General features: G+C 34.3%; 2 protein-coding genes and 3 long non-coding RNA genes across 6 annotated transcripts in view; 2 read left to right on the forward strand and 3 right to left on the reverse strand.

Annotated features, from left to right (window-relative positions):
• Nucleotides 1-5,030, reverse strand: part of LOC128234959 (uncharacterized) — a 7,558-nt gene extending 2,528 nt beyond the window's left edge. Inside the window, exons 1-6 of the long non-coding RNA XR_008261082.1 lie at nucleotides 4,798-5,030; nucleotides 4,475-4,599; nucleotides 4,118-4,226; nucleotides 3,724-3,859; nucleotides 2,702-2,833; nucleotides 269-414 (exon numbers count right to left, since the gene is read on the reverse strand). This is a non-coding gene — a long non-coding RNA (uncharacterized LOC128234959). The remainder of the gene's footprint in view (nucleotides 1-268; nucleotides 415-2,701; nucleotides 2,834-3,723; nucleotides 3,860-4,117; nucleotides 4,227-4,474; nucleotides 4,600-4,797) is intronic.
• Nucleotides 5,031-38,127: 33,097 nt separating this feature from the next.
• Nucleotides 38,128-40,363, reverse strand: LOC128234957 (uncharacterized). Its single transcript, XR_008261080.1, has 3 exons — nucleotides 40,268-40,363; nucleotides 39,846-39,969; nucleotides 38,128-38,259 (listed from the first exon to the last, which is right to left on the reverse strand). It is a non-coding gene; the product is annotated as an uncharacterized LOC128234957 (long non-coding RNA).
• Nucleotides 40,364-43,331: 2,968 nt separating this feature from the next.
• Nucleotides 43,332-48,137, forward strand: LOC128234961 (uncharacterized). Of its 2 annotated transcripts, none has more exons than XR_008261085.1 (5): nucleotides 43,332-43,577; nucleotides 44,654-44,730; nucleotides 45,400-45,491; nucleotides 46,267-46,397; nucleotides 47,440-48,137. It is a non-coding gene; the product is annotated as an uncharacterized LOC128234961 (long non-coding RNA). The 2 variants fall into 2 exon arrangements; XR_008261086.1 differs by having other exon boundaries at nucleotides 43,332-43,570.
• Nucleotides 48,138-59,520: 11,383 nt separating this feature from the next.
• Nucleotides 59,521-60,644, forward strand: LOC128235572 (neuronal acetylcholine receptor subunit beta-4-like). Its single transcript, XM_052950385.1, has 2 exons — nucleotides 59,521-59,712; nucleotides 59,892-60,644. The coding sequence occupies exons 1-2, from the start codon at nucleotides 59,521-59,523 to the stop codon at nucleotides 60,642-60,644; spliced, it is 945 nt and encodes a 314-aa protein (XP_052806345.1).
• Nucleotides 60,645-61,791: 1,147 nt separating this feature from the next.
• Nucleotides 61,792-72,089, reverse strand: part of LOC128235573 (furin-like) — a 10,651-nt gene continuing 353 nt past the window's right edge. Inside the window, exons 2-10 of the mRNA XM_052950386.1 lie at nucleotides 72,029-72,089; nucleotides 70,424-70,633; nucleotides 69,950-70,050; nucleotides 68,995-69,101; nucleotides 68,306-68,420; nucleotides 67,397-67,555; nucleotides 65,118-65,239; nucleotides 63,694-63,768; nucleotides 61,792-61,910 (exon numbers count right to left, since the gene is read on the reverse strand). The exon at nucleotides 72,029-72,089 is cut by the window's right edge and continues 27 nt beyond it. Of these exons, the coding sequence (XP_052806346.1) occupies nucleotides 61,792-61,910; nucleotides 63,694-63,768; nucleotides 65,118-65,239; nucleotides 67,397-67,555; nucleotides 68,306-68,420; nucleotides 68,995-69,101; nucleotides 69,950-70,050; nucleotides 70,424-70,633; nucleotides 72,029-72,089 (1,069 nt within the window). The remainder of the gene's footprint in view (nucleotides 61,911-63,693; nucleotides 63,769-65,117; nucleotides 65,240-67,396; nucleotides 67,556-68,305; nucleotides 68,421-68,994; nucleotides 69,102-69,949; nucleotides 70,051-70,423; nucleotides 70,634-72,028) is intronic.

Genomic DNA, 72,089 nt, shown 5'->3' on the forward strand with positions numbered 1-72,089 from the left:
GTCCATGTAGCTATGCATTCTGTATAGCAAGTCTGCAATACATGGAGCCACCTTCAGAATAAAAGATGGCTCATGCAATTGCAGAAGAGTTGTGAAAGGAAGATACTAGCTCTTACACTGACAACTGCCCTTAGAATGCAGATTTTCTATGTACCTGGAATGTATGTAAGAAAGCTGACCCACAGTATCCTGGATCTAGGCAAATAAGAATTATAAAAAGATTGAAAAGATTGGTAGAAGCAACATATGGACCTGATTTACTGCTCACCTTAAGTTTGTAAGGCTTCATGCAATTCAGTGCTACTCTGGAAACTACTGTCACTGACAGACGAGTCTCTCGTCTGTGAGGGGAAAGGTGGCTCAGGTGACCGGTGGTACCACTCTGCATTTCTGCCAACACACAACATCAGATACCTGAAAATGACCATGAGCTCATGGAAACTTTACTTGAAATATGCCTACAAAAGAGTGAGGCAATTCTTACATGAGTACTGTCAGAAATGCAGAAACATGTAACTTTGGTCGTTCTTTGGGTCAGACACTGATGACTGAAAAACTAACTAGATATGTCTGTTAAGGAAAAATAACAACTATAAATTGGAAGCCTTGTTACCCAAAGCATGTAGTTACTTGATAGCAGCCTTAAAAAAGGTAGAAAACGTCCCGAAAAGTATAAACACTGAAACATTAATTAATCAATCAGTCAATCAGTGAACCTATCTTACACAAGCCATGGGAGATACTTAAAATATAATTTGATTAATTAGGTAGGTTGGATAGTTGGGACCACATATCCAAGGTCTTAATTCAATACATGATGTTGTTTCTGAGATAATGACTTAAAGGTGCTTACATGCAAAATCTTATTCAAGGACACCCACTCTCTGCCATCAATGCTAGGATGAGTACAATAGTATAGCTCCATTTATTCTTCAAATAGTCAAGCTGACAATGTATTAAATTATCCTTTTTAAATTTAAATTTAACATCCCAGTAAATATACCTTCCTCTTCCTTGTCAGACGCAGTCCTGGTTAAGATTATGTTGTTTTCACACAATATTATCCTTGTAACCTGGTTATGGAGCAACAAAATAGCTTTAGCAAAAGTAAAGCAATACTTAGATCAATTACCCAATCTTCCCCAAATTTTCTACTATTCTATGCATACCATATATATCACTGTGTATAGGACACTAGCAAAGATAGGATGCAGGCAAAAAAAACACGAGAAAAATCATGGAAAAAAATTCATACAATAGGACCCAGTGAAAAATGTCAGTCGGCAGCCACTGTATTTGTTTTGACGAATTGTATTGAATAAAGGAATGGCAAAGTTTATAAAATAGTACAGTCCATGTACATAAATGATAAAAAATATTCAAATAACAATGACACAAAGTGGTACAAAGCTGATTAATGGTTAATTGCATTACTGTATTAAATAATTAATAATCAGGAATTTCATTCTATCATCCTGATGTCCCTCTCCTCTAAACCCTCAATTGTTTTGCTGTCGTTGCGAATAGTAAAAGCAATTGTATACTGTATGTAAATGTTCTCAACACTTTAGGCGAAGTATTTCAAACATGTGGTATAATGGAAGGAACAACACTGTCATCGCAACAGTTTGTACTATAGCAATAGTATAGAAAGGCTGCTGGCGTTAGATAGAGGGAGTTTTTCACACCTTCACACTTTGACAGTGCACATTCACGCAACATCACAGTATAAATGTCTATATATTTTTAATACAGAATCATACAAATGAATGTAAAATCTACCCTAAAATTTTGAAACTTAGAATGAACAAATGATTGATTGTTGTTGTCTGCTGATGCTATTACTAGCAGCTAAACCTGCCCAATTTTCCACTGATCCATCAATCGATTTGAGTAATGTCCCGTTGAAGTGAAATGTAAACATTAAAGACCTTTCCTCCAATTATTTCTCTATTAATGCAATTTCAGCCAGAAAACAATGTCAAAGTCTAATACTATAGATAAAAAGAAAGCATTTTTTATGGGAATACTGGGAGTAAATAATGCGTCCTATACACACTGATTTACTCTTAATGTATTTAGGACAGGTTGAAAATCATAATCCTGATCTGTAAAATCATTAAAACTTGCTGAAACCAAGATGGCACAATTACACTAAAATGATAGTTTCAAGTTAAAGCAAAAGCTGGAAATGAGGTTTCCAAAACATTTCTTGATCTAATCTGTAAAAACTTTCAATTCAAATTCATAATCACACATTTTGATTTACCCTATAAAACCTACTCAATATCAAAGCCTAAGAAATGCACAATGGAGCAAAAACGAACGCTTATCTGCATTTTGTTAGTTGAATAAGGGAAATATAACAACAATTATTAAAGCTGGTTACATTTTGTGCGTATTGTCCCTGGCAACATGTGTGTATTGTCCCTGGCAACATGTGTGTATTGTCCCTGGCAACATGTGTGTATTGTCCCTGGCAACATGTTTGTATTGTCCCTGGCAACATGTGTGTATTGTCCCTGGCAACATGTGTGTATTGTCCCTGGCAACATGTGTGTATTGTCCCTGGCAACATGTGTGTATTGTCCCTGGCAACATGTGTACCAAGTTCCGTTTGAATATCTTGAACAGTTTTAGAGTTATGGCCCAGGATCAACAACAAAACCAAGGCTATGACAACTAATATTTGCATCCCTACCTTTGTAGCAACAAGACCTCGAACAATGTTGGCTATTACTTCTGGCCCCTGCCACTGGCTGCAGCCCATTTCTGTCCTGGCCTCTCATCCCTGGGAAGATTCGAGTCCATGTTGTCACTAATGCCGCTACTGCTGGAACCAACATTATAATTGTTGTTGTTTAGTCTACAATGATGGACACGATAGTATCAACTTCATCATATGGTAATCACCATAAAAGTCAACTCTAAATATCTAAATATCCAAATATATTCATCATTTAAGCATGTGACTATTAAGTGTGTATTTCTATCCTTATAAATACGAAATGTCCAAATGAAAACTTGTGTAAATGTCATGGAAGAAGCTACAGAGTAGTTTAAAGCATTCAAATGAACATGTTAGTTTTCACTAGTTGTTTGATTGTGCACTCTTGAGGTGATACATGTATGAATCACTCAAGTGTCTGTTTCTTAAGAAGAAACCAGTACTGATGTCCTCTTTAAGAAGCCATGACCAGCCATACTACTATAGACCACTTTCACATGTCTGCTAAACTACTGATAGCAATGTTTTTTTCATCTAAGCACCATGTTCCATGGTTATCAGTAGCTGTATTCTCATATGAAATAGCATGACAAAAAGATCTCTGAGAGCTGTTTATTAACCTTAAGCTATACATCTATATACCTGGGTCCATTAATTCACATCAGGACAGTTACTTGAACACACACAGTTTTCCCCTTCATATTATCTATGGAAGTTTTATCCACCTGCAAGGTTTCATGCATTAATTTTTACCAGGACTAGATAGCTAATTTTTACAAGCACATACACATAAAACTACACTTTCTCCATTATTAGCATGATCGTTTCTTAAATATATCCAGTCTGTGCTGATGTTACATAAACACTACATTACAATACCTTCCTGATAATCATTGCTATCCCTGTTGTGTACGAGATTTGACTAGATTCCTATGTCCCCTGAATATTACATGCACTTAAAACACATACCTAAGCTTTAAGACAAAGTATCCTACCTCTGTCATGATCACGGTATCCCTGCTCCACGAACCCATCTTGTACAGTTCCCATACGTCTGGACATAATCTTTTCAATCAACTATGGCCTGCTTAGCTTGCATCAAACCATCCCTGACATACTCTCCTACCAGGTCTGAAGACAAATATTTGTATTCTTACAGTCAAACTGAAGTTCATTTGAAGCAATGATTAAAAACACAAAGAATGGTCCTATAATTTATACCATGACTGTATAAACTATTCTATTTACATTATGATATCAAAAATAAACAAAGCAATTTAGTCAAGGCAACATGTAACTACTTTCTCAGCATGCACGATCATTTTTTTATTTTGATATACTCATTATAACGTTTAAATGCCATCTTCCTCATGGCAGGTTGGCTCCTACCCTGAGGGAACTTCCGGGTGTTGAAGACCTCAAACTTCTAGAGGAGTGGAAGGTCTGGGAATCGATCCTCTAGGTTCACCACAATGTTCATCAGGAAGTGGCTGTAGATCTGCAAATGCACAACAATATCTACAACTGAACAGGAGTGAATGATCTTGATCACTTAAACAAAAGAAATTTTGAAATAGAACAAGATGCAGTATATTAAACCTTATATTACATTTCATTATTTAATTAAAAAAACAATAACAGTAAAAATAATATGTTCACAGAGTTGTGTCATGGAAATTATTTTTCATGTGTACTTTGTTCTGGAAATAGTCAATATCTGTCTTTAACTCTCTCTGATTGTAAAACCTTGACTGTTCAAGATGGTCACATGATCTACATCCGCTTGGTAGGCTCTGCCAGCAGTCCTTGCAGGATAGCACATGTCCCCTTTACCAGAGGCTTGACACTGTGGTGTACACTGCATCCCTTGTCTGAAAATACACAAAAGGCAAACCAAATGATTAATCAGTTGCATTCAATTAGCCTTTAAATGATCTTTTGAATGTGCCTTTAAATAAAGAGTTATGACTTACCGGTAGTCATTAGAAGATGTAGATAAAATAATTCTTATTGTTATAGATAATAAATAAATTTACTAGGTCTTACTCAAGGGTCTAAAGATGACATACCTGCATAGCAACAGACAGTTCTGCTAGATAAGGCAAAGCATCAGCCAGTCATGTGAAGGGACATCACAAAGCGATGGTCCTGTGTGATTTTTGCTGGACCAGGCTCGCACATAATAACATTTCCCTGCCATCCTCTCCAGGCTGCTGAAGAGGAATGTCAGGCACTTCATCGACGTAGTTGTTGCCTTCTCCTGCCACATCCTTTGTGAAGGTTGGCGAGGAAGATTTTTTTGTTTATCTTAGATTTTGAATCGCCCTTTGCTGTTTATACTGTGGAATATTCTGTACTAGATGGATTAAAGTCACTGTCAGTCAATGATAAGGACCACAAGTGAAATAAGTGTTTTCTCTTTTTAGTGTCATCCTTGGTTCGGTGCCTGCCATGGCTATTGATAATATCATGTATGTATATTTAATGTTATTTACTATACATGTTGTTTATTTTAAATGTCCATGTATGTGCATTCCTTAATGAAATAAATCTATCTATAAACTCATACACACCCATCTTAGTAGAAGAGCTGGCACCATTCTATATACATGTATCATTTCTACTTCACACCAGCTACAAATAAATTAAAAGTTAGTTCGTAAAAAGCAATATTCTGAGTTACACATTCATACCACCACTGTAAATGAGGATACTTCTGGTAGTTCCCTTCTTTATCTGAAGAAGACTTTATTGAGGCGCGTAGGAAGGAAATTGACTTTGGGGCCGCAGAACGGGTGGGCACGGGAGGGGTGTCGAGATTTTTCAATTTTAAGCATTAAAAGACTCAATTTTAAGTAAGTTCAGGTTTTATTTTCATATTTTTATCTGAACCTTTTTTCGGTTAGAACAGTTGATAGATATAAAACTGTTATCGTTTAGTAACATTTATTCACTATTACATTTATTCAGTTTTTGGAAATGTGGATGATTCTTAGGTTTAACAATTCATCTCAATTCGTATATTTTGATACTTGGCTGGTATTTCTTGGCATGCCATCATTAATAATCCAAAGACTGTTTTCACGCCATTCACACGCCAATTAGCTAGATGGTCACGGGTTTAATTATGGTTACATATTTATTCAATATCGTGTCAGACTGGTTTTGATCTATATGCGCGTAGCTTTATTTAAAATATGATTATTAAGAAAGTCAGTATCAAATATTCATGGCCCCATTGCCTTAACTAGCCAGAATATTCAGGCCACGGACACGGCCCCTGCCGCCCCAGTTCCTACGCGCCTGTTATTCCTGAACTCTTAGAATATTTGTTTGTTTATCATAGAATTTGAATTACCCTTTGCTGTTTATTCTGTGGAATCTTCTGTACTAGACCAATCAAAGTCACTGTCAGTCAATGATAAACCAAACATAAGTTTTTTGCCACCACTTTCTGTAAGTCTGGCATCTGTCTGAATGGTGTTATGTGCTTTTTACTGGAAATGAAATCAGCTCTTGCTGCTGATTTAGCTCTTCGACTGACCGTTACTTCTCTGCCAACCACTGCTGTAGCTCTTGTTTCTCCCTGCCTTTGAAGTTGCTTCTTTCTGGCCAAATGATTCCGCCAACATTTTGGTCACCTCAACTTCCGAATCACCCTTTTCTTCTGAATTGAGACCCTTTACACAAACTACCTGAGAGTGTTCAGGGGGCATCACTTTTGTCACCTATTCACTCGTCCTTGAGGCCACACACTTGTCTTTAAAATTACTTAATTCGAAACCAGTAGTACCAAAACTGTTAACATCTTTTACAATCAGTTTTTTTCTCCCTTGAAGACATTGTTTGCCAAGTACACATTTATAACTCACACACAGTCTGCCACAACTAATTATAACCTGATGGGACACTTGCAACGATGTGAAAAAAGCAACACAGATATGTCCTTCATCTCTGCCATCAACATTGTCCGTAATACCAGAGCTAAACTGGAATAAACCAAAAGCGCAAATTACTCCCAAGTGCCAACTTAAAATTAGAAAAAAAATCGATATCAGTTCACTCCTGCAATTCGATACAAAAGTTTCAATTAAACTAAAGAAACTGATATTTTACGCCCGAAAAGAACAGCCAACAAAAATAAAATATTAAAAGACTCCAGCAAATACATACATCAAAAGTGTTAAAGTTCATTACGCTGTAAATAATTATACATTTTTAAGTTAAAATAATGCGACAATGAGGAATACCTTATGACATCAAATGAATACTTTATAACAAGGGGAGGCAACCGTGGGGCGGTTACATTACACTAATCATACATACTCCCAGCTAATATTAAATACTTCATACATTTTGCTTTCTTGGAAACATAGATGAGTAGAATCGAATATCGGAATGTTCAAAAGAAGTTTCAATTAAATATTTACCTTCCATACCAGTATATAAACATTTACCTTCCATGAACGCCTCATTTTTTTTTTAAAGTGCGACTTCGTTCGGATATTTTAGACAACTGCAATATTATTCAGCGACAACCATTTTGTAAAGGAGACAATCTATTACCCGGAAATTAACTGGAAATTAACTCAGAAAACCCCAGATAGGTTGTATAGCATTTTAAAGTGCTAAATACATACATGCACTTCTTGAGATAACTCTATTACAAAAAGATTTTATATGAGAGTTTGCATTCTATGTTCAATTAAGAATGTGGTTAAGGGTGATTTACATTGAATATGTTAACGGTAACGGCAATTAATTAATAGCCCACCTTGCTTCCGAATTTAAAACTTAGTGTTGTAATGCACACATACACTTTTATCAGTATTACCGCATATTTAGGGTTATTAAAAAGCATGTTTTGGTCGGAAAGAGATGCATTCGAATCCTCGGAATCCTCCGTATGTACGTGCTACAAACAGAACTGTTAAGACCAAACTGACCGTTTGTGCACTTCGAGTGCACTCATAGTTGACTGTTATAAATGCTATATTGACAACGAAACTGATTCGTGAAGTCTCAACAGATGTTTTAATGTTAGTTAATATATATAGAGTATTTATAATGACAGATTACTGCTGAAAATAAACGTGTCATTCTCAGTATTCATACTTTATGACAATTCTTCTGCTGCATTTTTGGTTCGTTCACTGTGTAATCTAAACGGTCACGATTGCGGAAACATGAACGGTAACAGGACGTAATGCACGTAATAATTTACCTCGTAACGAACGATATTGTTAATATTGTAATTGTAGGGACATAGAGGATGAATATCACCTCATATGTATTTGTCCATGTTATCATCAGTTACATGTAACTTATAAACGATGTTATTATGTTAATCCATCTGTATTCAAATTTCATCAATTATTGGTATCATGTGATGAAAAGAAAGTTATAAAAGTTTGTAAATATATTAAAGAAGCATTTGTTATACGCAGCTCACTTAGAAATAATTTAACTCGATAATTATTGTGAGTGTACATACGACCCGAGGTAGAACAATTCGTTATTGTGATTGTACATACGACCCGAGGTAGAACAATTCGTTATTGTGATTGTACACAAGACCTGAGGTAGAACAATTCGTTATTGTGATTGTACATACGACCCGACGTAGAACAATTCGTTATTGTGATTGTACATACGACCCGAGGTAGAACAATTCGTTATTGTGATTGTACATACGACCCGAGGTAGAACAATTCGTTATTGTGATTGTACATACGACTCGAGGTAGAACAGTTCGTTATTGTGATTGTACATACGACCCGAGGTAGAACAATTCGTTAGTGTGATTGTACACAAGACTTGAGGTAGAACAATTCGTTAGTGTGATTGTACACAGGACCTGAGGTAGAACAATTCGTTATTGTGATTGTACATACGACTCGAGGTAGAACAATTCGTTATTGTGATTGTACATACGACTCGAGGTAGAACAATTCGTTATTGTGATTGTACATACGACCCGACGTAGAACAATTCGTTATTGTGATTGTACACAAGTCCTGAGGTAGAACAATTCGTTATTGTGATTGTACATACGACCCGACGTAGAACAATTCGTTATTGTGATTGTACATACGACCCGAGGTAGAACAATTCGTTAGTGTGATTGTACACAAGACTTGAGGTAGAACAATTCGTTAGTGTGATTGTACACAAGACCTGAGGTAGAACAATTCGTTATTGTGATTGTACATACGACTCGAGGTAGAACAATTCGTTATTGTGATTGTACATACGACTCGAGGTAGAACAATTCGTTATTGTGATTGTACATACGACCCGAGGTAGAACAATTCGTTATTGTGATTGTACACAAGACCTGAGGTAGAACAATTCGTTAGTGTGATTGTACACAAGACCCGAGGTAGAACAATTCGTTATTGTGATTGTACACAAGACTTGAGGTAGAACAATTCGTTATTGTGATTGTACACACGACTGGAGGTAGAACAATTCGTTATTGTGATTGTACACACGACTCGAGGTAGAACAATTCGTTATTGCGATTGTACACACGACTTGAGGTAGAACAATTCGTTATTGTAATTGTACACACGACTTGAGGTAGAACAATTCGTTATTGTGATTGTACACACGACTTGAGGTAGAACAATTCGTTATTGTAATTGTACACACGACTTGAGGTAGAACAATTCGTTATTGTAATTGTACACAAGACCCGAGGGTTACATTTTGATTATTTGTGGTAAAATGAGTTGAGATTGAGTTTGAGATTTGACTTAAGTAGTTTCGTGATATTGGTAAGCCACTTAAGCCACTTAAAGTCCATCATAATACAGTTATTCTTATACATTGTCATACATCTATACCAAACCCCAAATGTATAATTATCAAACAGCAACCCAGTTTACAATGCATAAATCACACTCGAGTTACAATTTTGTAACTTAAATATCCAATAACGTGATCATTCCAATCAATTCTTCTACATTTTGGAAAAGTTTTACCTTGCCGATGTTGGTAAAATATACAATATTCAATTTATCATGTACAGCGTCAAACATACAAATAATATAAATGCGGCTCTTGCGGCGAAGGTATTTCCATATAAAACAGACAGCCGAATATTTTACCATGGTTGTGAGGTTACTGGAGACATATATTTGATCATCTAAATTCTAAACGGAAACGTCAAACTTGAAACACGACGTCAGTCTTTTGCGTAAAATACGCACAATTTAGGTAATATTCAGTGTAAGTGACAATGCGTTGCAAATGTAAAATAAGGCTACAGCTGTGTTAAAAATGGGCTTATAAATAGTGTATGGTTCAAGATCCATACAAGAACTTGAGAAAGACAACTTTCTATTTTTCAGTGACACTAAACACATTCCAAATTATCAAGCATTAAAGACCGGAAATAATCGTACCTACAACAGGCTTAAACAGTGCGTAATTACATGTATGGCACAACGGTACGTTATTTCTCGAACGAAATGACATAAGAAACCCATTGCGTCACTAACTTGACGTGTTTTATATTGACGTTGACGGTGGCGTAGAAATCACGCTAACTCTATCAATTTTCTCATAATAGTTATATCTTTCAGCAATTTACCTCACCGTGATTTTTTTTTTGTTTTTACATAATTATATTCATAATGTTCTTCCATTTCCTATGAAATAATAAAAACATACCCTACCCGAGTTCGTTTTCGAAATAAATACGTCGCATTCACCGATGGGTTTCTATTTTTGGCGATTCCTTATAAAAGGCTTTTCGTCATAAAACTTAAAATTAATAATTTTCTTCTTAAATACTAGTACTAAAATTAAAGGATTATTTATTCAGCATACAATAAATTATATTCCGATTTTTTTTTTATAAAAAAACCCGTAAAATTATATGTTTTACGGTTTCAGCAACGTTTGCGCCAAATAGCACGTGTCCGACAGGTGGCGCTGTAAATCAACAAACAACGGAATTTAAAAAAAATAAAATAAATACACTTCGTTAAAGTAGAGTCATTGACAATTGTTAGTTCCAAGTTTCATTAAAATCGGCCGACATTCATATTTTTCGGAGAAACGTGGTCATGTACCTTAAGGTGGAACGCGACTATGATTTTTTTTCGAGTTACTGTCTGAAAATTGGTATACGAATAGAAGAGCATATGCCCAGTTAGGGACTGTTTTTACATTTTCAATATTCGGAACAGTTTTGAACCTACGAGTTTTCAAAATATGCCACTGACGTCAATTTTGAGACGTCTCTCATATTTTTGCGTTCCAGCTACAATAACCGATATTTTCATCAATTCTTCGTATACAGCTATGAAATTTCAACGTCAAGTACGTCTTGTGAAAACGTTCACGCTCATATTTTTTTCTTTCTCTTATTGAACGTTATTGTTTCTAAATTCGTAAATAACGTCATTTTTCGCGGGAAAAACGGCGTCGTGTTTCGCTGGAAAAAGTGCACCTTTCTTTAATTCTTGAAAAAAACTGCTCGTTTAATTTTTGATTTTTTTAAATACATGTATTCAATGTTTTATTACAAATCGCCTGATATCAAGAAAAGGGTACCTCACCGACTTCGTTTTTGCGCAGTATCAAATAATCTAACCCCTATACCTTTTTCAATACGTAGTGTATTTAAACGTTTAGCATGACGTTAATCGATTTTTTTTTATTAAATGGAAAGATTAGAAATCTTAGAGTGTCTGATCAGTTTTATGTTCGGGATATTTGTTATTGTTGTTGTACAAAATATCTAATTCCACACAAGACGGGCGCTGAATAACCAGCTTTATACATCAATGACTTAAATCTGGCGGCTATTTTAATGAGAGGCTTTCTTAATTATTAAGCAATCTCATTTGCCGAATTATAATATTTTGATAATACACTTCAATAATCGTTCCAGTCACTATGCTATGAGCTGTGACTATGCTGATTAATGCTTTTTTTATATATATATTTACATCTACAGTAATAACACAACAATAAACGGTTCTACTACTTTATTAGTTACCAATTTCTTTAATAAGTATCAGTAGAGATCTGCTCTAAACTAAGCAAAAGCATAGTAAATCCAGTGTGTGACACTCATTTCATACACAAAATATAACTAACAAACCAAAAAATGATAATCGACAGAAATCTGCATTGTAATAAGCACAAACGGATCCCAGCAGTAGAGGGGGTGCAGCCCCCCCCCCCCCTCCCCTTAAAATCATCCAAGTTTTCTTCTGTATGTCACTTTCGGAGAAAATGTAATAGTATACAGATCTATAAAATACGCGACTATAGAGTTCAGTGTTTTGAATCTAAGTTTGATGTAGTCAATCGGTTATCGTTGATTAAAAACATATACAATTAATAAATTCCACTAATATTGGTAACCATATTATTGACTAAGTTCGGTAGTAAATATAACTCTTGAACATTTTTAACGAGGGTCATTTGTTATGCAACGGTTTGGGAAGGGGTGGGGGATGGTCAGTTCTTGACGTTAAAGAATGATCGGTCATTCTTTGAACAGAAAGAAAATGACTCATGTGGTCAATATATAAAGGGGTCAATCGGCGTTAATGTAAAACACACAAAAGTGAAACTCTTATTCAAATCAATATTTCACATGTATAACAAACATTTATTTTGACTGATAAAACCTTACTTCTTACTAAATAATAAACTCATACAAAATAGTATTAACTGATTACAAGATTGTAACTGTTTATATAATAGTAAAGCGCAAAAATGATTCATTTTTTTAGGTGAATGCTAAAGGATTTACTATGGTCTCATATTTCTTTCAAATTAAACTCGGTATTCTTCATAAGAACCATTGTTTTAGATATGTATTTATTCTTAAAGGCATATTAAAACAATAGTATTAGTTGTGGTAAATCGTATTTGTGTTTAATACTTGTGTTTGCACTGATTGTCAATGTTCACATTGAATTGTTTCTATTATCTCATCTTATTAAGGGTTGTTATAGTTCACACAAATGCACTCACATGAACGCACGTATACGCCCACATACTCGTACATGCACACACGCCCATACACACGAACACGCACACACACACGCACACATACACTATGATAAAATATATGTTCCAAATGGCTCAAATGATGATCTTAAAGTTAATGTTTTTAGTGCAGTAAAATGTTCAATTTTGTAAATCAATGCCCCATATCGAGTTATTTTGTTTCCCTGACTTTACCACGCAATCAAAGCTTCTCGTGCGTACAAGCAAATTCATGAGACAACTTTCGGCGATGCATTCAATGCCCATGATACAGATGCCAACATAGCTACCTTATCCCGCACTCAATGTCCCTGTCGTGCTTATTGTACACGCGTGCGTGCGGGCGAGTGTACATACATGCCTGTGTGTGAGAGCGTACATGTGTGTGAGAGCGTGTGCGTGCGCGTGCGTGTGTGTGCGTGTGTATGGGCGTGCGTATGATCGTTTGTGTGTATGTGTGCGTGTGCGTGTGTGCGAGAGCGCGTGCGCATATATGCATGCGTGTGCACGCGTGCTTGAGTGTGGGATGGTGTGTATGGTGCGTTTTTACGACTCTATTGTATGTTTTGTGTATGTGTTTGTACGTAAGCTATAACAACCCTTAACCAAATGAGCTTATAGTAACTATTTAAAGATGCACACTTACTCAACTAAACTCAATATCTTAATTTTCCCCATGGCTGGACATATTCATAATATATTCATAATATATCCAAACATTGATAGACATAGAACATAAATAATAGTATATACAATAATAGTGCAGTTTAAAATTATAGCATATTGTTGTCAAAATATTTATATAGGTAGGATATAGCTATATATAAGTATAAATAAAAAGCTTACATTCTACATGCAAATAAAATAAGTCTATTTGACTTCCATGATAGTAAGGTCGTATGTGATCTGACGCTTGGATGCAGAAATCTTGTCGAAAACAAAGGTTCTTATGAGAAATACCGAGTTTATTTGAAAGAAATGAGCATAAAACATGGTATTTTTACATTGAGATTAGAGTAGACCACAGTAAATGTTTTAGCATTCACCAATAATTTAATTTTTGTGCATTCTGTTATTGAACACGCGGTTAAAATCTTGTAATCAGTAATAAATATTTTCCATAAATGCATAACTGAGTAAGAAGTTAAAGTTTTATTAGACAAAATTGATCTTGTTATACATGTTTAGGCATGGATTTTGGATAAGCATGTCACTTTAACCATAGTTCATTTACAATCAGTGCTTTAATTATTTAAAAATGTTAACTATTCGGAATTCAACAGAAAAAAAACAATGTTGAATTATCAGTTTAACTAAAATTAACAACTTACAACTGTTATATGTTATTGATCAGTGGTTTATTCAAAACTAAGCTCTTATTAGCGTAAATAATAGTTCGATTTACGTCATGCTAAACGTTTTTTAACAATACGTAATGAAAAAGAACAGGTATAGGGGTTAGATTATTTGATACTGCGCAAAAACGAACTCGGTGAGGTACCCTTTTTAATATCAGGCAATTTGTAATAAAACATTGAATACATGTATTTAAAAAAATAAAAAATTAAACGAGCAGTTTTTTTAAGAATTAAAAAAGGCGCACTTTTTTCAGCAAAACACGACGCCGTTTTTCCCGCGAAAAATGACGTTAAAGACGAATTTTAAATAAATAACGTAAAACAAGAGATAGAAAAATATATGAGCGTGAACGTTTTCACAAGACGCACTTGAGGTTTAATTTTCTTAGGGGTAATCGAAGAATTGGTGAAACTATCGGTTATTGTAGCTAGAACGCAAAAATATGAGAGACGTCTCAAAATTGACGTCAGTGGTATATTTTGAGGAGTCATAGTTTCAAAACTGTTCCGAATATTGAAAATGTAAAAACAGTCCCTAATTGGGCATATGCTCTTCTATTCGTATACCAATTTTCTGACAGTTACTCGAAAAAAAAATCATAGTCGCGTTCCACCTTAAAGAAGGCTTAAATTTGGCATTGAACTACTTCAATGTCAAGTCAATGTCAAGTTTATTTCAAGGTCAAATAATGAAATTTCCCTGAAAATTTGGATTTTTCTGTTATAAATATATAAAGAAAAATAGAACAGTATGTGCTGTTTGTTTTAATCAAAACGTAATGGCAAAATTGGAAATTGTATGTTCTTTCATTTTATACTATAAGGTTTTATACCATTACAGAGTACCAAAAGTGTTCTCAATGTCGATATTGCTGTTAAGAGTCTAAATAACATGGAAAATTGTGCAACTTTTTGCATCTTGGACAAAAAAATATATCTCAATACACTGCATGCATCTATTTCATAATGTGTTTCATGTTTACAGGTATGAATTATCTCTTCTGTGTCAAGGTCAAATTTGTTTCAAGGTCAAGTTTGTTTCAAGGTCAAAATACAAAAAGATATGAAAAACTGGGGAAATACTGTTTTCTCTTTAAAGTTAACTATGGCATGCTCATTTACAACATGATTACAGAACTGGTTATCATGAATATAAAAAAATAAATATTTTAGGTCAGTTTTCAGAGAAAAGTGTCAGAGTTTCTTGAAAATAGTTGGTGCCAAACCACTACACGTTGCCGAATGAACGTGTAGAAAGTGGCGCTCCCATGCAGTTTTCCTGTTAAATTGTTCACTGTATACATATGTCGAAATACAAGCAGTTTTTCTATTTTGTAATGAAATGAAATTTACAAAATAACATAGAACTGCCTATATAACAGTCATGGTCAAAGTTAAAGGTGACTTCACTTTAAATTGTAATAATGGCATTAAGGAAACAATAAAAATGGTTCAAGGAACTAGGTGTTTTTCTTGACCGAGTGGAAGAAATGCAGCATGGATACGCTTGTAAAGGATGGAAGTACCAGATGCATCCTGGACACTGGAAATGGAATATATGGCCGGCACGACAACACAATATACGGTTCATAGGAACAAGATAGGTGTAACCAAGCCGTACAAGTAATCTAAATTGAAAATCCACTCGGGGCTATAAATACATACCTGCCAACAATGTAGGAATTTGCACGCAACAGTGCGCTGATTCAATACTGGCAAGTAGGAAAAAAACAATGAGCAGCTGTACTAATGAGATCGAAAAAGGTTTATTTGACATAAATTGGACTTGAGAAGAGCCAAATATTGTCTTGAATATTTGGGTTCGAAACAGCCAAAATGCAATGAAATGAGCCCTGGCTTGGAGTCCGTCTTGGGTTTGTTTGATAATGAATGTGCTTGTCTGATACCATAATAGGGATTTTTGAGCTTTTTAGGAATCCCTCTGCATTAGGTAACAATTGGCTTTATTGCAATCATTCAGAGGGTGTTGGGGTCCTTCTGTGCCATTTGAAATTTGCTTGGTGCTTGGAAGAGCAAACAATGTGCCCTGATCAGTTTTCGACACTTGGTGAGCTTATATAGAATTACTTAATGGATTGCTAATCACGCATTACACCTAGGACGAAATATTTTTTGGGTGCTTGGTTCTAGAATATCAACACATTAGATAAATAAAACACTGGATTGACTTGAATAACAATACTTCAGGGTTGATGTGCTAACATGGGACTCACAAACATGTATGGCATGTAGCATGTTAATTTTACATTGGCTTCAGGGAGGACAATTTGTAGTTAACTTGACTTTTAATATGTAAAATATATTAACTATGCAGCATTGCTTCTGACTGATTGGTGATGTTGGTAAAATATGGACCTTTTTTCAAATAAATCCAACTTAAACATTAATAAATGGAAAAAAATAAAACTATCGATATTGATCATATATTGATTTTGACATTCAAATTAGTGAGAATTTGACTTTTAAAACCTTATTTTTGTATTTCAATATGAAATGCATTATAAAATAATTACCATCTTTTCATAATGTTCAGGTCTAAGGAAATATATTTTAAAATGAAACAGTTACAGTGTACTAATATTGAATTCCCGAGGAAACAACACTTTATGGCGATCGACTTAGTTAACATGTACTGGGACGACACCTAGTTATCTCCATAACCTCTATAAAAATCACTTAAAAGTTACTTGACAGCGATACAAAATAGAAGAAATTATCAAATACGATACTGCAAACACAATTTAATAAACAAAAACTTAAAAATATAAAGACTCTAAGAGACAACTTTCTCAACTGTTTGTGTTTTAGTGTATTTTGACCTTAAACTGACCTTCACCTTGACAAGATCAACATGAAGCCAAGTATGAAATCGATACATGCTGTGCATTAAGATATACATATTATTTGAGTGAAACACTGGCACAATTTGTCACAAGACTTGTACAGTAAAAGCAAATCTTGCAACCACCTATTGACATGCTGTAATATCATGAAACCTTTGCAATGACCGTTTAACTATAACCTTAACGAGGGCACAAATAATTTACAATTCTGTCAACGCTTTTAGACACATACTTAACGTATATTAAATTGAAATTCGAAAAAAGTTGTATACCGGTAAACATTATTTTGGTTATTTTCTTGACTTTGAAACGAACATGACCTTGAAATGAGCTTGAACTTCACATGGGAGTGGTCCGATAAGTACGGTGTCTAAACATAATGCACAGTATAAACTAGATAAATGCCATGCATTTAGATAAACTTGACAGTGTAACACGAGTACAGTTTGCCATACGTTTCTTTCATCATTAGTTATCTTGGGAGCACCTTTTGCTAGCTGTTATAGTATTGGGGTTTTCAAACAATATAAAAGCTATACCGTAAAACATTATTTTAAATGAAGGAACATACAATGTCCAATTCTGCCACCACTTATTTTAACCAAACTTAGCATAAATAACTTATAAAAGAAGATAAGTAAACAGGACAAATCATTTTTGGTGAATTTATCATACATACATACTGACCTAGAATGACCATGACCTTTAAGTTATTAGTGTTACATCTTGGGTGTCATATTTGATATTTCCTTTTCACCGCCATTATGGCCAAACACATTTTCATAATCTCCAAACTTTAACCTACAATATGATGTTTAGTTATTTCGTATAGAAGAGGGGTGAAGTAAATTTCCTTATTTTTCAGTTTTTTAGCCTTGGAACCCAGACTAAATAGTGAAGAAGAGTCAGTTGATTTAGATTAATAGCCCAAACTAGAGGGTTGTGTATATAACGTCCTAATTAATAAGCAATTACGCTCTTGAGAATGTCTTCTGACATATGAGGAACTTTCAAATACTCTAAAAATATGGAAAATATTATCCTGGATATGATGGGTTTACAGTATATTTTTACTAGACGTTTTTTAATAAAATCGATTATTTTAATTAAAGCAATACACCTGCAGGGATTGGGACAACGGCGATATTGTAGAGGAAACTAATACTCTGATTGTTCGTAATTGATAGGGACTAGACAGAGTAGGCAAAACAGTAATCGTTAATACTAGACTTAAAACACGAAACAACATAACGATTGTATTTACTGCACAGCTGTTGAACCGGTGAAGTATACATGTATGTATTACAGATCGGACTCATGGAACGATTATAATCCAAAGTCATGGATATTATTAAAATCTACACTTGGTTATTCTATACGGATTTAAAAGTCAAATTACCCCGCCTTACAAAAACAGTGTACACCAGTGACTTGGTGAACCCCGAGGAAAGTGTGAATAATACGTGGCTACTCATTCTTTCTAAAGTATGTGACCTTTATGCTATTGTACAGTCTGCATCATTTTTCTACAATTACATCCACTGATGCAAAGTGACTCTCATTTGCATACTTTCTGCCCTGAATTTATTGCCTAAGAGTTGGAAATTACGGTATAAAACTCAACAAAATCAATTGGTAAAATTTTGCAAAGCCGCCATTTTACTTTTAGCGTGTCGGAGCTCGTCCGGTTGCGTGGTCACATGACAAGTGGGTGGAGCTAATCTGGAAACTGCGTGTGTCAATTATCATGCAACGACCCTATTCCGCCGTGCATTAATTTCAACATATTTGCATTAGACCACATGCGCTAGCACCGATTGCGTCGACGAAATGTCCGAAACATTTACAGCAAGACCCAAAACCGATAATTGATCATGTATCTTTGAAAGTCATTTAGTTGGTATGTATAATGTTTGGTACCAGAGATTATATTCGGTCTTCCCTTTAGATCTAATAAAATATATTTCGTTACGGACTGACATAAAAACGGGTCGATACATAGGGATTTGTTTTCGGTCGGCGGAAAAACACTGGCAATCGGGGAAAGCGAAACTAATCTTTTTTTATTGGGCCTTATTTCAAATTTAGTAGTTTACTCAACAAACCACTTAATTCATATAAATGCGTTGCTATATGACATCAAATGGTCTCTTTACAAATATTTGAACTGGTGTTTACACTACTGACCAGTTATGATAGCAATTAGTATTTTGTCAATGATTAATGATCGGTTAAACGGATGGACAAAAGATATTATTTTAAGTTTTAATAACTTGACTGTTCTTTTTATCTACGAAAAAAACCCACACCATTTCCAATTACAAGCACCCGGAATCAATGGGGCCACAATATCTGTAACGCGTTGAAATGTTTCAACTTTTGTCGTTCAAACAATATACTGTGTCGTTTTTGCTCGATACGTAAGTTACTAAATCGTGTTAACGATACCATCTGTCATCAACTTGTTCCTTTACATTTTTGAGAAACTGCGTAGTATTATTATTGAATATATACTTCTTCAAATTCTGGAGGACGCTTTGCAAAACACGCTTTGTTAATGTAGGTTTTCGCTTTTGAGCTGTGTTTTTAATATTTATCAGTTTAACGTTTGAAAGTATAACTCTATTTAATCTATATGCATTGGAGAAAATCAATATTGATTTATTGGTGCATGAGAAGAGGAGTGTGAAGTTGGCGCGTAGCTCGTATATCGTACATCAACATAAAAATAAATAAATTGGTAGACCATGATCGTAGATCGTAGATCGACAATGCATGATTTTTTTTATTCTTATAAATGTCAGAATGATCATATCTCGAATTCCAAACGAACGAAGCAAAAAAGCAACAATTTCATGACAGCAGACATGGTTAACTCCTACACGATGACGATGTCGGTCAATACATGTTCGGATGGTATCGGAAGGGTTTGAAACCTTTGCCTTTTTTTGCCCGATCGGGAAACAAAACGACCATTTTTCATATTCCTAAGTAAAATTGTCCTGATATTTAGGAAATATAGGATATTTAGTCAACGGAAAATCTACAACTATCAGTGTACTAAACTAAAAGATGTTAAATCCTACCAATCAGCTTATTTTGCTATCCATAACTCAATTAGCGTTCATGATATATAGATGAAATGTTTCACACTTAGTTTCAGTTTCATTTAATTGGCAATCTCAGCAAATACATGCTTAGGCAAAAATTAAAATAAAAATGCCACAAAAAAAGAAAAGAGAAAATTATCAACATACAAACATATAAGTATTTGATAACTAGAATTTTAAGCTACACATGATTACACACACATGCTCACGTTCACACATATTAAATACACACATATATTTATACAATCAAAATGCTACTGTATGTAACTTTTTAAGAAATCAAGAGACAACGGCAGCAAGTACATCGTTTTGTTTGGACATGGCAAAAAATACAAATACCGCTGGGTTCCTGATAGTCCTAAAATTATAGCTAAATGAGGTCGATACAAATTTTTCAATAGTGTTTAACGATCTGTTTATGTTATATAACTTTCTAAGGTCCACATATAAGGGGCAAATACATAAAAAGTGATATTCTGATCCAACCATATTGATATTACATAGTTTACATTTTCTATCTTCTCTAATAATGTCATTGCGTCTTCAAGTTTCAATCTCTAAGGAATTGGCACTCAGTCAAAATCTTGGTACAGCAATTCGATGAATTTTTTTTGTCGATGGTATCGATATATTTTACAAATGTAAATTCTTTTTTAAACTTAACATAATATTCTAATTTGCTCGGTGGATTCACAATATCGAACCATGTTTTAACATATCGATCACGTAGCCTTTGTTTTAGCAATGGAAAAAAAATCGTAGTTAAGATTAAGAAAATATAATTAAACCCAAGTTCATTAAGTAGATGTTCAACCGCTTTAAAGCTGCACTCTCACAGATATACCGTTTTATAAACTTTTTTTTATTTTTTGTCTTGAAAAGAGCAAATTTTGCGTAAATATCCGCAAACCAATGATATAAGATTGCTGACAAAAAATCAGATAGTTGATTTTAATATTTCCTTTCGAAAATTAATGATTTATGGCTTAAACCGTTATTAACGGTTAAAGTAAAATGCATAAATCCTCAATTTTTGAATTAAAATATAAAAATCAGCAAACTGTCAGCAGTCTTATATAACTGGCGTCCATGGATTTTCGCAAAAAATGGCTCGTTCCAAGACATAAAAAAGTTATAAAAACGTTCAATCTGTGAGAGTGCAGCTTTAATCCAACTGAGTTTAATATTCATATTTAAGTATACAATGTCTCGGACATTCGTATAATAAACAGGTCTTATAATAGAGTTTGGGGAAATTATAACCTTACACCAAAGTTTAAACGCTCTCTCTTTGCATAAAACAGATTGTGTAGAACAACCAAGCTCATCAAGAACAGCCGCGTTAGAGGTCTGTTGTCGGACACCCTTAGTGTAGTAATTTAAAGAACGCTTTATAATCAGATTATAATCATATTCTGCGGTGTAATCTGTTATTTTGAAAGAATCCTTACAGTTGAAAAATGACTTGAATAGTACGCCAATAGTGTTCATAATACCTGTATTGTGTTTGCTATTAGCGTTTGATCATGTCAGTCGTGACCCGTCGCAGCCAGTTCATCCTATTATGCAATTGCTATTTAAGGGCTTGAATTGATTGCGTTCTTGCAAATGATAGCCACTCATAGAAAATCATTTAGCCAATAATCAGTAGTTTATGTTTGCACTCCCAATTATTATCCGTTTAGTTTTGGACAAATATTAAGTTCAACATATGACCTTTAATGCATAAGCCTAACGCGCTTGCGAAATACGTTAGATATTGTTAACGTTTTTAAGGGAAAGAACGTTGACTAATTTGAATTGAATCTTTAATAGTTTATACCCTGAACCGAAAAACACGCATAAATAAATGTGTTGGATCTTTACAAAATAAATAAAAACAATGATTTTTAAATTTTGCTGCATTTGGTTCGTTTTTACGCTGTGTTCCCGAGAGGGTAGCGATGCGTACACACTGACGGACGTTGATAATTTGTGGACCAATATAACTAATGGCTACAACAAGAACCACCGGCCGATTCAAGACCAATCTCAGTCCATTGATGTGAGCATCAACTTCGCGCTTTACAGCATTCAGGTAAGACAAGTATATAATATATATAATTATATGATTATAAATCAGAACATCCGAAATAGGCAATATAACTTAACCTTAATAAAGACAAAAAGTATCACGAATATTGCAATACTTGCTAATTAAGTTCACACTTTTTTTCGGATTTTCGATTAAAATAAAATTGTATTCAGTATTTGCGATATTGTACAATTTACTACTATAAAGTAATATTGTTTCCTTCAGAGAATTGTTTAAACTATTACTGTGTGCCTTCATGTATTCCATTGTAAATATTTGTAAATAATGTGTTTGTCCTCATGGGCCGTATGGCCTATTGGATATGAAATAAACAATCTTCTTTTAACGTAAAAGAATATCTTTTGTAAATCAACAATTGAAATCGCATCGTTATCGAACCCTTACTTTGCACGCATTCATTTTAAGTATATTTTCTCTTGTATATTTAACGCAATATTATGTATGTTTAGTTTTAATTTACCATGATGACATTTAACAATATATATTTTGTGTAACGATGCTTAAATTTATGGATGTAATTAATATAATGAACAAGAGTTTGATATTCCTGATCCATATTCGATTTGTAAAACGCAGAGCGAATTTAAATTTGGCCGTTCATCATTTTCATTCATATGCTTATAATAGGTTTAATAGAAAGGTTTCTAAAGTAACGCTTGGTGTTTGAAATGTGATTTCTTGCATACCGGACCTGTGTTTCCGGTCATGTGACCAGTGCTGGAAAAAACCCATCTTACATAACCCATGTAAGATGAGTCACGTGCAACAACGTGCCAATTCTTAAATCATTTATTGTATGGTTTATGGAAAATATATTATGCCATTTCAATAAAGCGCAATCAAAAATATATGTTTGCAAGACTTATAATTAAAATTGAAAATAAATAATCGTAAAAAACGCTATTTTTAGTTATTAAAAATTACTGCGCTCTATGACTTCAGTAGACAAGGTCGCACGCGCTATTTGGTGTAATCGTACAAAAGTTCGTTTTCATCGTCGTTTTTTCCACAAATTGCAAGAAAAAATATCAATCATGTTTTTCCGGTCCGGTCCGAAAAATCCGACCCTTGGGCACGCTGCGTGGCCGGTAACTCGGCAAGCCTCGTTACCGGCTTCCGCGCGTGCTCTCAGGTCGGATTTTTTCTATCCGTACCGGAAACACATGATAGATACTTATAATCTATATTTTGATCTCGATATATGAAAATATTTCAAAATAGACATACAACACCTAACCCACTTTTACTAATGTCACACGACACGAGTGTAAGTTCTATAAGAACTTATATTACCCGTCATAATCAAATGAATACATGTGCATTTTTACTAAACACTAAATAGTACCATAGTTTCAATTTTAGAAAGTTTTACATTAATTGATTATGTTCGCATTTTCAACACGTGACTATATCCATTCTGGACCAGAACATAAATGTTTAAACATATACGTTATCAAAATATCGCCGTGGACCATCTCAACGTCATCTCCGCGGGTCGCTGCCAACGGACGTCGCCGGGAAATAAGTACTCTTGTATGTTACGACTATTTAACACTATGGAATCGCACAACCGAAACATTTACTGAGCAACCGACTTTTCATTTTCAAACACAAGGGCATTATGTGTCTCTAGGGTAACCGACTCATCCTTCTTCTACGATGTATATTGTGTGTCTCTTCCACCGTCGAAACATTTACTTTGCAAGCCATTGATTTTTCCACCTTTCTTTGAATGTTAAAGAATTGTGAAAATGGCGACAAAATTCCTATACTATGAATTTGCGATAGTATATTTCAAGGGAACAAAGCAAATGCAATTTAAGCTACATAACTTGAAGAATATGAAGTTTGAATTGAATTGAATCTTTATTTCCTCCAATATATGAAAACTTAGTAAAAAAAGAAAACACTGGCAACCGACCTTACATTTTGGAGACACATGGACATTATGTGTATTTTGGGCTGGGTCATATGGTTGAATCGTGTTTGAATCGAAAAATGTTTCAATTTAATTTTCTAGTTAAGTGTTTATCTCAATATTTCTTTCCATGTTAATCGCAGTGACACACGAACTTAGATACCCCTTATTGACAGGCAAATCTGTCTAAATCTCACCACTATGTTTAAAACTTCAATTAAGCACCATTCACAATCTATTGTTTTTTAAGGAAATCAACGAACTTTCTGGGAAACCGGTTGTTACAACTACATTTATTCAATAATGGTTCCCGTCTCCGAGGTTTGGTACCCGCCCCTGATCATTGGCAACCCAGATACCACATCAACAGCTACTAAAGTTGAGGACAGGAGCTATGTTTGGCTTGGGGCAGACGGCACAATCATGTTTTACCCTTCCGGTGTATATTCAGTCAATAGCCCATTGGATTCGAAATATTACCCCTTTGATAAACAGGTTGGTATAGTGTGTAAATTCATTTAAGTTTTCAAAGCGTGTGTATGTAAGTTTTTTTGTTTTTCAAATGTTTTACCAATTTTATTTACATTCGTCGTCAAGCTTAATATTATTACATTAATTATTTACAATAATTTGAAGGAAACGAATAATAATCATTTGTATTACATGCTCTATAAACACACTTTTCGTGATTAGACGAAGAGCAGTTTACGAAAGATAGATTAAAAGCCATTTTGACTTGTGTATATAAAGACCGAAAATATTTTACCATATGGTGTCATAATATATTATGCGGTATAATGAAATAAAACAGTTACTTAATTATAAGCTGTAAAATATGCAATGCATATTGACCGCAAAATGATTTTTGGTCGATTTGAAAGCATGCTGCCCAGCCAATAAGTAAATAATTGTAATATATTTATTGCACTCGTTTCAGACCTTCAACATTCAATTTGTTCTCAATGGCTTCACGACACACAAGTGAACCTAATAGAAGGAAAAACGAATATTGTATCGTCATTCGAAGGAAATGGCGAATGGTCCCTGTTAAATTCGACCAGGAATGTAACAGTATTGAACCAATATACACCAGTTGCTCAGTTCACTGTCATCTTAGAGAGAAAGTCGACGTTTATGGTTGTTAATATCATTCTACCAATAGTGTTTCTGGCTGTAATAAACCTGCTAGTATTTGTACTGCCGCCCGATGCCGGGGAACGGGTGTCATTCTCCGTGACTCTACTCCTGTCGTTGGCTGTTTTTATGACATTGGTTGGAGATAACCTACCGAAAACGTCAGACCCACTCCCCGTGCTTAGCTATTACCTGCTCGCAACCCTGACCCTCAGCACGCTTATGTGTGTTATGGCCATGCTGAATCTTTCAATCTACCATAAAAATGAGCAGTCTCGACCACCAAAGTGCATTGCTGTTGTAGCTGCTGCCGTCCTTTGCCGAAATACATTTCACAAGTCTCAGAAAGTTAAAGACATTGCCGAAACCGACACCAACCCGACGATGGAGAAACAAGGTGAAACAATGAAGGTGGCATTCGAAGACAAGGAAGTAACGCTCAGCTGGAAGGATGTTAGTTACGCTGTTGATATTATGTGCTTAGTGGCATTTATTTTTGGTTATGTTTGTTATTAATATCAACTACATTGTACAGTTATCATCACAATAGGCACCGAAGTATTGTTGCTTATGCACACCTTGAAAGCAGCAGATACAATTTTTTTTATTAAGAATAACACTCCCTTGTGGTTTACAACTTTTTAATTGCAATTTATTAAACAGCATGTTTTAATAGTCAACCACATCACGATCTCAAGTCATTGTTAATTATCTCAGTTCTATAAATCTTCATTATAAGGTCATGGACGTCAATGTCAAACTGTCATTGGTCAAAACTGATTGTTTCATAATTTACAATGGAGGGGAAAGATAAAATGCAAAAAGTTAAAAAGCATAAATATAGTGGCCAATAAACACTTTTTTATGACAGAAGTGGGGGAAGAAAATGACTAAAACTAGTTTGTCCAATAATAATATTTTTGCTGTGTTTTCCATTTATAAGTTCTGCATAAAAGTGCTCCAAAATCGTAAAAAAGTTTTCCAAATGGTATGCACTAACAAAGTTGAAAAACATTAAAGTGTCGTCGTATTTCGGCTCTGAAATAAGACGGTCGCTAGAAATCTATTTTACCTCACACTACCTGAGCGCAGAGTTGCATCTCCTCTATGCATATAAATTCTAGTTATTACCTACATCGCCAGTTAGGCCGCCCGGTTAGCTCAATCGGTAGAGCGTTGGACTGTGAATCGAACAACCCGGGTAGATTCCCGAGCAGACCAGGTCACTTCTGTTGTGATTGGTTATTAAATCATTTCTACGACCATTCGCACTGTACCACTGACCCTAGCATATACAAAAGTAATCAGTTCCTTGCAGAGGAGAAGGCACCTAGTACTGGTTAACTGACAGATAGTCTGCCCAGGATAGGTTTGCGGTGGTCCCTTTAATGTGCTCACGCCGGGACCCGAAGTATAAAATACTAACACCACCACCTACATCGCCAGTTATTGAAATTATACACGAAAGCTTCGCCACATTAGTTTTTTAGGATATTATCTTGCAAAAAATCGCTGAAACGGTCATTAATATTTGACACTCTAGGTTGACATTTTAATAGTTCACCACTATCTTCACCACCCTCTTCTTATTCATACCTCGCCTTCTCTTTCCCATTCTTCTGCGCTCAACCCCTCCCTACCTCCCTTTACCTCACCACAATCTCTCTAGTCCCTCACCCAGCTTTATAATCTCCCCTCTCTTTACCCACATTTTCTCTTTATTTTTCCTTTCTCTCGTCATCAAATGTAAGAAAAATATATCATTGTTTCTTTTGTGTGTTTTTTTGTTGTTGTTGTTTGTTGTGTAAAATAAATATCCTTACACAGTTAGCCACAAAGTTGTATGTACCACGCAGCATGAACCTTGTGGCTGTATTAATCAACGTGAAGCACATATATATATATATATCAATTAATTAATCGCTTAAACGGTATATATACCGAAATTATTCCCATTTCATATTATACCTTTATATCGATAACAGTCTTGTTATTGTTATACACACTCTAATATTTATATCAAACTAATGATTACTTTATTAATAGAACTTATGTTATAATTGTCACACGCCATGTTTTTTGTTTATATTCATAGTATTGGTGTGACGATGAGGTGTTTATGCTTAAGTCGAATAACATTTCTGTTCTGTTTTGTTCTTTTCAACCATCTGAACCAGTTATACCAATTACCTTTGCCGTAATGTAACATAGCTTATTGTGTTAACACGTACCGAATTTGATATTCTGTATGACTGGCCACTTATCTTTATATTTAGTCGAAACTCGTTATGTCGACTTTGTCGGGGCCTAGGAAAAAAAAATGGACATTCGACACAACCAAATTACAAAAACATATCATCAATCCCAACATATTTGAGTTCGACTTATATGCGATGTTCACACCCGCATTTGAACGGTCTTGTTACATATTACCGTCGTGAAAACAGCAAACGTATTTTTGAAAAATCAAATTAATTATTTGTGTCAAATTGATTAATTCACGTTTATGAACTACACAAAACAGATAATAAACCACAATCACATACACCTGTACATTGTAAGAAAACGATATAACACAGTATTACAAAGCCAGGTATTTCAACTTGATCTGCTCTTTAGTTTTGAGCCAGGTTGATAGTGTGTTTGAGGGGACGCCGTATTCTGAGGGTATATCCGTATTCTGTTGCTATCTGCTTCGTTGTCTTGCTACCCTTCTCGACTTCAATGATGTCTTAGTACTTCTCGTTGTAGGATTTTGACGACAATTTTCGTTTAGAACCCTTACTCCATATGGCCGATCCAGATATCCGCCAGGATTTTATACCGGGTCCTTCTCTGAATTGGTCGACCAGAGCAGTGGAACTAACATTTGACATATTGATTATTTTTTAATTATTCACACTTACCAATTATCTTCCAATTATGATAGTTTGTTATTTTGACATGCATGATAATTTAGCGACATGCCCCAAACCGTTATGATTATTTTTTCACATACAACTCGATCTACAGTTCGACATAAAGAAAATGTGTGAAATTCGACCACAGGGACTGAAATAGGAGGTCGACATAGCTAAAAAATCGAGATAGATATATCGACACAAACAGATTGATTTAACCGGAAAGTCGAAATATCGTGGTCGACATAGCGAGCTTCGACTGTATTCAGATATACCTACAAGCGAACAATCTGGAAAAAATGACATATCCCCGAGTTCGTTATTTGCTGTCATTATCAAATAATTTCTCTACAAATATTAGAGCAATGCTTTTTTCCATTGATCAGTAACTTGGCATCAGCTAATGAGATTTTATAGGAGTGGACAGACAAATGATTGATGAAAGATTTGTTGTAAAATATTGATTGGCTTTTAAATAAATGAGTGGTTCTTTGTCGTTATCTACGTAAACAGTTTGTCATAGAAAGTGACCCACACATTGAATCAATATAACATGACGCAGATATCAAACTGTGTGTGTGTGTTTTGTTTTCTTTTAATAAACAATGTTTGTTATGTACTTAACATATCACCTAAATCGTGCTACCCCCTGTACGCAATACTTTCTATGTGCCATGGATGGGTCGAGTACTTACCATCCATTAACAACAGTTCATTTGCGAGGTAAATGTGTGTGTCTGCGTGGCGTCAGCGACAATTCCATGTTATACGTTCGTGTCTGCAGCATCATTTACAATGTTGATCTCCACATTGTCAGTAACAGTATTAATTCGTGACTTTTTTGTGGACAAGTTGTTGGTATTTTGTACAACAGTTAAACAATTAAGCTTTCGCATGTGTTGATTATCATTCGTATCAAAGGTAGATAGTATGTATAATTATGAAAAGTCTAGAGTAAAATACAATACAAACTATACGTAAGATTAAAAGGACAAATTGTTGGAAGCTGGTGATCACTATCAAAACAATATTCAGCGCAAAAGCTTACAAATATAGTTCTTTGCACAATAGTAAAAGCTTTATTGAAAAGAATAGTAGAGCATGCAATACTCATTTTAGCGAACCAAACGATGTCATCACGGTGAAACAAGATATGAAAAAACACCTAAATTTTAATTATATTAATGTCAACAACTTGTTGCTTTTGACATATAAGAGGAATCCTGTAACATTTAGGTACTTTCTCCTCTTTTTCTAAACAAGTAAATTCATCCAAATGAATCAATAACAAATCTCAGTTTTAAAACAACTGAACGACTATCAGCGAGCGACACTAATTTTGCACCAAAATAACACGTGACTACACGGCGACTTAAACGTAGGGTTTTAGTCAGTGGAATCAGTGCCTTTTTCAATTGAGGGGAAAGATACTCTAGCCTTTTTTTCTGTTTTCTGGGAAATTCGTCGAGTACTTTTATTTAACATTAACAACGGTAGTGAAATATTTCTCAGTTCATGGTCATCTTAACGTCCTGATTGCTTGTCTTCGTCCAGGAAAACATGATATATCATCTTTATCGATGCGTTCATCGATGACAGTCAAAGCACTGGCACCGGATTTTCAAACTTAATCATTTTTTTTAAAAAATCAAAAAAAGTATTATAATTCCTTTCTAAAAATTATAATACCGAATATGTGAAAAAATATTGAAAAATATTTTTTTTTTAAATATGCACTTTGTAGTGTATAATATACTAACATGCATATTTAAAAAAAATATTGTTCAATATTTTTTCACATATTCGGTATTATAATTTTTAGAAAGGAATTATAATACTTTTTTTGATTTTTTAAAAAAATGATTAAGTTTGAAAATCCGGTGCCAGTGAGTCAAAGGTACCACCGCTTGGTAATCTGCGATATGGGAACATCGAAAATAGCCATTGCATATGCCATGAAAATCTAATTAAATATAATATTTCAATCATATTTGACAGAACCAGTATTACTTTTGTTCAAAACAGTCTTTGATAAATTTGATCTAAATTCCTTTAAACAATCATATCAATATAGCCAAACTTCCTATTGCCTTTACATTTCTTCGTTTTCACTTTAAATATGCAAGGGTTTACAATGATGCGTAGCGGCTGCGAGCATATAAGTCCGCACACATACCGAACACCAACTTAGATCTTAGGTTGAGGTATAAAATGCAATATTTATAACTTGACAATATGCACATAAACGTTTGGGTCCAGGCGTTCATCCTATACCTAAAAATAATATATTGTGGAACTGGATCAAGTATAAGCAAACGACATACATTTTGAACCGAAATATCACGTGATACTCGGCGACTTAATAGAAAGGGGTTGAGTCAGTGGAAATATGGCTTTTTCTCCATTCTTTCGGAAGACACCCTAGCCTTTTTTTGTGAAAAAGGCGTTTTTTTTCTGTTTTGAGAAAAAAATATCCTATTGTTTTGTTCCCATTCGGTAAACTGTATAACGATCTAACACTTGAACAAACAAAATTCTCTAAGTCATTAACGTTTCCTTTGTTACTTAAAAAACGATTTACCGTATCAGTTATGAAGTGGTTATTTTTTCACGTTATTATGACGTTTTAAAATATTGTGATTTCTTTCATGCTTTTCGATGAAATATGGGGTTTAACCAGTGAAATATGTTTGATATTTTCACTGCAAAATAAGGAGTGAAAATATCAACTTTCAGAACTACTTTAAATTCCTTTGTTGTTACATGTACTTGCCTACTGGACTTCAATAAATTATGTCAAAAAATGTTAAAAAAAATATAAAAGAAATGTTTTATAAATTTAGATAAATATATAATTGGAAATTAACAACTTACCGTTTATAACCGGTTATCCCGTTTATCAAACATTTTACTGATCTTTGAAGCTGAATGTTCGAACATTTGCTTTCATACCAAACAAATTACAGTCAGAAACAACTGTTCGAACATAAATAAAATTTTATATCATCGTTCAAATGTATTTTGAACTGTTTACCATTGGAGTACGTAAATTGAGCTTCCTGGAGAATTCACACAACAATTTACAGATAGATCCGATATTTTTTACCCCACCCACACCTCAAAATGTGTCAACAAACTAGCGTGGTATTTACTCTTTATCTGCAAAACAAACATTTTAAAGCGAAACAGACTGGTCTCTGACAGTAAGATGATTGAATATTAACTTAATATAAAAACACGCGTACATGCAGTCTTAAACTAAGAAAAATGGTTAAAATCCAATGAGTATCCACATTTGTTTTGCTAACACATTTGACCTTCCAAATTTTCATTCTTTAAATAGCGGCGTAGTAATTTGGTTATGTTTTCATGTCCATCTTAAAATAAAAAGTGTTTTCATTATTTTTGGAACATATGTGCACTAATAATACTTCATTGTTTACTGTTCATAAAGCTTTGCAATAAAAACGAGCGAATATTAAGCTATAAGAATGAATAGCAGATAACTATTTCGCAGCAAACCGAAAGAAGAAAAGTTGACAGCTATAATTACGCATGAGGGGCGCCCCACGGGTAGCGGCGTAAAGCCCACCCGTTTCAAAAAAGGGGGTAATTCAGAAATAAATAAAAAAAAAACAAATAAAACGCCGAAAATAAGCATAAAGGAAACAGATAATTAGTTTATTTCAGTGTAAGATCGCATTTAATTTCACTCGTGATCATAAAAAAACTACAATTTCACTCGTGGCTTCGCCACTCGTGAAAATATGTTTTTTATGACACTCGTGAAATAAAATACGATCTTACACTGAAATAAACAAATATCCTCTATATATGTCTTTGCTTATAGTTGGGTCGTTATTTGACAGAATGGGTGAGAAAGAATTACAGTAAGATTTTCTTATATGGAACTGTGTTTCTTTAACCATTTTTTGAAAGTTATAATCTAGTCTTGGTGTAAAGATCACGAACGAATTGCGTGATTTGTGTGTTTATCGGTGATATAAACGCAGCTTGGCTGGACTAAGTACACCTGGAGATTTAGGTTTTTTAACTGCGTCCATGTACCAACAATGATATAAATACATTATTGACCATGTCCACTTTTTATCGATACAAAGTAAATCCTTTATTAAGATCGCGAATTAATTAGTGTATTATAGGTCTATTTCGAATATGATCCTCTTATGAAATTCAATTGGACTCACCGCCATAAGTTCATTTCAATTGTGATCGGCTTATTTTATTACAAATATTTATTGAGTTAATATATGACCTCTCAAATTAATACCAAAGCCCCACGCGCTTGAGAAATTAAGTCAGACTTGTAAACGTTTATAAGGGAAGGAAAGGAGCGTTGCTTAATTCGATTGCAATCTATTATGATTAATATCATGTGATGGTAATCACTCAAGTTACAAAATATATGAGTTGATTTTTAAAAATAATAAATTCTTAAAATAATAATAAGAAGAAAAAGAAAATGATCTTTAATTTTTCCTGCGTTTGGTTTGTTTTCACGCTGTTTCTCCAAGAGGGGTGTGAAGCATATACACTAACGGACGTTGATACTCTGTGGACCAATATAACAAATGGCTACAACAAGAACCACCGGCCAATCCAAGACCAATCTCAGCGCATTGATGTGAGCATCAACTTCGCACTTTACAACATTCAGGTAAAAATGAATAAGTTTATAAGTTTACAATTTATGTCATCTGATATACATACATGTAACTGTCTGATTATAGAACAAAATGCACGGAATATGCAAAATGACATAACTTATATATATATATATATACACACAAGGACACCACAAACCTTTAAATTCTTGATAATTAAGTCATCAATTTCGTTCGATCTTATTTTCCTACGCAAATGCAGCTATTCAAGTCGTATCATTATTGAATACCTAACTTTTCACGCATTCATCTATTTAACATGATAATCTCTATATTTAACTTTCAATTAAGATGAAAACTTAAAGCAAAGTATATGTTTTGTTAATTTGTAATGCTTAACGTACGTTATCCATATGGTTACGCATTTTAACTAATGACTATACCCGTTCAGGACAACAGCATACATATTTTAAAAGCGTATACGTTAGCAATATATTTACGCATTTTTAACTAATGACTATACCCGTTCAGGACAACAGCATACATATTTCTAAAACGTATACGTTATCTAAATAGTTACGCATTTTAACTAATGACTTTTTTTACCGTCTCCGTGGCCTTGTGGTTAAGGCGTCCGCCTACGGAGCGGGAGGTCGTGGGTACGATCCCGGACCGCGTCATACCGAAAGACGTTAAAAGCTGGTACAAGTAGCTCTCTTACCTGGCGCTTGGCATTTAACGGGTAGTACTTGGAAAAGTGGTGTACTCAGTACTGGTTCAACCCAGGAAAGCTGTATCCCGTGTATCGGTGCTCTACACCGAGCACGTTAAAGAACCAAAAGGTCTCTTCGCAAAGAGCTAGGGTATCGCACCCGGATCTCTTGTATCTCACTCTGTTTCTTCAAGTCTTCCAATGTTTGTATTTGACTTCGAATTGCTGTCACTTCTATCTCATGTCACGTATGGCATTTACACACAATTTAAGTCGTGATGGCGTCACGGCGGGGTCAAGCCATAAATGCAGCCAATGGGCGCGGGCAGACCTTGATCAACTCAAATAAACAAACAAATTAATGACTTTAGCCGTTCAGGATAACAGCATACATAAACGTTAACGTTATCATGTGTCGATGCCCACCATCTCAAAGTAATCTCCGCGGGCCGGTACCAATGTACCTCGGTAGGAAATATATTACCTTTGAAGAGATTTAACAAAAGGCCCAAGTTTCTCGAAACTTCTTAAGCCCCTTGTTACAGGATAAAGCTAATCTCACTTTTTCCTTGTCTGTAATTCGCATACTAATACTGATATCAACTTCAATAAGAGTTATTAGACTTTAAATAGGAATTACTGTTATGGTTATCACAATAATCCATATTTTATTTACCAAAATCACATTTTAGTATGTGTTTTGTGACATTGAAATAAGCTATTTAAGCCTATTAAGCTTAAGAAGTTTCGAGAAATTGGGGCCAGATGGCCTCAGAATCGGCAAACATTTTATATCCTTAAACAGGCCTTGAATTGTCAATAAGATCATTTTACACAACTATCTGTCGGTCTGCACACAGTCTTAGCTGTGAATTCCCCTTTATAAATAGCGCGAAATTGGTACCCGTTTAGATAAGTGCGGAATGATTTTTGCGAACATATAGCAAGTAACGTGATGGTTTCACACACTAACCTGTCAATAAGCGGTCAAGCCAACTCGCTGTAATTGCAAGCAGTGTAACTCTTTTCCAAAAGTCTACATCGATCACGTTCATCACTGATGTCACAGGGTCATACGGTTAAAGCAAACGGCTCTCGAATCTTGTAGGAACAGTGAATTATTTGAATCTAGAAAAAAATATTAAATCTAGAATGCTTAGACCAAGTTGAGATTGATATCTTATATCAACACAGTGCATAGACTCTATACACTATATGGATATGCACGATACACCGTGACAGTACATACACTGGTGTTATATTCTATACCAGTATATACTGTGCACGGTATATATTCTATTCATTCTCAGAGGTGTTGAAGCAGTGCTTCAACACCCATGTTCTCTATACAATGTATACAGCCAGAGATTTTGAAGATTTACTTCAACTCCTCTGTTATAGTCTATATACATTGTGGAAGCGTGCACTATACTCTATTCATTGTCAAGAGGTGTTGAAGCAGTGCTTCAACACCCCTGTTCTCTATACAATGTATACAGCCAGAGATTTTGAAGATTTACTTCAACTCCTCTGTTATAGTCTATATACATTGTGGAAGCGTGCGCTATACTCTATTCATTGTCAAGAGGTGTTGAAGCAGTGCTTCAACACCCCTGTTCTCTATGCAATGTATACAGCCAGAGATTATGAAGATTTACTTCAACTTCTCTGTTATAGTCTCTATACATTGTGGTAGCGTGCGCTATACTCTATTCATTCTCAGAGGTGTTGAAGCAGTGCTTCAACACCTCTGTTCTCTATGCAATGTAGATATTGAAACTTTACTTCAACTCCTCTGTTATAGTCTATATACATTGTGGCAGCGGGGACTATTCTCTATCTGTAGATTTGAACCCCTGTTATAGTCTATATACATGGTGGTGACGTGCACTATTCTCTATTTGAATAGAGAGGTGTTGAAGCAGAGTTTCAACACCTCATCACCTTTATTTATTCTTTGTCCAGTGAAAATTCTTTGTCCAGTGAAAATGAAAAATGGGAGAAAAATGCTTAGATTTTTTTTGTTGGTTTTGTGTTATATCAGACACCACATTTAATATACTATAAGTATAATACAATCACATTGTACAAAATATAATTTTTGGGCAAAATGTTTTAAAAGTTAAATGAAAATGAGAATTTCTGGACTTAGCATCAACTCTGCCAAATTTTGCAATAAAATTACCAAAATAACTTTTTAAAACAGATATTAAATAACATTATAAGATACTTGAAATATACAAACTATGTATTTTGTAAATTATGATTTTTAGGTAAATTTGTTAGAAAAAAAAATGAAAATTTCTGCATTTTGCCAATTACTTTGTCAAATTTTGCAATAAAATTACCAGAATTACTGTTTTTAAATATATTTTATATTACAGTATAATAGACATTAAGTAAAGAAACTACATACTTATGTGAAATGTGCTTTTGGGGCACAATGTTTGACAAATGAAATGAAATTTTTTGAAATTTGGTCACCTAGGCATCAATGAATTTTAAGTTTTTATATTGCAGATATTTACCAGTCGCGCAAAATGCACAATTGCAAACAACATGCAAAAGCACTTTGTAACCAATATAATGAAACAGGCGCTTTGGTTTGCCAAGCCTTGCCTTGCAAACATCTACATAAGCCTAAAAATGTCTGTCTGAGATACCAGGCGTGAAGCTGCATATAACACTAGTATGCGGATGAATCCACATGATCCTGATAAAAACATAAAAAAATCAGCCAAAGTTGCAGTATGCGTACTTGACTACATGATCCTTTAAATGTCATTTTTATTTTCCAGTACAAAATAAAGCACCTCAAAACGCCCAGAATGCACCATGTTTTTCAAAATATTCTGAGGGGGCATGCCCCGAGACCCACCTAGCAATTATGAATCCACATATAAAGGGCTAGCTAAGCCCCTTACTTCTGTATGCAAAACAAGACTACATGCTCATCTTTTCTTTATCTATTCTGCCTGTTAATTTGCTTGTAAGCTTATGTTAGTCAACAATATAATAACATTAGCTGGGCCAAAATACAAAAGTCTCTTCTTATGTTGAGAAAAATTCGAAAAATTCCGTTACTGTTTAATTTCTGTGAATGTTTATTATTCTTTTGCAAAGAGGTATGCAATTATGATTGCCGGGTTTATATGAAAATACGATATCAGTAATGGTCTGAAACAGCCCTAAAACACACAAAAGCCTTAAATGAAACAAACATATATTACATATTAAAGAGAATTGGAGTACTGTCTATAAAACATACACCTTAAAACACAATCTATGAACAGTTTTTGCCAATGTCTCTTATAAAAAAAGCTACAACAAAAATATCGCTGCAAGTGATGGTACTTCCCATATGCCCGTTTTCTTTGAAAAAGCAGAACTTGTAATTCAATGTGCTAGTAGAAGGTAAATTGTTGTTGCATTATTATACACAGTTGGAAATACCATTATTAATAATTGTTTTTATTGTTAATGCTGCACTCTCACAGATATATGAATTTTTATTATTTTTAACTTGGAATGAAAAACTTTTGTGCACATGTCTGATAACAGTTATATGAGACTGCATACAAAATCACAGTTTTTCCTATTACCATTTAAAACTCTATGTTTAATGGTTAGTAATGCTTGAGAAGAAATGAAAATTTTGGCAGTTTTTCAGACAATTGAATTCTGTTTCATTGAGAGTTATCTTATATGACTGGATTGAAGGCATTCATGCAAAAGTCAGACTATTTTAATTATTTTTTTTCAAAGCAAATGTGAAAACTCTTAATCAGTGACAGTGCAGCTTTAACATCCTTTTAGATTTAATCACTATGATTTTAAAATTATCAGACAAACATGATACTAGATGTATACCGTCTTGTTTGGAATTCTTGCCCTTATTCAGTATTTGTTCAATCATAGCAAGATTTATTTGAACTGCCTCTAGGTTAAAGTGTGATAAAATTCATAAGATGTCAAATACATAATTATATAAGATTCACAATTCTTTGAAGGAATGAACTCCTGCTTACATGTCATATGACAAATTATGGACAAATACAGAACCTAATCCTAATAGTTTTTCTCCAGAATTATCAAAGGGGTCACTCTTAACAAAGATCTAGTATAAACTTAATAATAATTTCTTTAGTTTAACAATGTTATAAAATCTTGAAAGGTCATAGGCAGGTAGTTCTGACGTTCATACCCTTCAAAACCTTTGACAAGAGGCATGTCTATCAAATATAATTATGAATTACTGGTGTAAATGGGTAGTGGGTAATGCACATGTCAATTGTAACCACCACCACCCCCGTCTGGGGGTATACTGGGTGTGAATGCGGTGGTTTTGTCTTACCTATGGTATGTTGGATGCGGGGGAATTTGGCAGGGATTTTAGTTCAGGATCAGTTCAGGGAATTTAACCTGGGGTAGGCTGGACCAAAAGTCAAAAGTCCCCGGACCTGGGGGCGGGATGTGGTTACAATTGACTGGTGCATTATGCTATTCATTTTGTTGCCCACTCTTTTGTTTTTCTTTGATAATCCATTGCACACAACTATAGATCAGGATCTCAAATACTATATATGTTGAAAATTGACAACTTTTGATATCAATGTTTTAGTTAAAGTTATGAATAATGAGCGTTCATTCATTGCTTTTTTATCGAATCACAATCATAAGTGTTAGCAAAGCACACCACTTTGTGCAGTAATGTTTAATGCTGTGGCTCCTCTTATCAACCAAGCACTTGGGCTGTTGGTGGATAACCATTTCCCTAGTTTCCTCCCTGTCTGGTCACCTGTTTGAAAATTAAAACATTGATAATATATAATAATGACAAAACTTGAAAGTATCCAGAATTGTACACTATGTTTATACATTTGCTAAATTAAATGAATAAGCTAAGGAAATGTACATTCAAAACAAAAGGGCCAGCATGGCCCTTAATTGATCACCTGATTAAAATGACCATGAACAAGTCAGTCAGGTAACAACTGGTTATGAAAGGTGTTGCTATTTGCTTAGCAGGTTAGTGGTTGCTGTGTTATTTGATGGTTGATAAGGACTCCTCAAAGAAGGCTGCTCTTTGTTAACAGAAATGAGAATTATGGTAAGCTGGTTGTTCCCATGGTCAATGGATGTTACGGTAATGAACCAGAATGTTGCTATGGAAGTAAATGATTACTAAGGAAGTAATTGGTTGCTATGAATGTTGGCTGTTGCTCAGGAAAAAAGTGGTTGCTAAATAAGGCATTGGTGCCTATAAAGGTAGTTAATGGATGCGTTGGAAGGAATTGGATGCTAAGGAAGTCATTGGTTGAATGGGAATTCATTTGTTGCTATGGATGAAGGTAGTTGCTAAGGCAATCATTGGTTGATAAAGAAGCCAAGGATTGTTTAGGATGTCATCATTTTTTATGGAAGTCATTGGCTGCTGTAAATGAAGTATTTGATAAGGATGTCCTTGGTTGCTTATAAAGTGGTTGTTAAGGAAGACATTGTGAGTTTGGATTGTAGTCACTAAGTCAGACAAGTGGGTTCCTTAAGGGTACTACGAGGTCTACGATTTCCTCAACAAGACAAAACCATGCTTAACATTCTGCCAAAAGGTGATTATTATATTGTTGTAACAACTTGTTTCATAATCTTTGAAACTAAATACCTTTTAGTTTAGACATCAGTTTCTAAGGAATTCATACATTACTGCAGAAGTCATTGCCTGATTTGAATGTGTATCAATTTTTGTCCTAGAAGTCTATCAGTAACAGGGGAACTCTGGTTGGGACAACTTTGACCCCAAGGACGAAACTTGAACAACATTCATAAAAAAAACACTTAACAACAATCAGTGATTTTTTATGAATTCTTTTTACTGCCTGTACAATGTACCTCGCAAATTCGGTAAAAAGTCAACTTTGGGAAAAATACAAAATCAGGCTAAAATTGCTTATATAATGGCAAATATACATTTTTTAACTTTTTTATGCATACCTTATGCTGTGAAAGAGTAAGACTTGTCAAGATTTTGTTTATATTTCAAGAAATTCATTGCTATTTTAATCCGGAATGTAATGTAATTTTTTTTAATTTTGGGGAAAATGGAGTTTTTCACAATAAAAAAATCACTGACAATGAACTACAAACTCCAACATATAAACACCACATACACAAAAACAAATTGATTACATATATAAATTACTGAATATTCACATGGTCTTATGATATTATTGATGAATATTATAATGTTATTTTTAGATACCAGTTACGGGTAGTAGTAATGAAGAATACCAGATTACAAAATCAAAGTGGAAATTGGAACTATTAGAGAATCACTTTATTTGTGGGTAGGTCACTTAAATATTCATTGAGGTGAAAAGAAATTACCATATGATGTATTGCATATGTTTAACCGCTGTTGCACAATCATCATTTCCAAGTGACTGTCTTCATGTCCAGTACTAGCTTACAAAATCCCTTTCTAGATAGTCAAAGACTTCATCTGATGCATCTTAAAAAGGAAGAATACAACACAATCATGAACACAATAAATGCAAATAATGTTGGGTATGCTTTAAACATGATTCAAATGCAAAACGTCTTGGCAATTATTTCTAGAGCAATCTAAATGTCCTACATGAGATTTATTCTCTTATGAAAAAGTGATGTTTATGTAAAAGCCAAATATACTAGAAATGTGTCAAGTGGACATTAAGTCTTGTGTTGCTTGGTGAATTGCATATACTGTGAATGAACATAATTAACAAAAAAACAGGGATTTCTCATAAGATGACAAAGTTTTTTTTTACCAAGTTTGGTAAAGATTATTGAGCCATACAATGTTTTTATCTGGACTGCATCGTCTTTTATTCTGGGCAGCATAATATGGAAATCCAGGCCATGTATATACATCTGGGTTTTATCTGTAATGGACCACATTTTCCAAAATGTATGTAGGCAAATGAGTTACATGGAAATAAAAACTATCTATACATAATAATAAGTGATTTGTGAACATGTGTTTACCTTGGTATTATATACCCATATATATATTATATGACATAATATTGGGTTAATACAAAAAAAATGAAATAATATATAATTAGGTTAATGATAAATCAAGCAAATTTAAACTAACACAAACAATTATATGTATATATTTACATTATTTCACAGTAAAATATAATAGAAATTTATAAACATTGGCATAATGCTTAAATCAGTTATCTATTTCAAGGCAGTTGTCATTAAATCATAAAATTTAAAGCTGCACTCTCACAGATATACCATTTTTACAACTTTTTTATTTTGTCTTGGAAAGAACAAATTTTTGCATAAATATCTGCAAACCAATGATATAAGATTGCTGCCAAAAAATCAGATCGTAGATTTCCATATTTCCGTTCGAAAATTAATGTTTTATGGCTTAAACCGTTACTAATGGTTTAAGAAAAATGCATAAAACATTACTTTTTAAACTTAAATATAAAAATCTGCTATCTAATTTTTTGTCAGCTGTCTTAAATAACTGGTTTCCATGGATTTTCGCAAAAATTGCCTCATTCCAAGACAAAAAAATTGTCAAAACGTTCAATCTGTGAGAGTGCACCTTTAAGGTCAAAACAACTAGAAAATGGAACTTTAAACAATAAACTTAAAAACCATGACTTATGGTACAAGTATTTCCACATCGGAGCGGCTGGTTCTTACACACTGACAGTGACACACAATACACTCCACTCCTCTCCATTAACCCTTTATATATATATTACAGTCGAAACTCGTTGGCTCGATATCTCATGGCTCGATATCCTCGTTGGCTTGAACCAGATTAAAAGAACTGATTTTGTTTAACTCTTTGTTCATATAAAATTTGATCGGATGGCTCGATATATTGTCTCAGGGTCGATATTTCTCCACGCTCGAAGTCATTTTCGCGGTTCCAAGTAAGAATTTCACAATTTTGTTTGCTTGGGTCGATGTCATTTTCGCGGGTTCAGGTAAGAACCTCACACCTTGATTTGTTTTGTTGGCTTCATTTAGCACACGGCGCTAATCGATAAAAATTAATTCAATTTATTATAATTATTATCAAATTTGAATGACTTAACAGTTTGAATAAACATGCCATCACTTTATCTAAGTTATTTCCCTAATTGTTATACATGTATAAATTTCAATGCATCCTGATATAACTAATAAGCTATGTTTTTGTTACCCACTGTTTAAAATTACTTGTTTGTTGTTTTCGCATAATTTTTATAATTAATAAAAACAATCAAATAATATTTTCTAAGTATCGAATAAGTGATGTTACGAACTTTACGACATGTAACTATGTCCAATTAATACTCTTCTCTTGCGGAGATAGCATAGCCAATAACAAACGAGGTAAACAAGACTTTTTGTAACGAATAATAAAAAAATAACATTCTGTAAGCAATCCCGCTTGGCTCGATATTCTCGAGGCTTGAAGTATTTTGGCTGGTCCCTAGAATATCGAGCCATCGAGTTTCGACTGTAGTTTAAAGCTGACGGAGGCACTCCTGCCATGTACCACTGCCACCATTTAAGTAAACCTGGGAGGAGAAGTGCCCCAGTGTGGAGCTTGAACCAACAACAACTGCTGGAACACTATCATGGCGCTGTAACCAACTGAGCTAACTGAACGGCTGGTTCTCATCGACACGATCTACATCTACAATAACTTTACAATGTACATGAATACATAAATAACTAAAGTATGAATGCAATGTATTCATGTACATTGTAAAGTTGATGTCTACTGTTCTACTTTAAAAGACACATGCATGTACCCCAAAATTAGTTTTGACAGGCATGACTCACTAATGCCAGTTGTGAGCTTGTTCCTAGCTTTGATCAAGATATTTCTGTCTGAAAATGACATTGAATACACTCTAAAGCCTAAAAGGCTGTAAAATATGCATTCAACATCTTGATAAGCAACTAACTTAAATAAATTAAAATATTAGGATACAGAATGATGTGAAAGAGACTTTAAAAATATCGCTGCATTGTTGGATGTTGGTGCTGTCATCTGATGATCTGTCAGCGGCAATGATTGAGGCAAGCATCAAGTATATTTAAATAAACATTGCATTTTAACAGATTAAATGTTTTGACAACTGTTTTATTTTTTGTCTTTATACAAGCCAATTAATGCATAAGTGCAAGAAAAACAGTGACACAAGACTGCTTAAAAAAACATTGGATTGCATATATATTTAAGTTAAAGCTTCACTCTCACAGATATACCATTTTTACAACTTTTTTTATTTTTTGTCTTGGAAAGAGCAAATTTTTGTATAAATATCTGCAAACCAATGATATAGGATTGCTTACGAAAACCCAGATCATAGATTTTCATATTTCCGTTTGAAAATTAATGTTTTATGGCTAAAACCGTTAATAAACGTTTTAGAAAAATGAACAAAACATCAATTTTTGAACTGGTATATATAAAAATCTGCGATCTATATTTGTCAGCAGTCTTATATAACTGCTTTCCATGGATTTTCGCCAAAATTAGTACATTCCAAGACAAAACATAAAAAAGTTGCCAAAATGTTCAATCTGTGAGAGTGCAGCTTTAAGAAAATTATGTTTTATGCATTTTTCTTCCAACTGTTAGTAGCACTTTTAGCCATAAAACAATTTTTTTAACGGAATATGTAAATCTGCGATCTGATATGTGAGAGTGCAGCTTTAAGGAGTACTTCGTTATATCAATAAAATATACTCGTTAAACTGTCAATTGTTTACGTATCTACATAAATTCAATTACCTTTTGAACTAGAAGGTGTTATATTTTCAAAGAAAATAGCCATTTACGTCTGTTCAGTGTCGGTCAAATTCGATGTTTTGAATCACTCTAGCGCGTGCTAAATACTAAATGACGCAATGTTTTGGACTGGTCTTCATTTTCTTCGATACAGGCACAACCGAGCGTAAATATTAAGCGAGAAAGTCTAGTGGAACGATGCAGGGTTCATTGGGTTTGTTTACAAAAATTCAAGCATCCGGTTAAGAAGACGACAAATAAGAATGGTATTAAGTTGGTAGAATGGAACTCCTTCCTGATTCCTGCACATGTAAGTTGTAAGTATTGACTATATCGGGATACCATACAGGACACTCAAGTTTTATTTTATATTTTCTTAATTATCATGCAAATGAAAATAATCACTATCATTTAAAAGTTATTCAGGGATAGTTGCAAATGGTTTGTTTACATTAATTAGTTTTATGAATTTAATTGAATACACAAATTTTTATTAGAGCTTTGCACCAAATTAAATTCAGTTCATTTTACGGGAGTAACCCACACTAGCGGATCCAGAAAGGGGGTGGGACCCCCCCCCCCAAAAAAAAAAAAAATATTCTGTAAAGAATCTCAAGACAATTATTAAAAAAATCTTTTGATCTTTGATATCATAATGGTAATTTTTTTTTACCAAAATGTAAAAAAAAATATCAAGTCAGAGAATGGGTTGGAACCGGTGTCGCCAAAATTGCAGTCCAGTGTTGTATCCACTGTGCTATGAAGGCTTATCCTAAACAATTGGAATATTTAATCTTTATACCTAACTTGTAATATATTGGCGAATTTTTTTTATTGTAAATTATGTGGTACTTCAGTTTGTAAGTTTTAATGCATTGTACACATAGATACCAAGTTTATGTCAGTTTTCGTCAATTTTCTTTTTTTCCGCTATTTCATTAAACAGATTACTGCCCCTTTTAAACAAGTCTTTTGGAGGAACTGTTGGGGATTGTTATTAAAGCTGCATTTTCACAGATTTACCACTCTGACAACTTTTTTTCATCATGGAATGAATCATGCAATGTTAGTGCATAAATTATGTCCGCGAACTATGATTTAAAACTGCTGAAAAAATATCAGATAGCTGTTTTTCATATGTACGTTCATAATTGTTGTTTTGTGACTTAAATTTGAACACTTTCAGAAAAATGAAATATTAAGCAGATTTCTCAATACATGACATCTGTTTTATTGTCAGCAATTAAAGGCATTGATTCTCTGAGATAATAATAATGTTAAAACAGTCAATCTGTGAGAGTGCAGCTTTAAGACTCATTTTTCCTAAGATCAGCCAAGTTAGTATTATAGCTAATTTAAGCTTAAAAGTAGGTGAATTTTATATTTATTTCAGACCAGATACTTTTGAGGGACCAATTTAAGGGCAAACAGACAAACGTTTTGATGCAAAGAAAGCATTGGATTTGAAAGGTAGATTTTTAACACATATTTACATGTACTCAATGTCATTTACTAGGGCCTAAAAAAATAAATTGTTTGGTTAGGGTTACATCCTTTTCAAAAAAAGGTAGGGTAGGTAGGCTTTTTTTTTTTTTTTTTTTTTTTTTATTAGGCTTTATATAAGAATATCATTGGAGAATGGTGTTAAAGCTATCTTCTGTATAAGCGTTTAAGGTTTAAACTAAATATTGAAAAGCAATTAAAAAAAAACGGATTTTTTTTTTTTTTTTTTTTTTTTTTTTTTAGTTTTTCATTATTTTTTTCAAACTGACTATAAAAACGGAAGGGTCGGCGCCTATTCCGTAGGTAGGGTCGGGTAACCCGAACCAAATGTATTTTTTTTTAGGCCTAGTATAACATAATGTATTCAAGTATAAGATATTTCAAGTATTTGGTCAGGTTGTTAGGTTTAATTGAAACTGTTAAGCAAATAAATGAAAGTCCATGCAATTTTGCATGCACATGTTTGTTGCATGCAGATTTTACTCAGATGGCATAGGGTACAGTTACTCTTGTAACTTGCTTAAAATAAATGCAAATAATTCTGCATGTGTCTGAAGTCATGTTTTATTTTTCTCTACAAATTGTTTTAAAAAATGCAATTGTTTGATTTCCTTTCTTATGTGTTATGCATTGCAGTTCCCATGGAGAAGAAAAATGGAGTGATTCTAAAAGTATGAAGATACTCCTGTGTACTCCTGTGTATAATGAGGAAATCTTGTCAGTGAATGGTAAGTTCTCTTTGGATTAATTCTATGTATAACAATATAAATATGAGGTAAGCCAAGAAATGAGAATTAACATAATTATTCTGTTCAAACATACATTGACATATTAAATATAAAGACATATGTATGATTTGTCTCTGCTATTATACTCCTACCACTTGATGGTTAGGGTTCATTTGGACAAGTCTTCTTTTATCCATAATTCCAAATGCTTCTGAGATTTCTAACACATATTAAATATGTTGAGGAGAAGTGCTGTGCAAAAAACATTTTTGTTTATGGTATTTTAGAGTTATTGGTCTTTGATTATTTTTCTTTCACTTTTCTATGTTTTTGAGGTATTAACTTCAAACTTCATGCACATATTGGACGTGATAAGAAAAATAGCTGTGCATATGAATCATTAAATTGTGTATGGTAGTCAAAGAATTGTAAACCTTTGATTATTATCTTTATATTTTTTTATTTTTTTCTTCTCTTCATAACTTTTTTTCATTTTTTACTTTAATTTAACAAAACACTATTCTGTTTTTGGTATATTAAGGATTATTTTCTTATGTTTATTTTGTGCTTGGCAGTTTTAAAATTATTGCCTAATTGGTTACTGTATGCTTAAAAGCAAACATCACTCTCAGTGAAACCTCTTATTACAATAGGTGATAGCTGTAGTTTTTTATGGAAACAAGTGTTTGACAGTATGAGTCATTTTTTAGTAGCAATATATTATGTACATTTAAGGTATAAGTTCTCTTTTGCTAATTGTTCAGTTGTTTTTCAGTTGTTGCAATTGTGGACCAGGCCAGAGTTGTACTAAACCAACTAAGACACAATGAGATACAGGAATGACACAATGAGAAACAGGAAACAGGAGAGTGATGAATGATCGCCACCTGTTACAAATTCATCTAGGTACAGTTTTTATTCCAGATTATGTTCATCATGTTTGTTTAAGACCGTGATGATGAGGACTAATCTATTGATTATCCCTTGCCAAAAGGCAAAGTGGATACAGTAATTGTGTAATTGTGCACGTGTGTGTGCGTGTGCACGGAATGTAATCTTGAGCATAAATCCCCCCGATATTAACTTCAAACTTCATATACAGATAGATCCCTATTGAGAAGAAATGCAGTGTTAAGGGACCATAACTCTGTTTACAGTTCTTTTTGTAATAACCCTTTGTTATATTTCATACTGAGTTTTTGTCTGCAGCAGAACTTGAAAAGTCTTTGAGGTGTTGATCTCAAACTTCAAATATGTACAGATAGATCTCATTTAGCAGAAGTGCAGTGCACAGAAACCATAACTCAAGATTTTTTTGTAGTAGTTGCCCTTTGTTAGTTTTCAATGTTATCCTTTGGTGTAATGCACAGTTGTGATCATGCTCAAATATGCTCATTCACATTAAAATTAATTGTCCAGGTTCAAATCCTGTGATAGAAACAATTATTTTCTTTCTGTGTTTAGCAAAGTTTATATGAACTATCTATCAATGTAAAATAAACTAAGATTTGTGTGTTTTTATCATTTCTTATTTATTTGTATATTTTTTGTTACATATTTTTATGTGCATATATATAAAATCTATATCACAAAAAGTGTGGCTAATTTTTAATATTAAGATATAATATGTATAAGAACTATCATATTTCAAAATCAACCATAGAGCTTTTGCAAGATAGATAATAACTTAATGTATCTGATGAACAATAATGTGATTTTGGGATGCCAGCAATAACTTTTCAAGGTGAAAATATGTTCTTGTCATTGATTTTACATATAAGTAATCAGTATGCAAAGCCCTTTCAAATAATACTTATATGGGGTAACTATCAAATTTTAACATTGAAGCCAATGGCACAAATGAATGAAAAGCTCCTTAATAGTTCAATATTTGAAGCCAACAATGGAACTGTGTTTATGTATTGCTTAATGTTCCTTTTTCTTTCAGAAAACTCCCCACATCCAACAAGAGACAATCTGACTTCAAAATCTTCATTGAAGGCAACTTAATGGACAAGACATCCGTCACATAAAGATTCACTAAAATTGGAATGATATACCAATTTTAACTTTTAACAGACAAATACATTATAGATTTGAAAATAGATTACCCTTAAATAAGTTGGATGATTAACATTTACCTCAACACAGTACAAAGTGCTCATGTTGAACTATTGTGATTGATCATAGTCTGTCCTTCATTTTTATTAACAGTTTCATACAGTGTTAACACTTTAGTATGGGGACTCATTTTTAGCTCAACTTTTCGAAGAATATGGAGAGCTATACTACTCACCCAAGCGTCGGCGTCACCCCTTGGTTAAGGGTTTGCGTGCAAGCACACATAGGTTAATATCTCAGCAACTACTTGAGGTATTGCATTGAGACTTTATACAATGGTACTCAACCATCCAACCTACTTAATTAACCAAGTTTGATAACTCTACTTTGCATTTAATGCCAATAATAGGCCTTTAATATTTGACTTAGAAATTCTGGTTAAGGTTTTGCATGCAAGCACACATAGGTTAATATCTCAGCAACTACTTGAGGTATTGCATTGAGACTTGATACAATGGTACTCAACCATCCAACCTACTTATTTAAACAAGTAAGATAACTCTAGTTTGCATTTAATGTAAATAATAGGCCTTTATTATTTGACTTGGAAATTCTGGTTAAGGTTTTGCATGCAAGCACACATAGGTTAATATCTCAGCAACTGCTTGAGGTATTGCATTGAGACTTGATACAATGGTACTCAACCATCCAACCTACTTAATTTACCAAGTGAGATACTCTAGTTTGCATTTAATTCAAATACTTGCCTTTATGATTTCACTCAGAAATTCTGGTTAAGGTTTTGCATGTAAGCACACATAGGTTAATATCTCAGCAACTACTGGATGAATTGCATTGAGACTTTATACAACCACCCAACCTAATTGAATAATCAAGTTAGATAAAAATTCTGGTTAAAATTTTGCATGTAACCACATTTATGTTAATATCTCCGCACATCATGTATTGCATTGAAATCTAATGTAACAGTGATCCATGCATGTTTCGCCAAAACTTTTCAATCCTTACACTGAAAAGCAGCGGAATAGTCGAGAGCGCTGTCTCTGTGACAGCTCTTGTCTCTTTGGTCTTTATTCATACTGGCCAGAATATGTTTACCAAAAAAATCTTAATAGAGATTGATAACTGTTCAGGTTGGACAAAAAGCATGTAGGTTGTTTGTTCTAATAATATAAACTGTAAATGCTTCAGAAACTATATATATAATTTTTCATGATATTTGTCAGTATTTATTCTCGTCAACATTTAAATAATATTAGGTGAAACTTGTTTATTGGTCAAAATGTGTTTGATTAGAGTGGCCTCAAGTTCCACTTCATATGAATGAAATTTGGTCAAGTTTTAGAAAAAAACTATGTTCTAGTTTTATAGGCCATATTCTCTTCCCAAGCTTTCCTTAAAGAATGAATGTAGGTAATATGAAACAGGAGTCACTAAGTCAAGTATTAAAAACCTTAAAAATTGCTATTCATAGAGGTATCGTTTCCTCATCATAAATCACAACTTAGCCAGCAAGACTTTTCAACAAATAAGGCATAACATGTAAAAAGTTAATAATTAGGCACATATTTTAGTGAATAAAAGCTTGTGAACATATTATTGAAACAAATAATGTGTCTGGTTCTGAGGTGAGCAATAAAGCACATTGCTTAGTAACAATTGAGCTAGCTCATTATTAAAAGTTTGTTTTAAACTTGAATTAAATGAATGCAAATCATATATTATTATTTTTAATCTATTTTTTTTTTTTTAGTTACATTGTTCTGTTGTTAATTTCCATACTGACTTGGTCAATTATGGCTAATTGTCTAATTATATTTTAACTTCTAACCTAAATGTATCATTGTACTTTTGAGTGTTCTGTTAACTATATTGCACATTACCCTATATGACAGTATAAATTCAATAAAACCTTATTAAGTTCCATACATATTGGAGCACATGGTAAGCCTCTAGAAATGTCACTTCTTAAACCTAGATTCTTGATCTGTTCGCCACATTGTTTTGTTAATTTTTTGTTTATAAAAACAAATGATTGTTTAATGTCAAGGAAACCTTTTTAAAGTTAAAATGTAAATGAACATAGATAACTGTCAAATATTATTTACCATTTAATAACTGTCTAAAGGCAAAATTTCCATTCATTTTTATACGCCCATCTTACGATGGCCGTATTATGGGAACACCCATGGCGGGCGGGCGGCGGGCGGGCGGCTCCACAATGTTGTCTGCTCTCTAACTTGAACATTTCTCATCCAATTTCCACCAAACTTCATGAAAGTGTTTGTTGGTGAAATATCTAGGTCAAGTTCGATAACCAGCCAAATCGCTTTAGGCACTCCAGAGTTATGGCCCCCTGAATTTGTCAAAATTGGCCATTTTAGCTTTGTCCGCTCTCTTACTTGATCATTTCTCATCCAATTTCCACCAAACGTCATGAAAGTGTTTGTTGGTGAAATATCTCGGTCAAGTTCAATAACCAGCCAAATCGCTTTATGCACTCCAGAGTTATGGCCCCCTGAATTTGTCAAAATTGTCCATTTTAGCTTTGTCCGCTCTCTAACTTGAACATTTCTCATCCAATTTCCACCAAACTTCATGAAAGTGTTTGAGGTGAAATATCTAGGTCAAGTTCGATAACAAGCCTAATCGCTTTAGGCACTCCAGAGTTATGGCCCCCTGACTTTATCAAAATTGGCCATTTTAGCTTTGTCTACTCTCAAACTTGAACAGTTTTTATCCGAATTTCACCAAACTTGCTACTATAAATGTTTGTTGGTATATATTCTTGGCAAAGTTCTATAACCAGCCAGGCTCTTCAGGATTATGGCCCTTGAATTGGTCAAAATTTGCCATTTTTGCTTTGTCCACTGTCTAATTTGAACAGTTATCATCTGATCTTCACCAAACTTGCTGAAAATATTTGTTGGTAAAATAAATCGGTCAAGTATGATAATCAGCCAAATGCCCCGAAGCACTTCAGGATTACTGCCCTTGCCATTTAAGCTTTGTCTACTCTCTAACTTGAACAATTCTCATCTGACCTTCACCAAACTTGCTGAAAATGTTTGTAGCTATAAAATCTTTACCAAGAATGTTTGCCGGTATAAATGCTTTGCCAAGTACACACTGATTGTCTCTTGGGTACGATTAAGGATGAATTTAGAATCCAAGAAATTATTGATGGGCGTATTTTGTGAGTGTCACTCTTGTTATATTTGATTTGGGTCCCTAGGGTCATGGTCACTGTAACTAAAAATAGAAAAATGCTTGGTACTGAATAACTTCAGTTTTAATACATTTAAAACTGAATCTCACAATAAAGGCTGAAGTTCTTGTTGCATTGCAGCATTTCTAGTTAACTTTTTAATTTGACTCTTTTTATTGCTTTCGACAGGCACATATTACATCATTATTGTATTCATTTTTAAGACAAAGCCTCATTTAATTGAGCGTGCTGTCCAAAGACAGCTCTTGTTGACATAATTATAAGACACCTTATGTTATGGTTTATATGAACAATAGCTGTTTCTGTGTATGTTTTAGAAGAAACTTCCATTTCTTATCATATTGATGGACATAGATATACATACATATACAGGATTATTGACATCTGGCCCCAATTTCTCGAAACTTCTTAAGCTTAACAGGCTTAAGTCGGTTATTTAAATTAGCCAAAATACATACTGAAAATGGATTTTGATAAATAAAAAATGGTTTATTCTGATAATCATACAGAATATTCCTACATAATTTCTAAAAATTCTTGAAGAAGTTAATATAACACATTTTATAGAACAACAAAAATAGTGAGATTAGCTTAATCCTGTTATAAGAGACTTAAGAAGTTTCGAGAAATTGGAGCCAGATTCTTAGGATTAAATTTACTAATGTTCTGTTCATGTTCAAAATAGATACAGTTATGGTAAATGCATAGTCTTGTTTGTTTATAACATAGACAACCATGTCTTTTGGTTGTCCTGGTCTCCTGTCCTGTTATGTGAATTGGGTTTTATGGACATCTTCGATATTGTAGGTCCAATTCTAGTGTCTAGCTGGAAAAGTATTTAGCCTAGGGAGACCTTAGTTTGGGTTATCATGTTGGATATGTCTAAATGTTGGCATGTCGGGAAATGACAATTTTAGGCTATGATTTTAGGCTATGACAATTTAAAAATGTAGACGTTGCTGGGCAAGGCTCCACACCCAAGTGACTGTCGCATTATATTCTTGAAAAAATGCCTTGGGCTTTTGGTTTGTTATGAATTTTGCGAGTCTGGCAAATATCTGCATTATAAAATTCATCGACATACAGGTGACAGAGAAAAAGGTCAATTTTCAATGATTTCAAAAGATTTATTAATCTAAAAGGGGATCATCATAAATGAATACAGAGAACAAGGTTAATTGATTTGACAGAGGATTGATGCAGAGCTTCAAAAATTAAGGAGACAATTTCAGAAAAATGCACATAAATGATTTTTGTTTATTTGTGTTGTTTGATAACTGCTGTGTGTCAATTTTTATTTAATTTCATTTTACCCCCCAAATCACACTTCACACAATACATGGTTTCTACACTTTAGGTTTGTTATACTGTTTTATAGTATCTATTGAATACAGTAAAATTTCTGGTCATTGTATTGCAAAATTTGTGCTAATAATTTGCAATTTCAGAAATTCTCATTTTTATTTAATTTTTCAAACATTTTCCCCAAAATTCACATTTCACAAAATTACATAGTTTCTTTACTTTTGATATATTAAACTGTAATATTTATGAAATACGGTAATTCTGGTCATTCTATTGCAATATTTGAAAAAGTTATTGGCAAATTCCAGAAATTCTCATTTCCATTTAATTTTTCATACATTTTACCCCGAAAATCATATTTTAAAAAAAAACTGTGTTTCTATATAATATGTAATAATGTTAAATGATATATATTAGCTGCAGTAGTTCTGGTGTTTTTATTGCAAAATAAGGCAGAGTTATTGGCAAAATTCATAAATTGTCATTTTCATTTAATTTTTCCAACATTTTACCCCAAAAATCATTTTTTGCGCCATATAATTGTTCTATGATTTAAGTATATTAAATATGTTGCCTGATATGACATAAATTCATCAAAATTATTTTTGTGCAGTTTTCTCCATTTTTTGTTCAAAAATCTCCGTTTGTATACATTGAATAGAGAACAGAGGTGTTGAAGCACTGCTTCAACACCTCTGAGAATGAGTATAGTATAGTGCAACGCTACCACAATGTATATAGACTATAACACAGGTTCAAATTTACAGATAGAGAATAGTGCACGCCACCACAATGTATATAGACTATAACAGAGGAATTGATGTAAAGTTTCAAAATCTCTGGTTGATACATTGCATAGAGAACAGGGGTGTTGAAGCACTGCTTCAACACCTCTTGACAATGAATAGAGTATAGCGCACGCCACCACAATGTATATAGACTATAACAGAGGAATTGATGTTAAGTTTCAAAATCTCTGGTTGATACATTGCATAGAGAACAGGGGTGTTGAAGCACTGCTTCAACACCTCTTGACAATGAATAGAGTATAGTGCACGCCACCACAATGTATATAGACTATAACAGAGGAATTGATGTAAAGTTTCAAAATCTCTGGTTGATACATTGCATAGAGAACAGGGGTGTTGAAACACTGCTTCAACACCTCTTGACAATGAATAGAGTATAGTGCACGCTTCCACAATGTATATAGACTATAACAGAGGAGTTGAAGTAAATCTTCAAAATCTCTGGCTGTATACATTGTATAGAGAACAGGGGTGTTGAAGCACTGCTTCAACACCTCTTGACAATGAATAGAGTATAGTGCACGCTTCCACAATGTATATAGACTATAACAGAGGAGTTGAAGTAAATCTTCAAAATCTCTGGCTGTATACATTGTATAGAGAACAGGGGTGTTGAAGCACTGCTTCAACACCTCTTGACAATGAATAGAGTATAGTGCACGCTTCCACAATGTATATAGACTATAACAGAGGAGTTGAAGTAAATCTTCAAAATCTCTGGCTGTATACATTGTATAGAGAACAAGGGTGTTGAAGCACTGCTTCAACACCTCTGAGAATGAATAGAATATATACCGTGCACAGTATATACTGGTATAGAATATAACACCAGTGTATGTACTGTCACGGTGTATCGTGCATATCCATATAGTGTATAGAGTCTATGCACTGTGTTGATATAAGATATCAATCTCAACTTGGTCTAAGCATTCTAGATTTAATATTTTTTTCTAGATTCAAATATTTCACTGTTTAGGAGATTTAGCGCGAACCTCGGCGTTTTGAACGAGTCATAATATTTGTATCCCTAAGCAGTACGCACGATTCGTCAAGATTCGCGAAGACGCCGTCACGTATGTGCCAACGACTAGATACGTTTCAATAACGTTCTGTGACCCGAGGACGATCGTGGCCACCACGATTGTTCAAAGTTAATTGGCTTTGCGGCAAAAAAACTTAAACATGAACAACGATAGTAAAATATTACACTGCTAATGGTCATGAAAACGTCCCGATTGCTTTTCGTCGTCACGGAAAATCTCATCTTTTCGATGCGTTTAACGATTACTGTCAAAGGTACCGCCGCTAAGAATTGGGCGATATGGTGTGCCATTGCATATGCCATGAACATTTAAAAATATATTAGATTTTAGTTATATTTAGCAGAACCAGTATTACTCTGGTTCAAAGCAGTCTTTGTTGAAACTGGTAGACATTTATTTAAAAAACATCAATATAACACAAACTTCCTCTTTCCTCTATCTCTCACGGGTTTCATTGTAAACAAGCAAAGATTTGCAATGATAAGTGTCCGCAAACACACCGAACACCAACTAAAATCTAAGGGTGAAGTATAAAATGTAATGCTGATAACTTGACAATATGCACGCTCGTGTCCAGACGCTGATCGTATACTAAAAGTTAATATATTGCGAAACAGGAATAATTATTAACCATAAGTAAAATCACAATTAATAATTAATTTCAAATGTCCCATTAAAGAAGCAGTTTTTTCCACTCTATATTTGCACTTCTATTGATAAGTTGAAGTGTATGTAAGAGTTTAATCATTTCAGTATTTCTACCATTGAAGTCCATTTGAGACAGATTAAAGGGGATTTATTAAGGTTGATGCAAAACTATTTTTTACTTTAATTATTATGTTTACTAATTTGACATAAATGATCAAAATAAAAAAAATCATTTAATTTATGTACAGATAAAAAATATATATTACCGATATTTTTACTTGAAAATGTGTGTTCACTGCGCTATTAATTAAAAAAAAATCTCTTTATTAAGGCTAATATTTGTTATCGATACACAAATCATATGTTTTTTATATTTTTATAACTTAACTCAAATGTTTGTATTAACCTATATTGTGCCCATTTAAGTTGGCACTTTTAGCATTATTAATAGAATGGCAGATTTCCAAATCACTATTATATTACTTATACGTAATCGAAATAGCTCTTGGCAAAATTTCAACGAACTGAACTTGAATCTTCCATGTTTTCGTAAATTGGTTTTTGTAGCATACATTGTTTTACGAAATAAATAATAATGAAGATGTAGCGAGTCGACTTAAAAAAACACACACACAAAACAAGAACATAACAGAACAGAAATATGGTTTATTTGGTCTTAAACATATTGTTTCCACTTCATACACATAATTATAACACAAAATGTAAATGAACAAAGACAAATAATACAGAATAAAACACATAGTAAGGCATAGACATGAAGTTAATGAATGATATTAATAAATGAGTTTCTATAATTGCAATAGCTTTAGTTATATAAGTACACAAATTATTTACACGATTTTTTTTAAGACAGCAACACAAGAAACTTCCACATTTTTAATATAACGTTTTCTTACCTTTTTTCAACAATCACATTTTTAACAAAGTGGAGCTCTTCAAAAAAAGGCTCGTGTAGTATTTACACATAATAAACACTGTCTTTATTTTTCTGTTGGCACGTTGTGATCCGTACCATCCAGTTTCGACACGTAGTTTATGATCAGATAGAAGCATCCTCGTCAGACTTCTAGTAACGCGTCGATTATTTTGTTACTATATTTAGAAATTGTATAAACAGTTAACACACCACCCTCTCGCCACATGAAACCGTCCATCATTCTCTGTTTGAACATTGGTATAAATTTGATTTCTGTCGACCATGGCAGAATTATTCCATACAAAACTGGAACCTATAAGTATATCCCATGGCCGAGAGTGTAAGACAGGTTCATCCCGACCCAAGCGTAGGGTGTTTTGCGGAAACGAGGTTTACCGAGTTCCCGCAAAACACCATGCACGAGGGTCGGGATAAACCTATCTTACACGAGCGGCTATGGTAGATGCTATTTCTCCCACCTCAGTTAAACAAAATTGTGTAAAAATGTATTTTTTGCTGGAACTCTTTTGTGCGTAGTGAAAATAAATGCGTATGGATATTTGATAATTCGTGGTTGTCATGGATATGCTCGCAGTGATTCAGATTATGTTACTTGTCAAATCGGTCTTTAAATAGTTCGGAGGAAAGTGGAGCATTATTTCTTGAAATATGCGTGAAAACTTTTTTTATGGTGACATTTGAAGCAAGAAATAGTTAATTAGCATTCTAAATATCGGCACAAGACAAGGTTTCTATGATGCTACAGACGACTGTCTTCAACAAGGGAGGTAATTACAATGTGGCGAAAATTAAAAAGGAGTCCCTTACGGGCATTTTATCTTCACCCGTTGGCAAGATTATAAGTATCTTCCATGGCCGAGAGTGTAATATAGGTTCATTCCGACCCGAGCGTAGGGTGTTTTGCGGAAACGAGGTTTACCGAGTTTCCGCAAAACACCCTGCGCAAGGGTCGGGATGAAACTATCTTACACGAGCGGCTATGGTAGTTGCTTTTTCTCCCACCTCAGTTAAACAAAATTAATTAAAAATGTATTTTTTGCTGGAACTCTTTTGTGCTTAGTGAAAATAATTGCGTACGGATATGCGATAGCATGTGGTTGTCATGGATACGCGCGCAGTGATCCAGTTAATGTTTATAGTCAAATAGGGTTTTTTAAATAGTTCTAAGGAAGATGAAGCATTATTTCTTGAATGATGCGTGAAAACTGTTTTATGGTGACATTTGAAGCGAGAAATAATTAATTAGCATTCTATATATTACCATACGACAAGATTTCCTTGATGCTTCTGACGACAGTCTTCAACAAGGGAGGTTATTATAATGTGGTGACCGTTAAAAAGGAGTTCCATACGGGCATTTTATATTCGCCTGTGGGCAAGATAAGAATATCTAGCATGGTTAAATTATTGGATCTACTTATCTGAGGTGGGAGAAAAGAATTTCTAGCATGGTTAAATTATTGGATCTACTTATCTGAGGTGGGAGAAAAATATATCTTCTTAACATTACTCCACCAATTATGTTTGCCGTTGTGTTGATTGTGCCAACGTATGCATCAGGGTTTCAGACAATAATTATAGAAAACTCTGAAAAATTCATTTTTTTCTGACTCATCATGAAGGAACATGTCAATGACATGTAACACATAACCTTTTCAATTACCTACTTTCCGTATAAGATTATGCACCACCATTTTTTTCCAATATTAAAACAAGTTTATATATCAAATCATACAGATAAAGTCGATATGCATTGTTATCAATTGTGAAACGGTGATTTATCCGCCTAACCATTCCGTAGATAGCCTATTCCTAGATTTTGTAAACATACCTTAGTGTAAAACAGTATGATCGCTTTTCTACAACAATATGTAGAATTTCCTCAAAACAAACCTAGAAGTGTCAAATGCATAAATGCAACAATCGCTTTGTCTCAATCCCTGTGTAATTTTTGATTCCTCGTTAATTTAAGCTCAGTTTTCCAAACACCTTGCAAAATACGAGAGCGTTTCACACACTCACTTCTTTAAAAGTTTTAGCCAAAGCGCTGTCATTTTCAGCAGTGGTTATCTCTTTCGATCAATTGTAAATCCATGTAAATTTGTCGTGCTCCGTGTCTTGCTGCACTTCCCGCTTCATTGCACAGTCCATCCTTTTAGGGAGCCGTGTTGTCTGTACATCTAGCATGTGATGAGTGTACAAATGTATTTCTTTTAATTTACTGGGTATATCTGTCCAGTAGATTTAGAATTGAACAATAAGCAAAAACTGCGAAAGGTACATGCGTCGTTAGCGACGAGGTGCATCAGTAAGTAAAATTTCATGCGTTGTACACAACGATATTAATTTTGTGTAAGCTTTTGACAGTTTTCTTGTTTTGCAATTGTTTCATCTGTCGTCTCGTCCCTTTAAGCGTACTTTTATGATTTTGACTCTGAGACATTAATTTCAAAATCTAAGGGAAAACAACTTATTATGTTTCCCAATGCTTTGTGAAATATTCATATAATATTTTATTTCAGAGTTCAGCTATATTTTTAGAAACCCCCGCTAAACCTTAAGAAAAATTCTGGGTGCTGTCCATCTGTCCTTCCATAATTCACATTCTTCTTGTTGGAGCCATATCTTGGTAGGGTTCGGCCAGATAATATTTAAAAGTGGTCAAAATGTTTTCCTATCAAATCTACACCGCCTGTAAAAGTGGTTTTCGTGGGGTCAAATCTTTGTAACAAAGAAGAGACATTATATTTAGTCCAATATTAATCAATATTATTCAGAATATTTCCCTTGATGAACTCAAGGAAATGTTTAAAATTGGGTCACATGTGATCAAAGATAAGATCACGAAGCTGAATCTAAGATTTTTTGTCTAGAACCATGTCTTTGTAGGGGTTGGTTAGATTATGTTTAGATTTTGTTAAGTCAGAATGTTCCCATTGATCACCTCTCAACCACATGTAAAGGTTGATCTCATGGGGTCATAAACAATGCCACAAGGTCGTATATTGGAAAAATAGTTTTAACACACTCTTTAGGAGTTGAATTTAGTCCATCACATATGAAACCTTATCAAAATATTTTCTTTGATAAAATCATTGATAAATTTAAAAGTGGGTCATATGAAACTAGGTCATTAGGTCAAATTATTGAAAATTAATCATGTCCGCAATCACATAGTGGTATTGACTGGTAAGACTTTGTTCAAACTGTGGTCAGAATGTTCACCTTGTCTTTAAAAGTGGTTCAAATGGGGTCATACGGTCAAATGTTAGAGAAATCTTGAGAACAATCAAAGGCAATACATCCGCTTCATAAAACTTAATCAAAATATTAACCTCTATCGAATCTTTGATTAGTTTCAAACTTAATAACATGTGGTGTGCCAAATGTAAGAAAATTATTGTGGACACACTAGAAGCTATATTTTTGCAATATTTCTTGTCCAATCTTTATGAACCTTAATCAGAATGTTTGCCTTCATAATATAGAGTAAAACCACTATGTTACAACATGTATGTGAGATCTATATGCTACACTACATACAATATCCATTAATTTCAAATAATTGTAAACAAGCTATTATCTCATATCAAAGTTTCAAAAGTCCATCACTCTATAAGGTTAAATCAACTACATGTTTTGCTTGGACTATTTCACCTACACTTGATTTCCATTCCATCTACTTTACCTAATCAGGCAGAGAATGTAAATTAACAAATTTGATTGTTTCCATGTTAATCGCAGTTGAGAACTTAAAGAGCCCTTATTAAAACAAAAAATAATTTACATTTCGTCTACATGTTTAAAACATCAATTAAGCACCATGATAACCAATTGTTTTTAGGAAATAAACGAGCTAACTGGGAAGGTATCGGTAACTGGCACATTGGAATTAATATGGAAAGACGAGGAGCTTGTCTGGAAACCGGATGATTACAACTACATTTATTCAATAATGGTTCCCATCTCCGAGGTTTGGTACCCGCCCCTGTTCATTGGCAACCCGGATACCACCGCAACAGCTTTTAAAGTTGAGGACAGGAGCTATGTTCGGCTTTCGTCAGACGGCACAATCTCGTTCTATCCTTCCGGTGTATATTCAGTCAATAGTCCGCTGGATTCGAAATATTACCCCTATGATAAGCAGGTTGGTCATTTTAGATTTTGAAGCGAGTGAAAGTTAATTCATTGTAATTCAAATGTAAATAAATGTTAAACAAATTTGTCCTACTTTTTGAAATGCAAATGATTGTAATAACATTGATTAATAAAAAGAATGAAACGAAACCAATTCTAAAAATGTATATTTATTTTACTTGTTTTCAGACGTTCGGCATTCAATTTCTTGTCCCAGGTTTCATAAACACAGAAGTAAACCTCATTGAAGGAACTGTAACGTATATCGCATCGTCGTTCGAAGGAGACGGCGGATGGTCCCTGTTAAATCTGACAAGAGCGGTGACACTAGTCAGCCAATATACATCAGCAGCTACATTCACTGTCAGCTTAGAGAGAAAGTCGACGTTTATGGTTGTAAACATCATTCTGCCAATATTGTTTCTGGCTGTAATCAACCTGCTAGTGTTTGTACTGCCGCCCGATGCCGGGGAACGGGTATCATACTCCGTGACTCTACTCCTGTCGTTAGCAGTGTTTGTGACATTGCTTGGAGATAACCTGCCGAAAACGTCAGACCCGCTCCCCGTGCTTAGCTATTATCTGTTAGCAACCCTGACCCTCAGCACGCTCATGTGTGTTATGGCCATCCTGAATCTTTCAATATACCATAAAAATGAGCAATCTCGACCACCAAAGTGCATTTCAGTCGTAGCTGGTGCAGTACTTTGCCGAAATACATTTCTCAAGTCTCAGAAAGTTGAAGACATTGCCGAAACCGACATTAAACCGACAATGGAGAAACAAGGTGCAGAAATGAAGGTAGCAATCGAAGACAACAAGGAAGTAACGCTCAGCTGGAAGGATGTTAGTTACGCTGTTGATATTATGTGCTTAGTGGCATTTATAATTGTTATGTTTGTTATCAATATCTACTACCTTGTACAGTTAACATCACAATAGGCACCGAAATAGTTTTGCTTCGAACGACTTTTGTACGCAGCAGAAACGCTTTCTTATTTTATATAATTAGAATTGGCCTATTAAAGGATATTTAACGTTTTAAATGTCATTATTTAAAATTAAGTTTGAATTTTCTACAAAATAGCGTTATCAAATTATTATTATTTAATCTCATTTAAAGGAAAAAAACAACATTAAGAATGATTTTCTTCAAGTCGATATGTCATTGGCCAAAACCGAATGATTCATATTTTGTATTGAAAGAGAAAGATAAAATGCAAAACGTTGGAAAACATATACATGTATAAATGCCTATAAATAGAATTAAGGCATTAAAGGAACTAGTTTTACCAATTTGAATATCTTAACCAAAATTTCGAGTTACAATAAGTTCACCATAAAAAGATAGACAATTATTTATTTTCGAAATTGAAGAAGATATTGTAACAAAGTTGTAATACATAATGTGCCGTCCTTCTTTCGATCTAAAAATGGACAGTCGTCTGACAACACCTATTTTTTGCTTCCTGCTATACCAGTGTGTGTATACCACGTGGTTATTGCGTGTACCTTGTAGTTATCTCTGATTTAAATCTTCATTTTAAGCAAACTATTGCCTTCTGACATAACATATATGGCCTAATTTATTACATGGTATACAAACACAATGTATACACCACCTGGGCGCAGTGTGTTATTGAAATTATCACTATTAATATGTGTAGTACGGTATACTTTACGACCTCGCTCAACAAATGTCATAAAAGCAAGACCAAATGTTACAGGACTATTTTCCGGTAAGAAACCATTGTTCGTTGTATGTAACCTCCATTGTTAGTTTCTTCCCTTTGTTATTAAACAGCCTTTAAAGACTTATGGGTATTTTTCTTCTTAGTCTCTTTGGTTAAAAATAAGATAGCAGAAATATTAATACATCCTTAAATTCTTACTTATTCATGAGCTAAAGATGGATACCAGTATGCAGCATAATGTCAACCGTTAATGGTTTTGGAAAGCCTAAACTAAGAACTTATTGTCCATATTCAAAACTAAACTAGAATACAAATCTTAAAAATGTGTATAGTTAAATACGTTCCTTATGAATACTTTTGAATTCAGTGTTAAGATCAACAGTTTTAAACATGTATCATATAAATCGAACGTAAATACCTGATGTCTCCCCACACCTGCCGTCCACACATTCTAGGTCACCGGAAAAGGAGCGGCACGGGGTGCTGTCGTCACAGTAGCCGTTTATCCGTCCGTCTATCAAGATACAGGGGTATGAAATTTACATTTAAATTTTGTAAAATTCATTGAACTAAATAAAAGTAGAATGATTTTTTAAAACCTCTCATTCAAATTATTATTGTCTATTGAACACTGATAATGTATTGTAATGTACCAGATGCTAAAACTCGTTTTACGATATTATGACATGGTATGATATTGCACAGACAAAAATATCACTTCAAACCAATTTAATCGAAGATACAATAAACGTTCTGCTTAAAGATGCACTCTTACTCCCAAATAAGATTTTCCACAATAAATACAATTGTTTTAATATACCCAAAAGGATGAATAAATGTCGAAAACAATGGTTCTTACGAAGGATACCAGGTTAAATTTCAAAGGAAGGTTAAAAAAAACATGGGTTTTTCTACCTAGACTAAAGAAGATCACAAGTTAATCTTTTAGCATTCACCAATCATTTAATATTTTTGCGTTTTCAGCTTTTAAATACACGGTTACAATTTTGTTATCAGTATTAAATATTTTCCATTATGCATTATTTAGTAAGTAGTTAAAGGTTCATCACCCAAATTCTATGTTTGTTATACATGTATATGTATTGAATAAGAGTGTCACTTTAAAGATCTCATAACGACCCATAGAAAGTCACTTTCTGACGACCTGTCTGTCAGTCAAACAGAGTCATTCTTTCTTATCGTTGATATCTTGGTGTGAGAGAGCATAAACATCTCTGAAGAAGACATTAAGACAAAAAATAGCGAATAGAAAATGTGAACAATATTAGAAAGTATAATGTGTTACCTTGGTAACAATATGTGCTGTAAATATGGAAGCCTGTCGAGCAGCTGACGCAGACGTTGTCCGGATTTGAGCACGCAGCTTTCGAATAACCGGAACAGGATTACATGCGCCACCTAGCGACCCGGCTGAAATTAAAGGGAGCAATAGTTTCAATAAAGACATTTTTTTAACTTAAATTGGTATTCAATATTGGTCTTCATTGAATCTATGAACGATGTAGCTAATCAGATTACTCAATATAAGTAAACGGACCTTTAAAGTGAATGATGTATGACCATAAGAGTTAAGTCGTTTATTTAATTCCAGCTCCTATATGTGTGTTAGGTCGATTTAAGAGACAGCGAAAATCTGACTAAATTACTAGGTACCGAGTAGCTAGCGCTTGTAACATTTCGTTAAAACGTGCCCCTGATGGTGTTTGAACCACATCTTAGTTGCTGTGTTTTTCATACTTCATAAGTCGAAAAATGAGCAGAACTCAACAAGGGGTCATTATGCACCAGTCAATTGTAACCACGCCCCCAGGTCCGAGGGTATACCGGGGATAGCCGGGGAAATGGGCCGTGTTTTTACCTTCCAGGTGGCCCAGCAGTGCCGGGTGAATGCGGTGGTTTTGTCCTCGAACCAAAAACAGCGGGGAATGAGCCTTACCTAGAGTCCCTTGGGTGCAGGGGCATTTGTCGGGGATTTTACCAGCAGTTCGTTCCCGCAGGGTGGGGATTTTACCCGGGGTAATGGCTAGACCGAAAGTCAAAGTCCCCGCTATTCCCCGGACCCCGGACCTGGGAGGGGGGGGGGGGCGAGGTTACAATTGACTGGTACAGTATCTTGAGGCTAGTTTGCATGTTAAAATCATTTTGATTTGCTAATAGTATTTTTAAATTAATATTGACCTATCAACAAACAGTTTGGGTAATATTTTACCAAACAAGAAGTTAACCAGTTATTTACAAGTGGCTACAGCACGCGATTAGCATTAATTAGGTCATACCACTTGGTGCTCCTGCGGTCGGGTCTGTGACGGTGCCGTACACAGTCAGCTGCCCGGAATACAGCTTCATGTTCCCTGAAATACGATTGCATACATACATATCATTTATTCAACATTAAATGTTACAACATTCATATCCATGAGACATAACATATGACATAAATCATATACAAAACATCGTGAAGAGCAAATACATGGTCAATAGAGAAGTAGATTATTTAGTATCAAAAATATTCTTCACATTATTAAGTTTTCGATCGTAACAAAAATGTGTGAAACCAAAATTAACAAACACTTTGCACAGTTTCTTGCTGTCTGATGATAAAAGTGTAATGAACTTTTGCTGTGTTGGCCATTGGCAAAATATGTGTTGAAGTATTCTTTGCAAGGTTGCTCGTTAATATGATCGTTTCATATGATTTATTTAATATGTTTTGCATTTTGGCTATAGATTATATGTCATTTAATGCTGAATAAACGTTTTGTTATGTTATGTTATAAACAAATGTTAAAAGGAAGTAAAAAAAATGAACATTCACTGTAACAGTATGTGTATACCACGTGATAAATTACGTCATATATGCTACACCAGAAGGCAACATTTTGCTTAAAATGAAGACTTAAATCAAATATAATTTTTCTTTTACAAAACCATTTTAATTAAAACAAGAATGCACTTAAAGAGCCCCGCCTTCGTTTTATTACCGGAGTTTGATAACTTCATAAGGTGTGTATACCACGTGATATATTGCGTCATAAATGCTACGTCGGAAGGCAATATTTTGCTTCGGATTATGACTTTAAACAAAGATAACTTCACTATCTCTTTATCATTTCAAATGAAACATAGCGCAGTCTACATCGCTTACGGAGGCCCGCCTTCGGTCTTTTACCAGAGTTTGATTGAGAGTTTAGTTTTCATAAACACTTCGACAAACCTTTTCACAATACGGCCGTTTGACGGAGCACTGTCAAAACAATATTTTGGAAAAAGGTTTGTCGAAGTGTTTGATGAAACTAATCACCTTATCAAACCTCTGTAATAACACGAAGGCGAGGCTCTGTAAGCGGCATAGACTGCCCTTTGTTTTATTTAAATTGGTGTAGGTAATAAAAAGTTGTCTTTGATTTAAATCTTTATTTTAGGAAAAATGTTGCCTTCCGACGTAGCATTTAGGACGTAATTTATCACATGGTATACACACACTGTTCCCTATTTGTTTGGAAATGAAATCGAAACCCTAGTTAAAAAGTGAAAATTCCATTATCTTAATATCATTAAAACGAACAGAAACTAAAATAGCAATTTGCAAATAAAAACTGACAACAAAGTAACAATTTGGAACTTTCTTTAAGATATAGACATGTCCCAAACCGATTTCCATACTCTTCGGATTACTTTATTATAAGGCTTAAGGACTTACAACCAGCGTTATATGTGGCGTTAAGGGCTAAAGTCCAGTCCCCTACCGGATCTTCCTCCCACAGGTGAACGGTCATAAACTGATGGTTCGTCTCTTCCTCCGCATAGTCCCAGTACCGCGCGCTAAAATATACATGTTAACAATTCTATGACTTTTGTACATCTTACGTAACTGACATTGGGTAGATTATCTCGAACATTGTTAACGGTAACAACCTATCGTAAACGTCATCGTTGTTTACTTTCAAATCTTTGCTATTCTTGAAGTATATTGGATAATATTGTGTTCTGCACAATTTCTATAACGATTTGAGACAATAGCCGTTGTTTATATTCAAGTAAAATATCACAGTATCAAACAATTCACGCTACAGTCGAACCCCGTTGGCTCGAACTCGCTTGGCTCGATTGTCCCGTTGGCTCGAACTGGATGTATATAACCGATTCTTTACTATTGAATGTATGAATTCACGCTTGGCTCGATATTTCCGAGGCTCGAGGTATTTTCCCAGTCCCTGTGAGATCGAGTCAAAGGGGTTCGACCGTATAATGTAGTTAATCACTATTGTACTCTTTGATACCGAAACTGCAGAAAAATACAGCTGCACTCTCACAGATATACCCGATTTGCAACTTTTTTTATTTTTTGCCTTGGAAAGAGGAAAATTTTGCGTAAATATCTGCAAACCAATGATATAAGATTGCTGACAAAAATCAGATCGTAGATTTTCATAATTCCGTTCGAAAATTAATGTTTTAGTGCTTAAACCGTTACTAACGGTTTAAGAAAAACGCACAAAACATCAATTTTTTAACTTAAATATAAAAATCTGCGATCTAATTTCATTGTAATTTCATTGTCAGCTGTCTTATATAATTGGTTTCCTTGTATTTTCGCAAAAATTGGCTCGTTCTAAGACAAAAAATAAAAATGTTGTCAAAACGTTCAATCTGTGAGAGTGCAGCTTTAAAGTATAAAACAATGTTCTGTTTTTGTGGGATGCGAACCCACGCCGGTACAGTCAAGGAAAAATTAGAAAACCGACAACAAAACCTCACGCCCACAGGGACACAAACATACGGATAAATTAACCTTTAAGACTTTTGTTGAGCCGATTTACTAACGCTATACAAATGGTGGACTGAATAAAACAATATTTGAGTATAATATTTTTCGAAGTGTTTCAGCCTTCAGTGTCTTAATTGTAACACTCCAAATGAATTGTCACACTGTATTTCGTCATACAGATAGTGCATTTTACATACACATGAGCGCAACCCCTTTTATACCAGACTAAAATACATTTTTCAGTTTAATACTGTCAATGAGAATAAGAGTTTCGTGATTTGGTATATATGTCCGAATTGTCATGGTTATTATGTGTACTAAATTTCAAGTGAATATCTTGCATAGACGCCGACATATAATGACATTTTGACAATGCCAAAATGAAAATGAGAAAGAGAGCAGCTATTACAATCAAAGCGCGTTAAGCGTTGAAAGGCTGTAGACACCAAATGCGGGATTTTACTTGTTTTCCATTCAGTTCAAAGGCAATAACGATTGAACCCGATTTTTTACCTTGAGTGGCACCAGACTGTAGCTGATGAGTGCCTGTCATTACCTAAAAGAGTAGGTAAAGTGATGATTTTTTATACAATAAGCTAGTTTTAAAATATAAACTGATAAATCATTGCAAGGTTATTGTTAGTGTAAATCAAACTAAATCCGATATTGGCTAAGAAGTTTTGATTATTTGAAGTTGGTAATTTAAGGCAGAGTATTTTAGTCAACACATTTCCATCTACATTTGTGTGAATTATCTATAACTATCTATTCCTTCGATTCCTCACTAAAATTTGTTTAAGATATTAACTTTGCAATCTTAAAACGTGGAATTTTAATTTGCACTATTTCAATACGCATTACATTATTCGTCCTCTTTTGTAACCAAGGGGCATTAATTCTTTTAAGATGTCATGTCAAGAAGTAGATCTGACGATTAATGATTTCGTTTTGAATCATAAGAAAATAAAACGGTACTGATTATAAATAAGTGGTCAATTTCATAGTTTGATTCTCAAGTTTGCCCAAACATTTAATTCAGTAAATCAGCAGCTAGTCGTTATCGATTTAATCAGTGAAGCGGTAGAAATAAACAGTGGCTGTACCAAGTTATCGGGTAGTTTAAATAGTATAATGTAAACCACTAAAATCTTAAAGATGTAAATCTTTGACCATTAATTAAAGGCACAGCAAAAACCAAGCAGCAGGTGCACCTGAATAAAGTCACCTCCGTCCCTCCCGGAGAGTAAAGTCCCAATTGTACTTTCCCGCGCCATTCCGGTGTGTAGCGAATCTTCACGGTCACGTGTTCAATGTAGGCCACCTGGCACGCCGTCATCGAGAGCGTGTCTGTAATAGCTTCCGTGTCAGACCTGGAAACGATTGTGGTAAACGAAACATGTTATACTTATACAGTCGAACCCCGTTGGCTCAAAATCGCTTGGCTCGATTTCTTCGTTGCCTCGAACTGGATGTAAAGGACCGATGTCTTTCTGCTGAAAGAAAGCATTCACGCATAGCTCGAATTTCCTGAGGCTCGAGGTATTTTCGCCGGTCCCTGGGAGTTCGAGCGAACGGGGTTCGACTGTTTAAGAAAAAATTTGGAAATATTGAAATATAACCCACGTTTCTATCTACCATTACAACCGCGATGATAACATTTCGATTCGGACCAGGGATGGTATTCAATATACAACTTAAGTCAATCTTACGGTCATACATCAGTGATTGCACTCACTGTATAGGTCCTTTATTTATAACACGTACTCCGATTAGCTACATCGTTCTGAGATCCAAGTAAGACTAATATTGAATAACACCCCTTGTAGGACACTGTTTTATCTTAAACAGCTATGTGTGAAACGGACTTTCATGACATGCGTAAAATATTTACAATGAGATCTTACTAAAAATATTATCATTTATCAAAAGTGTTTCATTTTATACATTACAATTTGTTTTATAGATTTATCAGTGAAATAAAAATAATATTTCACCGTTTTAAACAGTGAAGTAACAATTTGATAATTTTTTACAGTTCAAATAGTAGCCCAAAAGCCATGATACTAGAATAGTTATATTAAGATACGATTTTGTCCGTACCTTAATTAATTTGTCCGTACCCTGTATTAGTGGAAAACTCGTAACAGGAGAGAACGTCAGGCACAGTCAGCCAGGAGGGCGCCGCGTCCACCATAGCTTCCGCATCCAGCAGACCGAAACCAAAATAATAACTCACTGAAGCATGAATATAACGCGTAAATTAGTTTGACATGTGAACATGTTGCTATATAGTATATATAGTTGTTGTATTGGTGAAGAAGTGGTGGATCCGTGACGACATCGGCGATCGAAACTGTGTGTGACAGACGCCTATACGTCACAAAGGGATGTTTAAAAAGGGAATGTTTTTAAAAAACATACAAACCATGTCATTCTTTTTCTATGACACTTGTTAAATAAAATAAGATCTTACACTTAAATGAATACATAATTATCCTCATTTTCATTTTTGTCGAATGTCTGAATGGAATTTGCCTGAAAACAACGTTTACGGCCATTTGACAACAGCTTTACACGAGGTTATTTAGATGGATATTTATAATAAATTGACATCAGCAGTATATGAATGGACCTTAGCGCGTAGAAAGATGCTTTCGCGAGTACACAGACCTTACCTTATATGTTTAATATTATGGTTACTTAAATCCGTCATTTTACAGCAAAGTTAGTATTAAAGGACGCGTTTGCGAGTAATCCACGTAACATTCTGACTCAATATTAATGGTCAATTGATACGAGCTTTACTTACCTTCTTTCCCAGCAGCGTTAGTGTAGACGGAAGCGTTCGAGTGTAACCCGGTATTATTGGCCGTTTCTACAATCAAGTGATGCATATCTCGCCATGTTAGGTCCGGACTGAAAAAAAACAAACAAGTGTGGATAATTTTTCGATTTGCACAAAAATACATAACCATGCTGAGGAAAATGACCAAGCTTTAAATACTAAGGCGAGTATGAACGTCAATATACGTTTGCAAAATCTGATGTTTAAATTGATTGGCAATGTAAAGGATGTATGTTGTTCAGTCTAACCAACAATTCTACTGGGTACAAGTAGTCCATTTAACTAACTTATTTTTCAGAAGGGACAACTGCATTGATTTAATTATGTATTGTATCTCAGTTCCCTCCCCTGTACTAGGTTGATCTTCGTTATTTATAGAAGTATTATGTAATATAGTTCCAATGAGGTTTTAGTCAGAATTGCCAGAATTTTACGAGTTCAGAGGAGAATTCCCTTCCATATCCGTACTTTAAAGTTTGTTAACTGTTAATATATCCAAATTATCACACACTCTTACTTCTGAATAAACAGGAAAAGATATAAACTAAACATTATTCCATGTATGTTTCAAAAACTGATTTGTATTGAAATTTGGAACTCTCGAGTATGATTTTCAACTTCACATGGACTCAGTTGAATTTTCTGGTCTATTACAAAAGTCTTGAGCCGAAACTCAAGTTTAACCATAGGTTAACATTTTGTGTGTTTTAGTATAATGTTTATGTTTTATTGTTTATTTTGTATTCTCTGATTACTGCGTTTGCCAGACATTGTCCCATTTTAGCACGTGTCATAAACTGCATGACGTAGGTATCACGAGATCGGCGCGCAGTAAATATGCAGATGTATTATATATAATAATAAAAAAACTATGACTAAATGTATTGTTAAAACACGTGTCAACTGTATACACGCATACTTTGCCTCGAGCGTCAACGCAAATATCCCGGCAGCCAGAGGGCAGGCGGCAGAAGTCCCGGAAAAATCGCTCACGCAGTCGTCGTTGGGTCCCGTCGTATACTGAAACACAATGTCTATGTTTCACATAGATTTAGGAGAAAGTTCAAACATTATCAAGAACAATTTTCCGAAAGGTTTAGTGTATTCGATAACAAAGCAATCCTCAGGTGAAAAGAAACCAATTGGAGGTAAGCTCGACGACGCGAGGGACCGACCTTTTAGCTCGAGTCACATAATGTTTCGAGATGTGACTTTATTGCCTTCTTCATGAGGAACAAAATATAGGAAGGAGAGGCCTAATGTCAAGATATCTTGTACAATGTGTTTTGCTTGGCTCGAATTTTCGTTCACTCAAATTTTTCTCGACGACTCCGTCGATTTCGAGCGAACGGGTTTCGACTGTATTTATGGCAAATTCTAAAACGTAACCTACTATGTCCGGGTTAGGATCGTCTCCGCTGTACGTTCCGGCCATGGCGGAAGTACACCACTCGGCGTAGTACGTGGGCGCCCCGGTCTGAGAGACTGCGTTAATACCGATCGTATAAATACTGCTCGCGTAACCGTCTGCGTTGCAATCGTCTTCGTCCTCCCCGCCATTTCCGGAAGCCCAAACATAAATGGCACCCTTGCCTGACCGACCCTACAAAAATAACCGAGCGTCATGATAAGGGAGGTGAAGATTATAAGTATCTTTCATGACCGAGAGTATAAGATAGGTTCATCCCGATCCGAGCGTAGGGTGTTTTGCGGAAACGAGGTTTACCGAGTTTCCGCAAAACACCCTACGCAAGGATTGGGATGAACTTATCTTACACGAGCGGCTTAGTCCAAATAATTGTACGTTGACGGATTTTTTTTTAGATTTTTGATATGGCAAATCCTTCACGTACAAATTGTTTAGTATCAAAAGTGGGTAGTTGTTCCGATCAGGATTCCGGGTTAAAGCATATAGCGTCTATAAAATATCATAAAAACAAGAAATATTACCAGATAATGTTATTTTATATTAGTTCCGTACACAAAAATTAAATATCCAACTTATAATAATGAGTTTGACGGCTTTTCTTCATTTCATTCTGTCAAAACATTACGATATATACATAAAGGGCACCTGCAAGGCTTTAGGGCACAGTTTTAAATCGCTCGGAACATTTCGGCCATGGCCGAGTTGTAACGATTGTATAACGAGGTCTATCTCGAAGCTTTGTCGGAGGAGGCCGAGTTATTACGATTGTATCGAGTTGTTCCCCTTCGCATAATTGTTGTCTGTGTCAGTCAACTTTCGTTTTATTGGAAAGGTAAACAACATGTTTTAATGCATTAAATGCTTGTTCAGTGCAAAATAACATTTCACTTACATGGTAAAATATGAATATAACTCTTTATGATCAATTTCAACCATAAAATACTTCACTTAAAACAATTTCAATATTTTTATAACACCCCCGTTTTTTGCACATTCCCGTTTAGACGTTAGGGATTGGAAGAATCCCGTATAACACGTCTATTATTTTAGACTAACGAGCGGCTATGGTGAGATGCTTTTTCTCCCACCTCAGTTAAACAAAATAAAGAAAAAAAAATGTATTTTTTTGCTTGAACTCTTTTGTGCGTAGTGAAAATAAATGCGTTTGGATATGTGATAGTTCGTGGTTGTCATGGATATGCGTAAATAGTTCTGAGGAGAGTGCAGCATTATTTCTTGAATGGTGCGTGAAAACTGTTTTATGATGCCATTTGAGGCGAGAAATAATTAATTACCATTCTAAATATTGCTAAGTATAGATGGCCGGTCATGGTGCTTCTTTTTTCTCTTAAACAGGGTGAAGAATCACGTGACTTAAGGGGGTCAAAAAAGTAATTTGAAATTAACGTCACGTACTTGTATGTTTACATCGGTTGTGACCCGTGGTGACCCATGTAAGAACCCCTTTAAATCACGTGATCCTCACCCTGCTACAGATAACTACACATACTTTATCAAAGACTCCTTCATTTGGCTTCTATTATCTCTGTATTCTTATAATTCACTTACATCAGTGACACCAGTTTTTAACGCCTCTTCTAAGACATCCGAAAGTGGCGAGATATTTTCT

The sequence above is a fragment of the Mya arenaria genome, chromosome 5 (genome assembly GCF_026914265.1).
Source record: "Mya arenaria isolate MELC-2E11 chromosome 5, ASM2691426v1".
In the NCBI taxonomy this organism is placed as follows: Eukaryota; Metazoa; Mollusca; class Bivalvia; order Myida; family Myidae; genus Mya; species Mya arenaria.

What these genes read in the sequence shown, in the direction of transcription:
- LOC128235572 (XM_052950385.1), top strand. Translation starts at nt 59,521, where the DNA reads ATGGTTCCCATCTCCGAGGTTTGGTACCCGCCCCTGTTCATTGGCAAC. An exon ending in ATTACCCCTATGATAAGCAG is followed by an intron (nt 59,713 to 59,891) that starts GTTGGTCATTTT and finishes ACTTGTTTTCAG; the next exon opens with ACGTTCGGCATTCAATTTCT.